This window comes from Passer domesticus, chromosome 11 (genome assembly GCF_036417665.1).
Source record: "Passer domesticus isolate bPasDom1 chromosome 11, bPasDom1.hap1, whole genome shotgun sequence".
Lineage (NCBI taxonomy): Eukaryota > Metazoa > Chordata > Aves > Passeriformes > Passeridae > Passer > Passer domesticus.
The window spans coordinates 33,365,163-33,434,541 of NC_087484.1; the positions used below are offsets into that span (position 1 = coordinate 33,365,163).

The 69,379-nt window shown below is 48.8% G+C and overlaps 3 protein-coding genes and 1 long non-coding RNA gene across 4 annotated transcripts in view; 1 reads left to right on the forward strand and 3 right to left on the reverse strand.

Moving 5' to 3' along the window:
- The first annotated feature begins 1,076 nt into the window (after positions 1–1,076).
- On the forward strand, positions 1,077–14,031 carry LOC135278285 (neurofilament heavy polypeptide-like). Its single transcript, XM_064384841.1, has 9 exons — positions 1,077–1,179; positions 4,884–5,116; positions 5,913–6,013; positions 7,224–7,359; positions 7,806–7,970; positions 8,849–8,940; positions 9,447–9,609; positions 10,903–11,129; positions 13,001–14,031. Exons 2-9 carry the CDS (start codon positions 4,952–4,954, stop codon positions 13,839–13,841), a joined length of 1,890 nt encoding a protein of 629 aa, XP_064240911.1. The 5' UTR covers positions 1,077–1,179; positions 4,884–4,951; the 3' UTR covers positions 13,842–14,031.
- Positions 14,032–32,779: 18,748 nt separating this feature from the next.
- LOC135278350 (uncharacterized) lies at positions 32,780–35,834 on the reverse strand. The gene is made up of 2 exons (XR_010345864.1): positions 33,456–35,834; positions 32,780–33,013 (listed from the first exon to the last, which is right to left on the reverse strand). It is a non-coding gene; the product is annotated as an uncharacterized LOC135278350 (long non-coding RNA).
- A 123-nt stretch (positions 35,835–35,957) lies between these two features.
- On the reverse strand, positions 35,958–41,584 carry LOC135278349 (TOG array regulator of axonemal microtubules protein 2-like). Its single transcript, XM_064384907.1, has 4 exons — positions 41,275–41,584; positions 40,193–40,296; positions 38,620–38,824; positions 35,958–37,447 (listed from the first exon to the last, which is right to left on the reverse strand). Exons 1-4 carry the CDS (start codon positions 41,374–41,376, stop codon positions 37,004–37,006), a joined length of 855 nt encoding a protein of 284 aa, XP_064240977.1. The 5' UTR covers positions 41,377–41,584; the 3' UTR covers positions 35,958–37,003.
- Positions 41,585–67,859: 26,275 nt separating this feature from the next.
- The window catches only part of LOC135278286 (serine/threonine-protein kinase pim-1-like), a 2,679-nt gene continuing 1,159 nt past the window's right edge, over positions 67,860–69,379 (reverse strand). Inside the window, exons 5-6 of the mRNA XM_064384842.1 lie at positions 68,819–68,995; positions 67,860–68,586 (exon numbers count right to left, since the gene is read on the reverse strand). Coding sequence (XP_064240912.1) covers positions 68,480–68,586; positions 68,819–68,995 — 284 coding nt within the window. The 3' untranslated portion in view covers positions 67,860–68,479. The remainder of the gene's footprint in view (positions 68,587–68,818; positions 68,996–69,379) is intronic.

Consider the following 69,379-nt stretch of genomic DNA (forward strand, 5'->3'; position numbering starts at 1 on the left):
CTGGGGGTCAGAAAGGTGTGTCTGTTGTTCATGAAGCCCCAGCCCCTGCTTTTGGGCAGCCTTCCTTAGGGATCAGCTGGGACGCTTCCTGCAAAACAAGGCCTTGGCAGGTGAAACCAGCACTGGGTGCAAAAGCTGCATGTTCAGAGGCTTTTGTGGCAGTGCCAGACACAAGGCACCTTTGGACTGGGCTCTGCAGAAGCAGCTGGAACCAACTGGCTGCCTTTGAGCTTCAGTCCACTGCCAACAGCTTCCAGTCAAGGGTCTCCTGCTCATTCCTGGAAGTCCCAGGAAAGCCTTGGGAGTTCTGTCCCTTGCTGACCAGTCCCACACTTCAGCCTTGGTGCATCTCTGGCTCTAGAAAGAGAAAAGTGTTCCTGGAAATAAAGTAAAGGATTTTTCTACCTGTTTTGTACCCCTAAATAGTGCCAAGCTTGCAAAAACATCATGCCAGACACTTTCAAAAGCTTGACTGTAGAAGAGAAAGACACCCTGAGTTTTCTTACCAAAAGATGGTGCTGTGTGTACATTTTGCTGCTGATGCCTCATTATCAATGTCTTGTTTTCATGGTGTGGGAAAAGGTGAATGAGTAGATGGTGCTGTTGGAGCTGTGCAGGCTGGGGCAGCAGCAGCTCTGTGCTGATTCACTAGGCAGCTGCAATCACCCCACGTTGCTCTCAGGGCCAGGTCTCCATGAGCTGGGTGATGCTGCCCAGAGGTGCAGTGCTCTGTGTCCATGGGATAACCCCAGGGTGACTGCAGGTCTGTGCAGCTGCCACTGCTTTGCATGAACACCCAAAGGCAGAACTTGTCCTCTTGTATCTTTTGACTTCTGCCATTCAGCAGCACAAAGCATCTTCTGCCTTTTCTGGCTGTTCATTGCATCCTTAGGCAATAGCTCCCAAGAAGGGAAGATTCCACATGGATTTCCACTTTGCTTTCTTGCTGCTGCAGGTGAACCTGATCAACCAAGGAGCTCTTGATGCTCCCTTCAGATACATCCCTTCGGCCACAAAGGTGGGCTTGGGCTTCAAGTTGGCACCCCAGGAGGGCATCATTGCAGCAGGTGGGAGCCAGACTCTCCAGATCTCCTTCAGTGCCACCGTGTTGGGGAGGTTTGAGGAAGAATTCCGGTTCAGTGTGGCTGGATCTCCTACGCCTGCCATCCTGACCATCAGGTAAGGACCCTGGGAGCTTGGTGGGCACATCTGCAGCTGTCTCTGGGACATGCCCCACCTACCCCCTGTTGGGGTGCAGCAGAGAGAAAAGGTGTTTGCTGAGGTCTTCATCTCTGCTCTGATGCTGGCACTGCTTTAGTGGGAGGATGCCTCCTGCCCTGTGTGGTACCTGGAGCTGGAATGACTCCTCCCTGCAGGGATCTCCCTCTGCCCTGGGCCATGGCAGGCAGTGGGATGGATCAGCTTTGGGCAGCAGCTGCTCTGGGATGTCCCAGCTGAACAGCCAGCAAGGCCCCCAGGGCTTTGGAGATGGGCCAGCCTGGGGCATTCTGCACCAGCAGCAGTGCTTTTAAAAACTTCTGTCAATAATCCATGCCAGATGGGCAGCAGCAGCCTCACCTCCCCTCTCATGGCCATGCTGTGGGGGACAAGCTGTGCTCCCTGCTGCTGTGCCCAGAGGGCTCTGGTGCCTCCTGTGCACAGCCAGGCAAGGGCTGATGTGGGAGTCAGGGAACTGTGCAGCAGGAACTGTGCCAAGGACTTGGGCACCATCCCCTGGGCTGGTGCCATGGCAAGAGATCATCCTGGCCCAGCACAAGGGACAAGGGGTGATGAGAGGGGAGGCAGAGCTCAGTGCTCAGCACCACAGCAGCACGAGGTCCTGTCCCTGCCAGCCTGAGCCATGGGCTGCTAGGATAATGCAGTGGGAGCAGGAGAGCTGATGCTGGCTGCTCTGCAGCTTTGGAGCTAGGCTGCTGCTCTTGGGAGGCACTGGGGCAAGGCAGTGAAGAAATGAAAGCAATCTGCACTGGATGATAGCAGTAAGATGAGGGAGATGGATGAAAAAGAACAAGGAAGTTATTACTTAGCAAGGGAAAAGTGGTGAGTAGGTCTGCCCCTAGTGGAGAAAGAATGATGCTGGCTTTGTTCTTGGAGGAAAAGCTGGTCCTTTCCTCTAGGATTCATCATCTGTGCCCTGTGTAGAAGTGTTGCTGCTCTTTTCAGAGGATGTTTGGGGCTGCCCTGTGTTCATGTGTCAGAACTGTGTCTGTAATGATGGTGTGGGTCAAACTCTGCTGAGAAAGCTCCTCCATGGGAACAGCAGTTCCAGCTAAGAAGTAGCAAAGCAGGAACCTGTGTCTGGAAGGGCTGGTTACAGAAGTTTGTGAGGACACCTTGATGCCCATCCCATTTCAGATGGGGAAAGTGAGGCCCAGAGCCATGTCTGGCTGTGTGTTCAGGGTCCTTCATGGGACCAGCAGCATCCCGGGGGCTTTTCCTGCCTGCCCTGTGCCCAGAGCCCATCAGTGGCTGTTGGCTGCTGGCCACTTGGCTTTAGCTGCCTCCTGTGCCCAGGGGCACTGTGCTGAGCACATGGTGTGTGCTGGTTTGAAAGGCACGGTGCCCTGACACCAGGTTTGTGCCCCCGAGCCACGACAGCTGGAGCTTTGCAATTCCTTGAACCAAGGCATTTCCTGCTCTGTCCTCGCCATGCAGGGGCAGCGTCACTGGACCCAGTTTGCACTTCAACCTCCCTGAGCTCGACTTCGGGGACATCTCCTTTGGTGAGTGCTGCCTGGGCTGGGACACAGCGGGAGGGATCTGTGCCTTCCAAGGGAAAAGCATCCCTCCCTCCTGCTCTGCCCCAGCAGCCTCTTCAGGGTGGGAACTGCAGGGCTGCTGGTGCCGCAGGGAGCATTTGGCCATTGTCAGATCAAACAGAAGCAAGGCTGAGAAAGTCAGGATTTTCTGCTGTCTCTGTCCTGCTTGAAAAGACAGGTGTCTGCCAAGGAAGGTGGGGATCTTCCTGGAATGGAAAGATGAGCCCCTGCCTCCAAATGATGATACCTTTGAAATTACAGGGCTCAAACGATGGGGAAAGGAATAACAGTTCTTTCCTAGACTATATCAGGAGAGCCCAGAGAACAAGAGCAGACATTTACCAGCCGCCAAGTCCCGTTTTTGCCCTTTGGTGCAGTGAGGATCCCAGCAGGAGGAGCTGTGGGCTCTGGCAGGGCAGTGATCCCCTGCCAGCCGGCAGCGGCAGGGAAGGAGGGAAGGAGGGAAATGCTCCTTTTGCAGAGGGACAGAGGGCAGGGGGATGTGGGCAGTGCCTGAGAGCAGCAGGCAGCAGCGGGGAAGGCAGGCAGGGTGGGTGCCAGGCTGAGTTGCAGCCAGGGCAGTGCCGGGGCCAAGCACACAACCTCCCGCAGCAGCACGCGGCCGAGCTCCCATCCCCGAGCGGGAGGAAGGGAAGCTCCGCTCCCTGCCCAGCCTCAGCTCCCACTGCACAGCGCCCACGGCATCACGCCACAGCTGCCAAAAACCCCCAAGGGAAAAGCCCACCCCCAGGGCCAAAACCCCCAAACCCCTATCCCCCTTCCCAGACCAAGGGGAGCATTCACTACCAAGCCTGAACCCAGAACAAGGAAGGTCATGGACTTTTTAAGGAAACTACTTGCCTTTCCTGAGCTGCTTCTTCCCCACCCTGCACCACCATGGAGGCACTTGTCAAGTTGCCTTTTTGAAGAAATGAAACAAGAAAGGCAACCAATGGAACTATGGTTCTGAACCAGGAGATTGATCCTGCTGGATCTGCTTTCATTCCTAAGGTCTCTTCAGCTGAAGGCAGCTGTTGTATCTTTGCTTCTTTGGAACTGTTGACTGTTGTCTGCATGCGGTGAGCTCAATCTCATTGCAGGTTTTGCCATCTGCGTTTGTCCTTGTTGTGCCTCTCTTGCCTCCCTGCTGGAGTCACTGCTGGAGCTGGCAGTGCTCACTGGGATGGGCACAGAGAAGCTCTGGGCTGCACCTGCAGTTGTTTTTTCTCTCCATCTGTGTTCCAGTGCCTCTTGGTGAGCAGGCCTGGGGAGAAGTCTCCTCCCCACAGAGCTGCCAGCCCAGCCAGATGTCCACTGCAGAGCAGCTTGTGGCTGCTCTCCGGGCTCTGCAGGACATCCCCACCATGAGTGGCTGCATCTCTGGCTTTCCAGCATGGAAAGCAAATCCCAGAGCTCCAGTGGGGTAAAGCCTTGCAGGCAGCAACCCCAGTGAGCAGCATGGGTGTGATGTCCCCGTTTGTTGGGTGAGGTGGGACCTGGTTCCTCACTGCCAATCTCCAAGCAAGGCTTGGTGTGCCCCCAGTTGAGTGGGCTCTGAGCTGTCTCATGCTCAGTCTGTTTGGCCCAAACCAAGAGATGCCTTAAAGATCCTGCAGAGAGAAGCTGCATTGAGGTGCTTTGCCTCACGTTCTAGTTCCTGATTCCATCCTCACTGTCTTTTGCTGTAGCTTCTTCTCAATGCTGACTCACTGTTTATCTGTCTTGAAAAGGGTGGGAGTGTTGTCAGGCTTAACAGGGAATTTGACAGCTTGAATTCTCAGAGGAAATGCTTGGTCTGGGTGCACACTTATCACTGGGAGATCACTGGTGCTGGTTTGGGGCAGGTGAGGCAGCTCCTCCCCATCCCCGAGAGAGAAGCTTGCAGTGTTCAGCAGGGCTAGGAGTGGGCATTTTCAAGGCTGCAGTCTGCAATCTGTGTCAAAGGGAACTGAGTGATGATTCATTCCTCATGCAGCTTCTGGGTGAGCTGTAGTTCAGATAATCCAGAGCTGAACTCCAATGCCACTTTCATCGTGCCAGGCCATTCCCAGCAGGAGTCATGCCACAATGGGAGCCTCAATGGATGTTGGTGTCCTTTCCTAGGCTTTCCCTACACCCAGCGCTGCCGGCTCACTAACAGCTCCCCGGTGCCCGTGACGTTCCAGCTCCGCATGTCGTTCGATGGCACGCAGCCGGCCGTGGACAGCGTCGATCAGATCCGCTGCCACAGTGACCCAGCCTGGAGGAAGGGCATTCACTTCTATGTGGAGCCCCGGGAGTTTACAATCACTCCCAGCCAAGGGACCATCCTGCCCCAGGGACACCAGGACATCCAGGTACGGGCAGAGTCCAGCCAGAGACGCTTCAGCACCAGGGCTGCAGCTGCACTGCAGTGTGGGAGGGCTTTAGCTCTGCTGCAGCTTTGAGCATGGTGTGAGTGAGAGATCTGCACTGCTCTGAGGCCTCTGCCAGCTGCCTTACTCGGGGTGTTCCTCAAGGAGCACTGTTTTCTTTCCAAAATCATATGCTGAGGTCACATACCATATGGTCAAGGCCAGAAGTCACTCTTGGCTTCTTGAGAGCCATTTATTTGATTGCAAGTGGGCAGAGCAAAGATGAGGGCAGAAGGTGGCTGTTAGAGGGATGTCATTGTAGAAAGCAATTAGCTTTTCTTCTTGGTCTCATTTCCCTCTCCTGGGGAGCAGAAGGATTTGTGTTCACTGCAGGAATCTCCAGTGGGGACAAAAAACTCTGCAGCCATGAACTGCCCAGCACCTGCTGGGCCACACTTTGCCCTCAGCTTCCTGCTGTAAAGCTGAACTCATTGTGTTCAAGTCAGATTTCTTCTGCATTTATGTCATTGTAGTCAGATGAGAAATTGGCCCCTTAATTTGAATACAGTGGTTCATAGAGCTTTAGTCTAATGTTTTAATGTAGCTGAGCTATGCCCTGATAGCAAGGTGTGTTTAACACATCTGCTATTGCCAGAAGGCTTTTGTTGCTTTGAGACTGTGCTCTACACATGGAGCAGCCGCAGAATCAAGAGAAAATCTTCCCTCAAGGGCTGGAAGATATTACACGTGGATAATGAGCTTTTGTAAGGAAGAATTTCCTGTTCTTCTCTTCCACCAGGTGACCCTGTGTTCCAACTCGGTGATGGAGTTCTACAGGAAAATGCTGGTGGATCTGGAGGGTTTTGGCAAGGGAGTGGCATCACTGGTCATCACAGCCAGGTACCAGGCCTTGCCTGGCCTCCCCCAGCCCCTGCCTTGCCCAGGCTTTGCTGGCTGCAGCTGCCAAGGAGAAGTGCTGGTTCATGAGCTCATGTTGTGCCAGCTGGGCATGAGAAGAGCAGAGCTTGGACAGCAGCCTGTGGTGAAAAGCAGCCCTGCTCCCAGCCCAGCAGGGTCCTGGGCCCTTTTCTGAAGGCACCAGGAATGAGATCATTTCTTGGCCTGGCTTTTGGTGCTTGAGGTGGAACAAATTTCCCCAGGGCCTCCTCTCCTTCTTGCTGCAAGAGGTAGAGTTGTGCTGGGTGCGAGCACCGTGCATTGGTTTGGGACACAGCAAGCAGCCTGCTGAGAGCCAGGCTCTGGTTCTGTTCATGAGGGCACGTGGCAGGGGGGAAGTGGCTGCCAGCAAGAGTGCTGAGGGCAAGGTCTCAGGAGGGGAAAGCAGCCATTGGTGTGGCAGCTCAGCTCTAGATTTTCTCCTTCCCTCTGCTTCCCACTCTGAGCTTGAATGTTCTCAGGGTTGAGAGCAAAAGTGGTTGTTGCTGCAGCAGAATTCCATCCTGCTGTGCTGCTGTGGGTGTCAGTGGGATGCCAGGAGGGATGCAGTTCCCTGGTGCTGTTCCCTCTCCCAGGCAGAGCCATCCAGGCAGTGCCTGGGCTAGCATTTTGTCAAGCAGGTGGGGCTGGGGACAGTCAGTGCCTGGAGCTGTGGAGGGAAGGAGCCAGGGAGCTGTAGGGCCTGGGAGGGGCTGATCAGCCACTCTGGAGGGCAGCTGGTGTCTCGTGCCCTCCAAGGCTGGGGCAAGCAGCTGAGTTCCCAGGCAGGGCAACAGCACCATGGCAGAGAAGGGAGTCATGGGACACTGGAGTTGTGTGTTCCTTGAGCATTAGTGAGCTCTGTTCCTTGTTGGGAAGGCTCCCCTAGAGCTCATGGGTCACTGGGAGTGTTACAGGAGTCCTTGCAAGGCTTCCTGGGGAAAGGAGGGGCTGAGGCAGCTGTGGGACAAAGTGCTCTGCCTGGGGCACTTGGCAGCCTCTGGGTGCTGCCTCTCAGGGTTTGCCCCTCCTTGACAAGACCTGTTGGAGCGGGAAGATGTAGAAGGCAATTTATCACTGCAGGGCTGTTATGCTCTGTTTTACTATCTTTGGGGGTAAATGTTCTCCATTCTCTCAGTATCTCTGATTCCCCTGGGCTCATCTCTTTGTCCAGATGTCTCGTTCCAAAGCTGCAAGTGTCCCCCCACGTGCTGCAATATGATGAGTGCCTCCTGAAGGTGCCATATGAGAAGAAGTTCCTGATTAGGAATCCCAGCCACCTGCCTGGCTGCTACGGGCTCATTGAACAGGTTTGGCCTCCCATCCACCTCCCCCTCTCAAATATTATTGAGGAGCTTATTAGGGGAAAAAAGGATTTGGACATGACCTTGCTGGTTTCTATTCAGTCTTAAAGATCTGCTGAGAACAGGATCCTACCCGAATGTAAACTTGAGGATGCAGTTTAACCTGCTGAGGGAACAGTTGATGTTCTAGTCTTCAGGGTGTTTTCTTGTGGGAGATCTTAGAGGGTTGTGAAAGCTGCTGCATCCACAGACACCAGTGCCTGTGCTAGCAGCCTCCTTGCAGGATGACCTGGGAATGCTAAGCCTACAATTCTTGCATCTTGTTTGTGCCTTTTACCTTTGTCCTGGGCATTTTTAAACACGTGTGTCAGTTGCTGTTGCGGTGGATGTTAGGGAGTGTAAAGTTCCTTCAGAGGTGCCTCTGAAGCTGCATTTCATCGTGTCTCTTGCAGAAATGCAAGGAGGACGCTGCTGTGCTCTACTCCAGCCCCAAGCCCTGTGGGATTGTCCAGCCTCACAGCACTGCAGAGATCCCAGTGCTGGTGGAAGTGCAGGCGCTGGGCACGCATCGCACCAATGTTCTCATCGGCGTGTTCGGGGATGAGAGAAACCCACTGGTGCGTGCAGGGGAGATGTGTGCCTCTGTGCAGCTGCTCCTGGCAGGCTGCAAAGGGCACGGGGATTCTGCTGGGGAAAACAGGCACAGGCTGCTGTGGAGAAGGCCAGGAGGGATGGGTGGCACCAACAGCTCGTGCCTCACGGGTGGTAATCTCAGTGTCTGGCACAGAACGTCGTTGGTCTGAGCTGGAATCCAGGGTCACTTTAGTGCATTACTCTTGAAAATGCTGTTAACTTTGGAAACATCTGTTTGGAAATGGCATCCCTCTGAGCACAAAAGGGGATGTCAGAAGACTTCTGGGAACCTTGAGCTTTCTGTCAACGAAAGGAAAGCTGGCATTTGAAGAGTGGTTGCAGGGATTGAAACTTACATTAAAACATAAGGAAATGACAATGCCAAATTCCCTGAATGGCACCAAACATCTGAACCTGGGCCATTGTGGCACTGCATGTAAATCAGTGAAGAGGAAGGACAGGCAAGGCAGGCTGTGCCAGGGAGCCTGAGGTTTGACAGAACAGTTGCTTTCAACTCTCAGACTGCTTACCTTAAAGAGGAGGGCTTCTCCCCACCAGAGGAACCAGTTGTTTAACTGTCAGCCTGGTCTGAACTAGAGATTTCTTGCAAAGCTTTTACCTTTGGGGCAATCCTTTGTAGTTTGAAAGATTCTCTTACCTTGATCCTTTTAAATTTGGAGGTGAACATGTAACTATCTTTTTATTTTTTCTCCAAAAGCCCAGCATTTCAGCTGGAGAGTGGTAGCTGTCCGTAAAGAAATAACTAGAGCAGGGTTGAGCTGTTTAAGGATTTTTAGGTTTCCCTGTTGTGGTTTGCTTTGGGCTTTTTTTAAAAATGTTTCTTGCCTGCTTCCTGGGACAGAGAAAACAGTTATGGAGCTCTGGATGGCTGGCAGAAACCTCCCCAAGCCCAAGGCTGATGGAGTCTGGCAGGATCCCAGCACTACAGCCCATGTATGTATGTCTGGATGCATGGGGAATGCCACCTGAGTCCCCTGGGAGTGTTGGAAAATGTCAGCCAAGCCCCCAGCAGTGTCAGGGAAACATTCCTGATAAATACCTGGTGGAGCTGCAGAGTTTCTGCTGTTGGGCCCTGGGGGGGCTGTGCTGGCTGTCACTGCCTGGGTCTGCCCCTGGATGTCTCAAATCTGCCCTTTTTGCTTGCCTTCTCTGTCTTTTCCTCTCCCACTGTGCTTTCTGCATGCCCACAGGGTGTTCATCCCTGTCCTCTGCAGTTCCTCAGTGCAAGCAGTTGCAGCTGCTGCAGCAGCTCAGTGTCATCCCTGGGCTGCCTTTAGAGCAGACCTGCTCCAGCCTGGATTGGGAAGGGCTGGATCAAAGCATTTCTCAGTTCAAGGTGCCAGCAGCCAGCCAGGGGCTGCATCCTGAGCAGGAGCTGCTGGTGCAGGTGTCCCTCCCTCCCACTGCAGGTCCCTGTTCACAGTTATCTTCTTTTCCAGAGATGAGCTTCACCCACCTCAATTCACTCCCCATCCACCAAAGGAGATGAGAACATGTTTGCATTGCCCAGCGTCTCGATGGAGGCACTTCAAGGCTGGAAAGCAGGAGGCAGCCACAGCCCTGACTGAAGAGCAGGATTTGACCCAGTGTTCAGGACCAGAGGTAGATTTTCTTGTACACCTACTGCTTGTGCTGCCTCCCCAGCCTGCCACCAGCAAGTCATGCTCCTGCTGAGCTCCCTTTTTGCTGCCCTGCTGTCCTGTGCCCTGACAGTGGCTGGGCAGCAGGGCCAGTGGCTGGACATGGGGGAGCGGGAGGGAGAAATAGGAGAGTTTTCCTTGGAGAAGCTCACTCAGATCCTACAGGCCTGTGTTGAGTGTGGCATTTTTTGCCTTGTTGCCTTCCCAATGCAAGATGAGGCTTTCATCTGCATCATGATGGGAAGAGCTGCAGCTTCCTTGGCAGAGCAAGCTGGGATGAGTCCTGATCTCCATGTGCCCTCTTCCCAGCCCAGCCAGACTCCCTGTTTGCAGCTCTCTGCTGTCACCCGAGAGCTGCTCTTGCACTGCTGGCCCTGAAGCTGTCTTACAAACTGGGACTTGGCAAAGTGGCTGTCTCTTCCTGCAGGCATAGAGAATGGCTTGTTTTTCAGGTGCCACCACAAGCTCCTGCAAGCCCTCACCTCCCAGCAGGCCTGGAGGGATTCAGGTGTTGCGTGGACGCACCGCACCCTGCCCTGGAAGCGGAGAAGGGAAGAGGGAATCTGTCTCCCTTGCACACTGTCAGTGTGGCAAGCAGGGCTGGAGCTGCCAGTGCCACTGGTGGCCCTGAGCATTGGCCACAGAGGGGCCTCCCATCCCTGCAGGCCCAGCACAAAGTGCTGCTGGAGCAGCTGGGTGTTGGAGAGGCCGTGCAGGACACGTTGTGGGGCTGCCCAAGGACGCTGTGCAGCACCTATGGAGGGCACTGCTCCCCCTGCAACTCCTCAGGTGGTCCAGAGGAAGGTTTTGCAGGAGCTTTTGCTGTAGCACCTTGAGGGAGCAGCATTTAAATCAGAGAGAGAGGGGCAGAGCCTCAGGAGTCAGATGAGCTGGGCTGGGAGTCCTTTGCTCAGCTCCAAGAGCTCTTACTCTGAGTCTCCTCCTTTTCTAAAAGCAGTAAGTTTTGAAACTTTTTCAAGGCAAGTTGTGCATCAGAGAGAATTTCTAGTGCCAGGAGACATCCCAGTTCACTTTCATGTCATGTACTCATGAATGCATTGACCCGTGAGGATGGGAGGAGATTTTCCCCATGGTCCCTGCACTGGTCAGTGGCATGGATGCAGGATGAGATCAGGGTGATTCTGGCAGTGTTTGGGGAATAGGCCCCTCTGGCTGCAGCTGCACTTTGCTCCAAGCTGCTCTTCTGCATCCATTTCCATGCTCAACACCTCCATCTCTCCTGTCTTCCATGCAGGCTTCCAGTATCCTGCCAGTGTCAGGTGTGTTGCAGCCAGGAGAGAGCCAGCAGGTCTCCTTGCCCTTCTCTGGCCACCTCAACAGCATCTCCAGTGCCACGGCGCTGTGCCACGTGGAGGGAGGCCCCAGCTGCGAGGTGCTGGTGCCCGGGGAGGCCTCACGTGCCAGCTGCTCCCCGAGCCCCCAGGAGATCAACTGTGGCTCTGGGGCACCTCTCAGGGAGAGGTGAGTAAGCCTGCCATGGGTTCCTGCTCTCCATGGCTTACTGTCCCTGCAGGGCTTCCCTGCTCCAAGGACTCTGAGCTCAGAGGTGCTGCATAGCAAAGGCCAGAAGCAGCACAGGGATGGCCACTCTTGGCTCCCTGGCTCCCAAGAGAGGAAGCACCTTCTTCTGTTGGGACAGAGCATCTTCTTCTCTAGTTTAGTGGTGAGCCCTCCTGGCTCAGATGCTGCCTGCAGGGAGCTGGGCTCTGGCCCTGCCTTGGCACTGCCTCTAGAGGTGTCTTTAGCTCCATGGTGTTGAGTTGCATCTTCTTCAGCATCTCCCTTCTTCACCAAAACAGTGGGATTGTGGTGTGGGCAGGCGTGGGGCACAGACCAAACCTTGGTTTGGGTGCTGGTGCTGCCACAGATGAAGTCCTTGCAGTGCTGATCTGCCAGGGTTCTCCTGATGGTGGGGCAGCAGCCATAAAAGCTCCTGTCCTTGGGGCTCCCCTTCAGCTGCAGCAGTGGGCAAGCACAGGAGAAGCTCTGCTCCAGCAGGGCAGCCCAGCTCAGGACACACAGGCAAAGTGTGAGCTGGGAGTGGAGGCTGCTTAAAGCAAGCCTGTGCATCAGGACTTCCTTCAGGCCAGGCTGAAGTTGGTTTCATGGGGAGGAGAGGGACGAGGCTGCTTCAGATGGTTTCCATGGCAGACAGCAGCAGCTGGCTTGGTCACAGCTGGCTTCCAGCAGGAAATCTGGCTGACAAGAGCCTGTCTTGCAGGAGAGCAGTTCCTGCAGCCTTTCCTTTCTGACTGATGGGATTATTCTCATTTAGGATCAGGCTATCAGTTGTTAAAACCGAGGCTCACGGACAGAGACTCTCTAACTCATTGAAGTTAGAAAGTGGTATGTTTATTAACCCCGGTGGGCGGCACCAGAGTCGTCCCTACAAGGCGTGACCGCGCTGTACAAGGTTCTTTGCCCTCTCTTTATTTCCCAGGATCTTACACACAATACATGTGCACAACCCCAGCACCTTCCCTCCCGGCTCTGTATTAAAATGAGGTCATTAGTCCTTCACACCTGCACAATTCTTCTCTGGAATTGGGTCGGTGGTCTCGAATTGGGCCAGTGGTCTTAAGGAATGAAGTCAGCAATGTCTTCATCAGGTCTCTGTGACCCTCTGGCACCATCCAAGGTCCCCTGCTTAGTGACTGATTGACATCAAGCCCAGGTGCTAACCATTGTTCTACTGGTTTCAAGGTGTTCTTCTAACAGTTCACTTACTCCGCTTCCTTCTATCAAGAAGCTCATCATGGTAAACAATATAACAATCAGCTCTGGCTGAAGCATCTCATCATCATTAACCTATGGTCTGCCTGTCTAACTGACATCCTGATCAATGTGAATTGCTTCTAAGCCTCAGCTGAAATCTGAACTCATTGAAATCCTGCTTCAGCTGTGCCCAGGGAGAAGGGGGCTGAATGAGCTGAGTAAGAATTGCAGGAGAGATCAGCAGACGTTGGCACTCTGTGCTCTGCTTGAAACTGGGAAGTCAAGAGACAAAGGGCGTTTTCAGGCACAGCGCAGAGAGCTGGTGGATCAGCCTTTGTCAGTGGGCTGGAGGTGTCTGGCTGTGCCTGGAGAGGGAGCTTGCACAGTCAAGCCCTTCTGATGGCAAGGCTCAGGCTTGGCTGGTCCTGGAGGTGCCCTTCCACCACTGCCCTCCCTTGGGATGTTCCCAACCTCTGTGGGTTGAGGAGAATTCATGGAAATGGTCTGGCGCTTCTGCCTGGCCTCAGGGTCAAGGAATGAAGTGCAGGGCCAGCCAGGACGAGTGAGCCCAAGGTTCTGGTGGTGACTCTCAGCCATGTTTTCTGTTTTGTCTGCAGAAGGGAGCTGAAGCGGCCGGCTCCAAAGCTTGAGGAGGAGACAAAAGCCTTGGTGGAGGAAGAGAGGCAGAAGGAGAAAGAGAAGCAGAAGAAAGAAAAGAAGGGTGTCTCTGTGGGGAAGGAACCTCCAAAAGCAGAGAAGGGGAAAACCAAACCCCCAGAGAAGAAGGAAAGCAAGGCCCCAGAGAAGAAGGACACCAAAATCTCAGAGCGGATGGAAACCAAAGCCCCAGACAAGATAGAAACCAAACTCCCAGAAAAGAAAAACAAACATCCAGAAAAGAAGGAAACCAAATTCCCAGAGAGGAAGGAAAGCAAGGCCCCAGAGAAGAAGGACACCAAAGCATTATTAGAGAAGAAGGAAATTAAATTCCCAGAGAAGAAGGAAACCAAAGCTCCAGAGAAGATTGAAAACAAACTCCCAGAAAAGAAATACAAACCTCCAGAAAAGAGCGAATCCAAATTCCCGGAGAAGAAGGAAACCAAAGCTCCAGAGAAGATTGAAAACAAACTCCCAGAAAAGAAATACAAACCTCTAGAAAAGAGGGAAATCAAAATTCCAGAGAGGAAGGAAAGCAAAGCACCAGAGAGGAAGGAATTGAAAATCCTAAAGAAGGAAACCAAATCTCCAGAGAAGAGAAGCAAACCTCCAGAAAAGAAGGAAACCAAATGCCCAGAGAGGAAGGAAGTCAAAATCCCAGAGAAGGAAACCAAGGCACCAAAAAAGAAGGAACCCAAAGCCCCAAAGAAGGGGGAAGCCAAAGTGCCAGAGAAGAGAGAGACCAAAGCCCCAAAGAAGAAGGAACCCAAAGCCCCAAAGAAGGGGGAAGCCAAAGCCTGAAAGAAGGGAGGAACCAAAATCCCAGAGAACCCAGCTGAGCTGGAGAAGAACTCTTGATTTTATTCACACAACTTATTTTATACAGTTTGACAAACCTAATGTGCCACTTTAGTTAGTTAATAGATTTCTTATTATTAGTTATGCCAGTTATTCTGTTGGATAATAAAATATATTTTACTTGTGCATCAAATCTCTCTGTTGTATTGTTTGTATTGTTACCTATTCTCTTCACTGATTCTCATGGGACAAATCCCTTGTTCTTGCAGGTGCATTTGTTTTTCACCCTCAGATCAGATTGTTCACCAAGTCTCATTCTCAAAATAACTTCACATGGGAACTTGTGACTGCTTAGCTGCACTTAGAAGAGATGACAGGCCAGCTGTTAATATAGCAGAACAAGGCCTGGTTTCATAAGGCCTTTCTTTTATCATTATTCTACCTGTCTCTGACATCTCCCCCTTTTTGTTCATTTAAAAAAGGCTCCTATGTTCTGATGTTGAAACAGCTCACTCTTGGGAGGGTATGATCTCATGAAGGGTATCACTGGTTATCTGTTAGATACGGGGTAAGATACATAAAAGACCAATTACAATCAACAAAACTTACCCAATTCTGTCAAGTCATTGACACAGGGTTTTGCAGCATGAGCAAACAAAAGAATAATGTCCAATGTCTCTTAGGGAAATGGAAAGAAATGACCATTGTTTCCAATTAGCTGAGAAGTAGGAGAAGGTCCATTAGCTGGAAATGTTGATCTTGGACATCACTGAATGTCCTCCTGGAGCTGGAACAGGGAAGGACTGAAGAAGGTTGGGAGGAGCACTGTCCCATGATGATGCCATGAGGCTTTTGTTGGCCAATTGCCTCTGTCAGTTTCCAGGCACAGCTGTGTCTTGGCAGTCCTACTCCTGTTCCTGTTCTGGCCACAAAGGCTGCAAGGGGATGAGGTTATTTCTCTTTCCACTGGGCCTCATTTCTTCAGAGCTGATCAGTATCTGATGGAATGAACAGGTGACTGCTTTGAGCTGTTGGTGATAAAACACAGGCATCTCTTCTCCTGAAGTTAATGAATCAGTTAGGCTTCCCTGTGGGACACTCCATTGGGATTTAGATAGGATGATCTTTTTTCCAAGTTTCTAATGTAAATATTGCATGATTCAAAATGATTAGTCGTCCAAATTTCTCATGTACATATTGCATTATTTGAATGTTCTTAAGGCATTAATTTTTCTTTCTTTTTTTTTTTTTTAATAAGAATGAGATGCATGTCTTTTGTTATGAGTATAAAGAAACATCGTAGCAAAATAATACATGTAGTGGACAAGAAAGAGCAATTAGGAATAATTTGGATACAACGATCAGGAATATTTCTAATAGCAGAGAAAACTAACAACATAGGTGGAATGAAATAAATAGAAATCTCTGAAATAATGTACCATCATCCCAGAGTCTGCAAACAGCTGACAAATCTCGATTCAGTGGGGACTTGGATAATTATTTCCAGATAATAATTCCCAAGCTCCCTTTAAAAATAGTTCAACTGTCATGTACAGACAGTCAAATTGCAAAGTCAAAGCAACTCAAATCTAGTTTTGATGCAGAAAACATCTGGGTCTGTTGGCAATTTCCTGTCCAGGCAGAGCTAAGGCCTGGCCACCACCCAAGCCCTAAGTGGGAGAGAATTCCATAAATGTAATTTTAAACAAGGCTCCTAAGAATAGCACTTAGGAGTAAAGGTCTAGGGGTGAAAGACTGATGGACCATCCAATAGCTGTCTCCTCCAGAATTTCCTCAGCATGGAGATGCTTTAAACACAGCCAACTGTTGGAGTGGTTCTGTAATAACAATTGGGACTGCATCTGATTGCTTAGAGTAGATGTCACAATACCATCAGTTTAGAGAAGACTTCTGACAAAGCTGAGATATCATTTCCTGGAACTATGAAAAATACTTGAAAATCATGAGGCAGCACTGGGTCAAACCATGGAGCCCCAGTGCAGAGCCCAGCCAGAGGGGTAGTCTGGTCTAAGAGATACATGAGCAGCTAGAGAACAAAAGAAGGATCCTGAAATGACACGTGTCTTGTAGATAATTACACCAAAAGATGGTAAAACATATGAAAAGCTGGCTATAAAAACAGGAATACAAACATGAATGTATTTATGACACAAAAAATGCAACAAAGGAAACACTGAACAGCTCACTCATAAAATTTATGATACCTCAGATTAAATAACACTCAAACCTGATATAAATTCCTTTCGACATCAATAGAGCTTAACAAGATGAACTCAATAAAACCCAGCCCTAAAAGGATTTCAAATTAATAAACATAATTTCATTATCACCTTAGTAGAACAAAAAGCACACTCAAGAGAACTCAAATTTAATTACTATTAATTCCAAACATAACTGGATCCATAAAAAGCTGGAAAAGAACATTGTTCAAACTAAGTAAAACTGAAACTTGACAGAAATAAAATCTACCAAAATTTACTTAATAAAACTTAGCCTTATTCAATTTAACAGAATGAAACTGAGCATTAAAATTTTGGGCCTTAATTTAACAGAATTCAAATGAACATCCTTAAAAGTTATAGATATGACATGATGTAACTCAGTCTAAGGTTATTAAGAGACAACTTAAAGGTGAATAAGGCATAAGTGAAATAACAGCATGATGGTCTGCTGGAAGCATTAAAGTTGTAACAAGCATATTAGAATTATAAGTAAATCAGTTATGAGAAAAACCCATGGTAACTGCAAATTCCATGGAAACAGAAATTCAATAAGACTTTTTAAAGTCCAGGGTTAATGGAAAATAAATATAATAATGTGCAATTTAGCATATTTCTGAACAACCCAACAGCTTTTAGTGACAGTATCTGGCATCATTTTATATGGCAAATGTGTTAGCGTTCTTGTTAAAGAGATCAGACCATGTTAAAATTTGATAGGTAATAAGGTGCTGCATTTACCGCTTTTCAATCTCTCCAGTAACTGTAAAACTACATAAAACAATCAGAATTTAGTCAGAAACTAAAATAAACTTTTAAAAACCCTAGAGCACCACGTTTTCAAGGCACACAAACACAGCTCTGGGCCGGAGCGGGGCCTGTGCCACCCACAGGGGAGAGGGAAGGCGCTGCCCACAGGGAAACTATGAGGAGAACAGAGGACATCTAAACTGCAATAACATAACTGTACACCAATAAAGCTTCTCTCAATATTCACACAATATTCATCCCTTAATTGCCAGAGCCAATCATCCCATTTTCCATCTCCCAGCAGGGCCCTGCGGCCATGTCCTGGTTTAGGGCAAGTTTGGGAGATAACCCCCAAAGGGGCTTCTCTACAAAAGCAGATTCAATTGCCCCTCCCCCCCTCCAACCGGTTCGGGAGAAAATATCTCCTTGGAGAAAAGTGGAAAGAAACCTGTTTATTAAACAATAGAAACCAAACAATATTAACAATAAAACTTCTCACTGCTCCAAAGAAAGCAAACTCAGAACAGTCCCCTCCCCTGGTTGCAGCTCGGCTCACTCAGTCTCTGATCAGTCTCTGGTGCTGGAAACGCCGCGGCCCAGGCCCAGCCAGGGGGGCCACAGGTGGAGCTGCCGGTGCTCTTCTGGGTGTTCAGTGCAGAGCAGGCTTGAACAGGTCCAAGAAAAAAGGTAAAAAAAATCACAATGCAGAGAACTTCTTTGCCTCAGCTAGCTAAAACTAACTAAAAGCAAGAAAAAGGGAAAAAAGGAGCTCTGTCCGGCTGTCTGTCCATCCGCAGACAACACAGTCCAGGAGCAGGAATGTGGAGGAGTGAGAGCAGTCTGAAAACAAACTGCGCGCTTCTTCCCTCCCCTCCTCACTGTCTGGAAGAGAGTCTTAAAGGTGTAAAACTTATTATTCAGTATAAACAGAACAAGACGATTGGGGATAAAAGCATCATATAGTCAACCCAGGACATTCCACCCCTTATCCCCATATCGTCACCTTACTACTAAAACTAATATATATATTCTAACTCTACAAACACATACATTATACATCTAATATACAGCTATACACAGACAATGGTGGCAACATTCAGCAAACAGTGATATTTATACATGGTTCTCACCCAACAATCAGATCTCCCTGAGGTACACATTGTGTTCTTCCATCTTTTTGCATTATCCACCATGTGCAGCCTGGTCCCTGAGCAAAAACAACCCCGCGAATGGGTTTGTCTGTACTCAAGGCAGGATTGATCCAGACTGTCTTCCCTGACAAACCCCTGACATGTACCACTGGGACTTTGTCTCCATCTACTCTGTGCAAAGGCTCGGATTGGGCAGGGCCCACTCGGCTAGTAGAGCCTCGGGTATTAACTAACCAGGTGGCCTTTGCCAGATGCTGCTCCCAATTTTTGAAAGATCCCCCACCTAAGGCTTTTAAGGTGCTTTTTAGCAGCCCATTGTACCTTTCTACTTTTCCCGCAGCTGGTGCATGGTAGGGGATATGGTACACCCACTCAATGCCATGTTCTCTGGCCCAGGTGCTGATAAGGCTGTTCTTGAAATGAGTCCCGTTGTCTGACTCAATCCTCTCAGGGGTACCATGTCTCCACAGGACTTGCTTTTCAAGGCCCAGGATGGTGTTACGGGCAGTAGCATGAGGCACAGGATAGGTCTCCAACCATCCCGCGGTGGCCTCTACCATTGTGAGCACGTAGCGCTTGCCTTGGCGTGTCTGGGGCAGTGTGATGTAGTCAATCTGCCAGGCCTCCCCATACTTGTACTTGGACCACCGCCCACCATACCATAGGGGTTTCACCCTCTTGGCCTGTTTGATGGCAGCACACGTCTCACAGTCGTGGATAACCTGAGAAATACTGTCCGTGGCTAAATCCACCCCTCGGTCTCGTGCCCACTTATAGGTGGCATCTCTACCCTGATGACCTGAGGCATCATGGGCCCATCGAGCTAGGAATAACTCTCCCTTGTGCTCCCAATCTAGCTCTATCTTGGACACCCCTATCTTTGCAGCCTGGTCTACCTGCTCATTGTTTTGGTGCTCCTCATTGGCTCTACTCTTGGGCACATGGGCATCTACATGGCGGACCTTCACAGGTAGCCTCCCTACCCTGGTAGCGATGTCTTTCCACTCTTCAGCAGCCCAAACTGGTTTTCCTCTACGCTGCCAATTAGCCTCTTTCCACCTCTCCAGCCATCCCCACAGAGCACTGGCTACTATCTATGAATTAGTGTAGAGGTAGAGCTTTGGCCACCTTTCTCTTTCAGCAATGTCTAAGGCCAGTTGAACAGCTTTGAGTTCAGCAAGTTGGTCTGATCTACTTTTTCTTTCAGTTGTCTCTGCAACTTGTTGTGTGGGGCTCCATACGGCTGCTTTCTACTTCTGATTCATTCTTACCATGAGACAGGAACTATCAGTAAAAAGAGCATATTGTGTTTCTTCCACTGGCAATTGGTTATATGGTGGAGCTTTTTCAGCACGTGTCACTTCTTGTTCTTCTTCATCAGTGAGACTGAAGTTTTTACCTTCTGGCTAGTTTGTAATTATTTCCAGAATCCCAGGGTTGTTCAGCTTTCCAATACGGGCACGCTGTGTTATGAGAGCAATCCACTTGCTCCATGTTGCACTGGTGGTATGGTGGGTAGAGGGAACCTTTGCTTTGAACATCCACCCCAGTACTGGTAGTCGGGGTGCCAGGAGGAGTTGTGCTTCAGTGCTTATTACTTTTGAGGCAGCTTGGACTCCTTCATAGGCTGCTAAAAATTCTTTTTTTGTTGGAGTATTGTTGGCTTCAGATCCTCTGTAGCTTCGACTCCAAAATCTTAGTGGTTGGCCTCGAGTCTCCCTAGGCACCTTCTGCCACAGGTTCCAGGACAAACCATGGTTCCTGGCTGCAGAGTAGAGCATATTTTTCACATCTGGTTTTGTCTTGACTGGGCTAAGGGCTACTGCATGAGCGATCTCCTGCTTAATCTGGACGAAGGCTTGCTGCTGTTCAGGGCCCCAGTGGAAAGTGTTCTTCTTACGGGTGACTAGATAGAGAGGGCTCACGATCTGACTGTACTCAGGAATGTGCATTCTCCAAAAACCTATGGCACCCAGGAAAGCTTGTGTTTCCTTCTTGTTGGATGGTGGAGACATTGCTGTTATCTTGTTGATGACATCAGTGGGAATCTGACGCCGTCCGTCTTGCCACTTCACTCCCAGAAACTGGATTTCTTGAGCAGGTCCCTTGACTTTGATGGCAAAGCCAGCTTTTAAGAGAATCTGGATGATTTTTTGTCCTTTCTCAAACACTTCTGCTGCTGTCTTCCCCCATACAATGATGTCATCAATATATTGCAGATGTTCTGGAGCTTCACCCTTTTCTAGTGTACTCTGGATCAGTCCATGGCAGATGGTAGGACGGTGCTTCCACCCCTGGGGCAGCCGGTTCCAAGTGTACTGCACACCTCTCTAGGTGAAGGCAAACTGAGGCCTGCATTCTGCTGCCAGCAGAATGGAGAAAAATGCATTGGCAATATCAATAGTGGCATACCACTTCGCTGCCTTGGACTCAAGCTCATACTGGAGCTCTAATATGTCTGGCACAGCAGCGCTCAGTGGTGGAGTCACTTCATTCAATGCACGGTAGTCAACCGTCAGTCTCCATTCTCCTTCAGATTTACGCACAGGCCAGATGGGGCTGTTGAAGGGTGAGTGGGTTTTGCTGACTACCCCTTGGCTCTCCAGCTTTCAGATCATCTTGTGGATGAGAATCACAGCATCTTGAGTGGTTTTATACTGTCGACGATGCACTGTGGAAGTGGCAATCGGTATCTGTTGCTCTTTTCTCTTCAGAGGCTCTATTGTAGATGGATTCTCAGATAGTCTAGGCAAGGTATTCAATTGCTGGACGCCCTCTGTCACTACAGCTACTATCTTAAATGCCTACTTTAGTCTTTTTGGGTCTTTGAAATACCTACTTTGGAGATAATTTATGCCCAAAATACATGGGGCTTCTGGGCCAGTCACAATAGGATGTTTCTTCTACTCATTTCTAGTCAAGCTCACATCAGCTTCTACTAAAGTGAAGTCTTGTGATCTCCCTGTTACACCAGCGATAGAAACGGATTCTGTCCTTACATGTCTTGATGGAATTAAGGTACACTGTGCACTAGTGTGGACTAAAGCTTTATACTCTTGTGGTTCTGATGTGCCAGGCTAACGAATCTACACTGTCCAGAAAACACGATTTTCCTTAGCCTCTACCTGGTTAGAGGCAGGGCTCTTCTAAGCTTGGTTATCTTTCTTTTCTTGGGCATATATCTTAGAGGTTCCTTCAAGGGGATCGGACATGTCATCATCATTATTATACCTGGCAGTTCGGCTACGGGCAACTGGAGTTGCTTTTCTTGTGGTGGAACTTCTTCTCTGAGCTCTGTCTTCTTTCAATTCATGCACCTTTTGGGCCAGAGCAGCGGTGGATTTTCCATCCCACAGACTCAAGTTTTTTTTATAATCGCGCAGGAAAAACCACAGCTCAGCTGGTGGGGTGTACTTTCTCTCTCTATCTGGGGAACGTCTGCGTTGGGTACCAGAACTTTTGATCTGTACTGCTGAGATTTGGAGAAGGTCTTCTTTAATCTCCTCTCTGAGCTTCTTATGATTCTCCTCTATCTTATCCTCTAATCTCTGCAGACGTGTTTCCACTGCTGCGATTCTGGCATGTGTTGGGCCATGTACAGCATCTGCATAAGCTCGGAGCTTCTTTGCCATGTCAAGCACGGTCTCATCCCTGTCATCCCGCTTCATGATAGCTAGAGCAGAAGCATATTCATGTGGCCCAAGTCCTACCAGTTTTCGCCACATCACAGATGTGCATGGTACCAAGTCTGGATTCCTAGTTGTTACGTCATCTGAGAAGATAATCTCAGCCACTGCCATTTCTCTCAGGCATTGAATCCCTTGTTCTGTGGTCTTCCACTGTGTTTGCTGCATGTAGAGATCATCGGCACACAGGTATCTTTGTGCTACACTGTCCAAGACCCGTGCCCAGAGGCTGTGAGGGTTAGCCCCCCTCATCATGCCTTGGTCGATGACAGGATCATGTGACAGGGATCCCAAATGCCTCGCTTCTGTGCCGTCCAGAATTGTAGCCTCGCTTGCAGCATCCCAAAAACGGACTAACCAGCTAATTATGGATTCATCAGATCATCGGGTGTAATCCTTCCTTAGGCCACGCAGGTCCTTCAGGGAGAAGGACTCAATATTGGCCTCTGATCTTGTGGCAGTTGCTTTGACTCCTGATTTTATGTCAGGAAATGTTGAGGGTCCTTCTCCTGCCTCATCATCATCATCATCCATTGGTCGATCGGTCTTGTCTGTGCACTTCCCTCTTCTAGTGCTAGTAGCAACAGCCATTGGTTGAGGCTTATTGTCTGGTTTAACTGCTGGCTTAGGCTCACTATGTGGTTTAGCTGCTGGCTTTGAGCCTGGGGTGTTGGCTGCAGCCTGAGTGACTGCGATAGCTCTTGATGTATCTCCCTGCCCTCTTTCTTCTGTCTGCTGCCCTACAGTATCTAGCAGTGTGTGATAAGCATATGCTAGGGCTTAGCTCACTGCAATGATCTTTTTCTCCTTAGGGTCATTATGATATTTCTCTTTCAGATATTTCTTCACCGTAGCTGGGTTCTGAATTTGTTCATGGGGAAAGTCCCAGACTATAGGGTCAGAGAATTCTTTCAGGATTTGGCCCATATTTTCCCATTCTCCACCCCACTCAGGATTCTCCACATGTGGGTCTACTTCTGGGTCAGGGGTCTCATCAGCCCTTCTAGACATCTCAGCCCTCATTCTAGAGAAGCTGCAGACCATATAGAGGAAGCTTACCAGATTAAATACCAGAAAGATGGTGTCTTTAACATTCAGGGGAAACGGAACATTCTCCAAAAGTGTTGTAACAGATTCAAAGGAGAAGAAGGAAAGGAAAGGCTGGAAAGCCTCATTCCCCGCTCCTCCTCTAACTAGCTGGGTGTAATTACTAATAAATTCTCAAAACATACTGTTAGAACTGGGATGCAGGGTAGGACAAAGAAACCATAAACCACACATATCGTAAACAGACGCCAGTATCTTTGTAAACGCCCTATAAATCATTATCACCAAGGCCAGCACAATAGCTAATCTAATCCGTGTCTTTTTACTGCAAAAACTACATGATAGGGACAATAATTTTAGTGACCAGAAAGGTATTGAAACCTCAAAAAGGTCTAGAGACCAGAGCCACATAAAGGCCTCCCCAAGAGACATTACAAGTTCAAACAACATGGCTACTGGGTACTTTAACTTACTACACAGCAAGCATAACCAACCTGCGATCAATAAAGGGGTTTTTCTACTTTCTCAAGCCCTACATTGGGCGCCACTACCTGTATTTGTCCTGGTTTAGGGCAAGTTTGGGAGATAACTCTTAAAGGGGCTTCTCTACAAAAGCAGATTCAATTGCCTTTCTTTTTTCTAACTGGTTCGGGAGAAAATATTTCTTTGGAGAAAAAGTGGAAAGAAACCTGTTTATTAAACAATGGAACCCAAACAATATTAAACAATAAAACTTCTCACTCCTCCAAAAAAAAAAAGCAAACTCAGAACAGTCCCTTCCCCGAGTTGCCGCTCGGCTCACTCAGTCTTTGATCAGTCTCTCTGGTGCTGGAAACGCCGCGGCCCAGGCACGGCCAGGGGTCCACAGGTGGAGCTGTTGGTGTTCTTTTGGGTGTTCAGTCTAGAGCAGGCTTGAACCGGTCTAAGAGAAAAGGAAAAAAAAAATACAGTCTAGGGAACTTCTTTGCCTCAGCTAGCTAAAACTAACTAAAAGTAAAAAAAAAAAAAAAAAGGGTAAAAAGGAGTTCTGTCCGGTTGTTTGTACATCTGCAGAAAACACAGTTCAGGAGCAGGAATGTGGAGGAGTGAGAGCAGTCTGAAAACAAACTGTGCGCTTCTTCCCTCCCCTCTTCACTGTCTGGGAGAGTCTTAAAGGTGTAAAACTTATTATTTGGTATAAACAGAACAAGATGATTGGGGATAAAAGCATTATATAGTCAACTCAGGACATGTAGTTAAAAACATTTTGTGGATTTTAATTGTAATTTTTTTTTGTTTTGCTTACATTTTCATGGTTTTTACGCTTTTGTAAAAAAGCCATGGGAGAAACCTTTTTAATGAATAAAGGTAGTGGAGTTGTGAAGGCCAGTGGGCCAACAGGGAAAAGTCTACAACTGTCCCCTGGATGGAAAACCCCTCAAGCAATAACCACTCTTGTCAAGGTGAGAAGAAAGGCTTCTTCCAGCATGCCTTGCTGTGATATGCAGATTCAATGTATCCCATTGGCCCTTCCCACTCTCACCACCCCTGTGCCCTCATCCCATTGGCCCTGGTGTACTGTCCCGCCCCTCAAGAACCCTATATAAAGCTGTGCTTTCCCTGCCTGAGTGGCTCCTAGTCCCCAGACTTTCGTGAAGAAGCAGCTCAATGAAGGCTCTCCTTGGAACCCCACACAAAGACCCCATCTCTCTTTCTGCGTCGCCTGGATCTCAGAAGAGCAGAAATCACCCTGCATGAGCGCAGTCGTGCCTTGTGCTCCTGAGGAGTCTTTTCCAAGACACTTCTTTGGGAAGGTACTCTAGACAGCCACCCGGCACGACAAGTGGTGCCCAACGTGAGGCAGCAATGCTAAGGGCCCTGAGGCCCTGATGATCATTGATTGCCAGTGTACCAGACACGCTCCCCTTGGTAAGAAAGGAGAAGAGCTGAGCATCAGAGGCAGCAGAGACCGGGTCAAGACCAACAGCCCCGTAAGTCTTTTTTTTTAAAGTGCTGTCAAGCTAGGACAATTTTATAAAGAAGACCCTGGTCTCATCCCCAAGAGCTTTCAGGCCAAGATTGCAGGAACCCCCAGTCCTAGTGTTGCGTGGGGGAAAGTTTACAGGGACAAAGATAAAGATGGGAACAATAATTACAAAGGAAGAACAGGACATTTATAAACATTTTAATTTATTTTTAGATTCTTAAGGGACAGAGTTTTCTAAATGGGATCTGAAAAGAATTGTTTGGTGGCTTTACAACACTTTTCCTGGTGCATCTGCAGGACTCCATATTTACCATCAACTTTTGGGACCTAGTTTGTGTGAAGAACACTCACTATGGCACCTGAATTGCTGCCCATATCCTCTGCCATCCAAGAGACCTTACACCATCATGCAGCACATCGAGGCCTCCTGCCTTTGGTCACGTCTCCCATAAAACCCCTTCTAGCTTCTGTGAAGCTCCCCTTATTCTGCCCCTCTCTTATTTTCCCATACCCTCCCCAGTCCCTGATCTTGAGTAGTGTTGGCCATGCCATCCCAGACCCTCCTTTTCAAGATGGTAATGGTCACACCACCTTGAAACTGTTTTCCAGGTCTTCACCTTCTCTTCCTGGCTCTGATCTCGCCTCTGGCTCTGCCTCTTCTCCCGAATGCACCACCTCTGGAGGCTCTGACCATTCCACCATAGGGCACGCCTCTTCTAGGGAAGATGGAACCAGAGACCCCGCTCCGGAAACCATTCTTTTTTTTACTCCGCCAAAATGGTGGCGCCCATAACCCCCCTACTGGACCCCCAGACAACTTGCTACAGTTACCCAACATACAACATCAGGGCTTCCACTCCCTCTCCTGAGAGGGTCTCCCCCTTAGTTGCCTCCACCAGCACCATACAGCCCCTGTAAAGCCAGGCTGATCCATCAGACAGTTTGGGACATGTGTTCCAGTGTCGAGAGCCTCCTTTAAATGCAGCCATTGCCATCTGGACTCCCCAAAGAAACTTCATATTCAATGAATTTGTGCCTGCACCAGTGACCACCGCCATGGATTGCAGTGGCAGGCATCTCCAGCATGCTGTGGCAAACTGCATTCAACAAAGTTTGACACCTAGAGCTCCCAAGTGCCGCCAGCAGAGGAGAAATCAGCACCAAGCCTGCTCCAGACAGCAAATTAATGTAACTGTACAAGTTTTCTATAGAAATCATAACACTTCCCCTTTTATTCCTCCTTCCTGGTAAATATATTTTCAGTTGTATTTAGATAATTTTAAGTTTAACCAAGTTCTAGATCACCTTGAATATATGTTTGTTTGATTAACCTTTTACAGATCCCCACTCTTCATTAAAAAGGAGTAACTTGATTTAATAGTATTAATTGAAGTGATGTAAGCTATTCAATACCAGTACTATTATTTTGTTGGTTAATGTTGATTTAGTTTTTACAGACTGTTATTATCTCTTTCAATTTTAATATATACAAAAATGTAAATAGTTCTCAACTAAAGTTACAAGAAGTTAATATGACAGAAACAATCCTAACTCCCATTATTCATGTTAAATCTTTAAATGCCTCTATTTTAATTAATTGGAAAAATCGAGTTTTTAGAATGCACTCTTTATACCCTGTCTATTGTCCTTTCTGCAAGGAACCCCGCAGAAAGAAAATATCATATTGTAAAAGTATGTGTCTGTCATAGGTTAAGAAGGAAGTGAGTTTTTTTGGGAAGCTGTGATTAAAGCAATCAGTGCTTAGATTTGAATATTGGCACTTAGCTTGGCCACTGAAGGTATGGAGTGCCTTTGAGAACACCAGGGGTGAAAAGAGCAGAGAACTCCTAAGAGAACTTTCTTGGTCCCAGTCCGTGAAGCAAGTCAGACCTTCCCTACCCAGCCAGGGCTGGGTGGGGGAGGCGAAGCCTTGCGGCTGGGTGAAGTAGGCCGGAGCTTCAGGCAAAGGAGGGGAGGTGAAGGCCTTGTAAGATGAAAAAGTGGAACAGCCCTGAAAAGCATTGAGCCACCCCCTACTCCCCAGGAGAGAGAGAGAGCCAGTGCCTGTGCTGCCTTAAAATTCAATATCACAGCCTGACAGCACAGCTGGCCAGAAGGAGAAGTAAGGGATGTGGCACAAAAAAAGTGCCCAGCAGCCGTGGGAGTTCTGGGCAGACAGAGGCAAAAATTTTAACCCCTTTGTAGAATAAGAACCTTACAAACACTGATCCTCCTGCATCTGAATGAGGAGAGAGAGATGAAGCAGTGGGCAAGTGTGATGAAAGTGAGTACAAGTGAGAAATGTTACAAGAGGTGAGAAGAATCCTAAGTGTGAAGAAATAATAGAGTTGCCTTGAGCTGGACTCTTTCTTATATGGCCATGGACAGACCTATGTTTTTCCTGTGACACAGAAACTGCACTTAGGGGGAGGCAATGCCTTGAAGCCAAAGAGAGTACAGTGAAGCAGTGGCAAGAACAGAGACAGCTGAGGAGGGTGTGAGATGCCCTCTGTCTTCAGAGAAGAAGATCTCTGTTTATGAGGCCCCTCGGCCCCAGGGGGTGAAATTTGGGAAGGACTGGTGTCCCGAAGTTAAGAGACTGCTGCTTTTGTTAGAACTAGGTGGGGCATCCTTAAAAGAAGAACCCTAAAGGCAGTTCTGGTCCATGTGCAGTAGTGAGAGCACTGGACATGGAGGGAAGAAGTCATGAGAGCAGATGTTCTCCGAGCAGTGCCACGAGTGACACGGAAACACAAGAAGTTCCAATTGTGTTTCTGGGGGAAGCCTATAATGCAAGGGGAGACTCCTCTCTCCCTGATAGACTTGAGAGTTGATTATTTGAAAGGTGATGATAGACTCAAAAGTTGATTATCTGAGAGATGATGATAATGTAAAAATCTGTGGTGTCATTTCATGCCATGAAGGAAAGGGGGGGGGGGGGGAGGAGGAGGGATGTATTGGGAAAGTTTTCATTCTTAGTTTTGTGTCTGTTCCTTTTTAAATGCTGCAAGTTAATAAAGTTTGTCTCCTTTATTCCTAAATTGAAACCTGTTTTGCTCTGTTCCTGATCACATTGCACAGAAGCCACTCAAGAAAATGTATTTTCATAGAAGCACTAGCACTGTGCCAGCCTCAAACTCAAACCATAACAGTGTCTAATTTGATGTTTGATTTTTCACTGGTTGAAAAAGTTTTTTACAAATGATGAGTTTTATTTTGTGTTTTTATAAATGGTGTGTTTTACTTTTGCACCTGATGTGTTAAATTACAATTCTCATTAGTAGAAAAGTAAGAGAAGTTTTAATGAGAGTGAAAAGCAAGTGAAAATAAGGTGTGTGTAAGCTGTCTGATTGTAAGACAAGGAGTGATAGTATAGAATACTTGAAAGACTGTTAAAGGGAAGAGAAAGAGGAAAAAAAGGAAAAAGAAAAGAGAGACAGTGAGAGTGAGGAAAAAGGACTGGTTTACTTAGATTAATGGCATTAAGTTGAGAACAAAGAAATGAAAGAAACGACTTTCCTTAAGTGTTACTTTGATTATTACATTAAACTTATTTTCTTACCTATACCTTTCGATCTTTACATATCTCAAAATTAATTTCCTGTGTGTACCCCTTTCATGTTTAATCTTTCCATTAAGATTCTTTATTGTCTGAAGTTTAGCTAAAATTATCAGTTCTATAATTGTCATTGTCTTGTTAATAGTGTTTTACTGTTCATTATTATGTCCCTGGGAATCCCTTTATGAGTTGTCCTAATGCCTCTAGAAGTTACCCCGTAAGTATGAAGGAATTTAAGTTGAAGAGTATTCTGGGGCCATAACTTAAAGATTGTTCTCCTGTTTCTAAAAGAAATAAAAAAGAGGGAGTTGTGTAGTGCCCCTGCCCCAGGTGGCAGGGATTCTACCCAGACAGACAGCATCGGTTGAGGGGTGTGATTTAAAGAAGATTCCACCCCTCCACCCTGTGGGGCATGTCCCTGGAAGTCCGGAAAAAGGCATTCCACTCCATCTTGTCAAAGAAGGAATGGCTCCAGAATGTTCTTCCTTTCCTGTACCCCCATTGGTTTCAATTCTACTGCAATGTGCTCACCTTAGTTTTTTCCATTGGTTGTCCTCCTCGATTCACCCATTTGCAGTCCCCTGCTCCTTCTGCTATTGGACCCTGACCCTAAATGCCACCCCTAGCCTGTCATATAAAACCCATGACTACCCCCTTGTTTCTTGTCTTGGTCGCTGGCACAATAAAGGATTGAGGCTTTTGCTAAAGCAAGAAGCATCCTGTTGCCTGCCTTTCCCTGTTGGTCATTGGTGCCTGCCTGAGGTCTGAGACTCCAGGGCCCAGGGGAGTTGTTGCAGCACAGGCCCCATGCCACTCAATTTGGAATTTTAGGAGGTGGCAGGCCATGGGGGGCCACAGGACCCTGGGCTGGATGCAGGTCCCTGGACACGAACGCCAGCCGTTTTTCATGGGCAACAAAACTGAGCAGGCCAGTTTGCTGATGTCCTTTCCAGGAGGTGCTTCCCACTGCCAGGGCAGCATGAGCTTTAGGTGGTACCAGGTTGCCTCTGGGAGACATCCTGCGCCGTCTGGGATTTCAGGAGGCAGCAGACTAGTTGGGGCCACAGGCCCCTTGGCTGAATGCAGGCCATTTTCCATTGGAAACAAAACTCACCACCCCAGTTTCATGGTGTCACTTTGCAAGAGGCACTTGGCACTGCCAGGGGAGCCCGAGTTGGAGGTGCTGGAAGCTTGGGTCTGGGAGACATCCTGTGGCATTTGGGATTTTAGGAGGCAGCAGCCCACTTGGGGTCACAGGCCCCTGGACATGAATGCCAGTGGAGGAAAGATCTAATTCTAAAAGCATGGCCCAGGCAATGCTCCTTTGACAAGTTCTGCCCTGAGCTTTCCTTAGGAAGATCTGAAATGTTCAATGTCACCAGCAAAAGCTCCTGCAATGGCTGCTCGCCATCAGAGCAGGGCTGTCAGCTGTGAAACAAGTGCTGCCACAAGCAGCAGCTTACCCAGGGCAGCAAATCAAGTGCTAGGAAGGAGCTGATCTGAAGGCCAAACTTCCTTAGCTCCTTCTAAAAGAGCTGGAACAGTTCCTCATTCCAGTGCGGTGGAATGCTGGGCACCACAGTTCTAAGTGAGAACTGGGCACAAGTTTTCTCTCACTGAGTGCTGTGATGGTTTCTGGAGGAGCTCTGGGCTCCTGTGCGTGCTGGCCACAATGAGGAGAGAAGGAATCAAGTGCACTGACACTCCTTTGCCTTGAGCATAACCCAGCCTGGACCAAACACACTGAAAGGTTTCCCCCGTCTCAAAATGGCAGGTCCACTGTTTGACAACTCAGGTTGGTTTGGTGTCAAGGGATTTCCCTCAGAAATACTCAGTTTGTCTTCCTCTGTGCCTTTCCCTCAGCAGCCTTGGGGATGCTCCTATGTGAAGCCATCTGTCTCACAGAGTTTGAGACAACTTAAAACAGGATACTGTGCAATAAGTTGTCTCCTCTAAACTGTTGCAACAATCCCTTTCCAGGAATAGGAAATTATGACTAATAGATGAAAGTGGAAAAAAACCCCAACAGTTTATTAACAAACAGATCCCCCTATGACACGTGTTACAAGGTGGAGCCGGGATCTCTCTCAGGAAGAACAGGAGCTGTCATGGAGTAGTTCTAGCAGCTGATGAAAGCTCGCTGGCTCGTCTGGCATCGACTTTCTCCCAGTGGCAGAGCTCCATGGAACAGTCACAGCAGGTGAAGCAGCTGGGCTGGAGCCCCTCAGTGCCTTTTCTCCCTGGCGTGGCTCAGCTCACAGACTCTTGGGCTGGGAGCCGGGCTGCTCCACTTCTGCCAGCACCATGTCCCTGGGCTTGGACAAACAGTTTTCTGCTAGGAGAGCCCTGCACTCTGTTCCACATATCTTTCATAAAGGCCCAAACCAACTCCAAACACTCAGTCTACAGCAGCTTTTCACAATGGGCTGCAAAAATCGAGGACTGCTGCAAGTGAGTGTTGGAAGGCTCTTGTCTTGCTCCTGCCAGCAGAATTCTCTGTGATTTTATGCAATTTTATTCAGATGCAACAGGAGAACTGAGGTTTTTTATTAAAATATTCCATAATGAGTAACAGGCCTCGGGAGCATGAGGTACAGAACTGACATGTGAAAGCATAAGCATATCCTCCAAAGTGGTCAGTTTAATTGTCCATTTTATTACTCTTCTATTTACTCTACACTAAGAAGGAAACGCAAGCTTTGCTTGGAGGCAAAGGAGGCATGGGATACACTAGGATCCCTCGCAGGCTCACCAGGGCTGGCAGTGACAAAGCAGGCAGTCTGCTTCACTGAGAACCACTACAGAGCTACATCCCAATGCGCTTTTAAGTAGCATGGTATTATTAAGAGCTCCTTTTCTGCATGAGATACAAAAAAGGAGGTCCCAAATGATCTTCATGCAAGCATGCAGTAAAGACCTGATCCTGCTATCCTAATGAGGCTTTTGCTTTGGCAATTACACCCTTCCCATTCATCTTTTGATGCAGACACTTGCGGTCTTCCCCTACACCCTTGCAAGGCAGGCAGTTGCTGCTTCCCATTTCCTGTTCTTCCCTAGAGCCAGTACAGTGGCTGCTTTGAAACAAAAAGCCCTGAGATCTGGATAGCTTGGAGGAGCATGAAATGCTAATTGAGTGTTCATGGTGGTCATACCCAGGTCTGCACTTCCCAGTGCTCTGAAGCAGCAGCAGGAGGACCGTGCATCATTCCTGTTGGTGGATGTTCATGTTTCTGGTGTGCAAGAGCAATGACTTTGAGGAGGGACAAAAATGCCCCAATTCAAACAGTGGCTGTGCAAGGAGATGTGAAGTTTCACAGCCTTTTCTAGAACATTATAGAAAGATCTAAGAGAATACTGTGGCATTGAGTAGGTCCCTAATTTTGTCTCCATAGAAATCCCCAAAGGCCACATTCACTCTGCTGGTGATGGCAACCCCAGCAGCTCACGGGCTAGTTTTCCCAGCAACATGCCACCCTGCCTGGGCTTTACTAGGCCAGGACTAGACCCATAGCTAAGCAAACACATGCAGCCAGGTGACATAGAATTTTTCTTTCAGAAAACCTAATTAACACATTCCCATGCCGTTTCTTCTGTAACATCAGTAGGTGGCAACCGTGAGAACTTTGCTGGCAAAAGGTTACATTTTGCACTGGGCCTAGAAGTGTTTTTCCCTAAGGCAAAGCAAATTGCAATGTGAAGTTCAAAAGCTTCAAATGCCTATGAAAGGAAACTGCAGAATAATTTCTGGAAAGGCAGCATTGTCAATGATCATGCAGCCCAGCAACAGCTGGAGCTGCATCCAGAATTGCTTCTTCCAGCTGTGCAGGAATTCATTTCAGTGGCAAGCACTGTTCCATGATGAACAAATTGTCCCCTAGCTCGGGCTGAATGGCACCCAGGCTGCGGTACAGATTTGAGGAACCCTTGTCACTTGTTATTGGCCTCCCAGTGCACTCATCCTTCTGCAAACAAGGTGCAAACAACACAGCTGGGCTGCTGTCCTGGGTAAATATACATACAGACGGTTTTTCCAAATCAGTGCATCTTTTCCCAGTGAAAGACACGAATTCTTCTTACCTATGAAATTGTGATTGAAGACACCTGTGAGCCAGATCTGTGTGAGATTGCAAAGGAGCAAAGCTTTGGGGTTTGGGCACATTTCTCTTTGTTTCTTTGCTCAGGCTTTTTCTGAGCACAGAACACGCCTAGGTAGAAAGCTTTTGACTATACAGGATCTTTTGGATCCATTGTCCCCCAAATAAGTCAACAGGTGGCCCTGTCATAATGCCAAGTAACAAAGAGCAGCACAAATGACACAAAGAAAACATGGCCAAAGAGGAAGAGGAGAGGCCCAGTGAGGAGGAAAGGATGTGGTGGGACCCTGGCTCATTGAGTGAGCTGCACTCCCATAATCTCTAGGCTAGCAGGACCTGGTCTCACATTCTTCTCCTGGTTTATTTAAATTTAATTTATTTATTTACTTTTTTTTCATCATCAGTATAAAATATATACAATTAAAAATATGTAATCAAGATTTAAAGGTACAATCAAAACACATTTATTCAAAACTACATCTAAGGATCAGAACATATGTACATCTACTACAAAACCTAACATATAAATCCTATTCTTCAAACAATATTCATACAGGCAGCAGCTTCTTCCTGAACTTGGAGAAAAGAGAGCTCTTCTGTACAGCAGGCAAGGACTTTGTGGGTAAGGCACCATGGGAATTGTCCAGAGGAACCTTCTCAGTAAGACTGTAACCAGTCCGATCTGCAAAATGGAGACACAAAGTTTAACAGGGGCCACAATGCAAACCTAAAGCAGCTAAATTCCATATCTCATGGGACAGACTTCCTGCAAACTTCTAAAGAGCTGCACAGGGAAACATGCTCTTGCTGGCAGGCACTTGAGGCAGGACAAGGTAAAACCCTGGCCCACTTCCACAGGAGCACCCTGGCCTCTGGGCTGCCCTGGGACAGCAGGGAGCCCAGAGCCCTGTGCTCTCCAGCAATGGCTCAGCTGCACATGCACCCTCCTGCTCCTCTCCCTGCCCCACAGCTGAGCAGCCCTCCAGCTCCACAGGCACTGGCAGCAGCACAGCTCATTGCAGGGGCACATGCAGGGCACAGCTGTTCCCTGGCAATGTGCACAGGCTCTCTGGGCTGCCACAAGACCCTTCCTCCCACCAGAGATTGGCCCAGCTCCCCCTCACCTCTGTGTGAGGCTGAGTCATGATCAGCCTTCACCTTTTCCTCAGTCTGGAGTTGCTTCAGGCCCCCCATGCCATGACTAGGAAGGGCGATGGAGAGAGAGGGGGCAGGTGCACACCGTTCCTTAGCATTTGGTCTCTTTTGGCACAGCTAACAAGGCAGATCTGGAGGTGTCCAACTCAGCACGTTGTCATCTCTCTGGAGAACATCATGCCTTCACCAGCCCAACATTTTGGAGAGGTTTTCCCGCACATGTGGAGGCTGGCTGGCAGCACATCTCTTCAGCTTGGTGCCCATCACCTTGTGGAGGGCAGAGGCAAGCTTGGTGGCCACAGTGCGGACATTGGCGCTTCGCACCGGCAGCGCCTTGTTCTCCAGGAAGGACCAGAGCACGGGCAGGGCGTCGTGCTGGACCACTTCAGGGCTCCTGGCATAAACCCACTCCACAAGCACTGCCGGGAGAGAGACACAGCTTCTCAACCATCAGCCTAATGCAAACAGGGATCTACCTCTGCTCTTGCTAACTGGAAGCCTTCTGGCTAAGATCAGCAAAATAGCACAGAGCCCCATGATCCAGAAACGGGCAAAGCAGCTGATCATCCTGGAAACAGAACCACCAACCCCTCAGGACTAATTTCTCCAACCACAGCCTTGTCCCTGTGGCAGACTTTGTACCTTTACTAAATTATTGCACAATCACTTTCTGCATGAGCAATGAATGAAATGTCCAGTTGCTTTTTATTTCCATTAAGAAGTTGTCTAAACCCACACTGAAGATTTGGAAATGCACCATAGAGAAGAAATGGAGGGATTTCTAATAAAAGGGATGATTCCATTTTCATAACTTTGATGTCAAGTGCCACATGTTTAATCTGGCTCTTCCCTTTGCTCAGTGGCACACTGCAAAGGGCAGGATTAGAACACACCTCAAAATTCCAGCCTACCAGAGACGGCTGCTGCTTGACAGTTGGATTGGAAACATCAGTGACTAGCTGGTGTCTTTGGCAGAATGCTTCTGGGGCTTCCAACAAGCAGCTGTTTCAAACCTCAGGGTGCCTTAGAGAATTATCCAGACCCCATTGCTGTGGCATTTGAGCATCTCCACATTTTAATGCCATTTCCCCTCCCAATCTTAATGGCATTTTTTCTTATAATGTCCACTGAAGTAGGGGCATAGAGAGAGCAAAATGCTACACAAGGGACTGAAATTCATCCAAAACACAAGTATTTTCTCATATTGTCTCTGAAAACTGCTCTCTGCTCATTTTCTGAACCAAACTATGTCAAACACAGACAAAAATTTACTACCAACAGGCTCCTTGCATGGCAGATTTGGCTGAAAGATCAAATCCTGAAAAGCTCTGGAGACCATTCTTATTTTCTGATCAGGCAAAATGTTATCTAGTAGCCATTTATTATTCTGTGGTGGAAGAGACTTCATTTTCTCTATGCTTTTAATCCACTGGCAGTCATCAATATTAAAACAGCTCCTGAAAGTACCCAAACCCCAATTGTGCTAAGCAGGAAAAGGGTTATGATACCCATTTTAACATGGGAATTCATTTGAGTTTAAATACAATTAAAGACATTGGTGACTATTGAAGGTAAGGAACAGCTGTCTCTTCCTACTGAATCTCAGAGAGAACATCTACTTTTTCTAAAGTAGTCCTAATTTATGTTTCATTCCTTTATTTGAAAAAGAGATCAAAAGATCTGTAAAACTAAATTCCCTGTTGCTGGAGATCTACTTTTTTCAAAGCTCTTTAAAGGGCCTTTGACATTCCCAATCGCTGAACATGCCCTTTTGAGATTCCCAATGAAGACACAAAGTGTATTAAACCTTGCATTCAAAGATGTTGGCCTAATTAGCAGTGGCTTTAGCCCCAGTTAAAGCAAGGCTATCAATAGTCTGTTCTACTATATATTGGGATTATAATTTTCCCATTCCTTGGCTATTGCTGACATAGCAAGCACCTCTGAGGAATCAATTATCAGCTGCATTTGTAACATTTGGGACAGTGCTGACACAGGCAGACAGTGTTTGCACACCCTGAAATGCTCAGTCCAGTGCCACTTTGGCAGCACAGGCAGGGAGCCTCAGCACTCTGCTTCTGCCCCTCTGCCCCCAAAGGCTGCCTTGCACTAAATCCCTGCCTCTAATACGTCTGTTGAGTTTTGACCTAAGCTGTGACCCCAGGCTCTGCACAGTTCAGCCTCAAAGCTTTCCAAGAGAAAAACAAGAGTTCTGTGAGGACAAAACAAACTGATCCCCTGAAACAGCATTTGCCACCATTTTCCCGAAAAGATGACAGATGTCCCTGAGCTTCCAAGAGAGGAGCCAGCTGGGGTATTTTGAGTCCCTCCCTTTCCTGGAGCTGGGTTCTGAGATGCCTCAGTGGGAGCTCAGCCCCGAGGCCGAGCTCTGCCCCCATTTCAGGTGCTGCACAGCTCTGCAGCAGCCAGGGAAACCTGCCAAATACACCTGCCTTGGGCACTGGGCAGGAGGGACAAGCTCAGCACCTCCTGGTTTGGAGGAGCTACTCTGCTGTCTGTTCACAGGCATTGCCTGTAAATACTCCCTGGGAAGACCTCTTGGCTTACAAGGGGAGGCCATACCTGTGATACACTCCGTGACATCCAGCAGAGCTTGGCCACTCAGTTGATTCCACTGGTAGCTGAACTCCTTCAGCAGTGACACTTTATCTACAAGTGAAACACATGTTTCTGCTCACTTTTCTGAGACCATAGGAGAAAGGACAGTGCAGAGGGAAAGGGTAGGGGCAACCCCATTCTATAAAATAAAGTACATTTCTGCTGGTTTTTGAATCCTTTTCTTCTTTCCTTCCAGCCTGCTTGGCAGGGATTTAAATTGCAAAAGAAAAGCTCTCCTTTCACATTTGTAAATGCAAAGTTGTCTGCTGTATCAGGAGCTATGTTAAAACATTTCCCATCAGGGACATCAAGAGTTCAGTCGCATGTACGCAGTGAAAAGATTTTGCATCCCAGAGCAAAAAGGAAGAACCCCATACTTGGGACACAGAAAGGCACCGAGTCAGGCAGTTCCTGAGTTCACAGAGCAGCTGAGGAGGAGAAAGTGGCAACTCCCCTTGAACACCTGCCTCTTCAACACTCCTATTTTCAGGCACATTTCCTCAGTGTGGCATTTTCAGAGCTGACATAAATCTGTGTGGCAAAGGAATTGAGAGCAGCCTTTGCCTATGTAGTTAACTGCTGTAGACATCTTGCCCCATGCAAAACAACATGTGGAACAGGGCATCATTGACAGCTGGGTTTATACCTGTTTGTTATAAAGAAATGAACTTGGGGAATCCTAAGTTCCCCTTTGAAAATACAAGACAAAGAAGAAAAGGGGAAAATAGGCAGCTAATGCCTATCATGTAGAGCATTCCCGGTGGCTGCTCTGCAGGAGCTCTGATGGGTCAGTCTCCCTTCATGCCAAGAGCATTTGGGAAGTCAAACGGGGCCCAAGCAAACTCCAAACCCCCTTTGCCTCTGAACTGTAGCAAAGCTGTAGTCTGGGACTTGCTCTTCAGACAGGCAGCACAGAGCCAAGGGCTCCTGGGACTTTTGGGAAATGCTGATCACGTTCAAGCCTGTTGGGGAACGGGTGCATAAGGACTGCACCTGCACAGCTTCTGGGGGATGCCAGCTGGAGCTTTCCACAGACAACAGCAGCTATCAAGGCACTCAGCACTCTCTTGTGTCGGAGAGACAGAGACACAGGTGAGGAGAGTCCATGCCAGGGCTCAGCCTTACCTAAATGAGCAATGGATTCTTCCAGCGCTTTCACAGCTGCGGCACGAACCCTGGGGTCCTTGGAGTTCAGGTTCTTCGTTATTCCTTCCACCAAACCAATGATCACCGGGTTCAAGGCATCTTTCAGGACGCCTGTGATTTCAGCCAGCACATCCAGCGCCTTCTGCTTCACTTTCTTGTGGCTGTCAGATATTCTCAGGACAAAATATTCAAAAATCTGTGAAGAGAACAAACAACATGAAAGCTGGATTCACATGTCCTTGTTTGAAGAGTGGATGTAGCAGTCAGCAATGTAAAAGATGAGAGTGATCCTTTCTGTCAGGTCAGCACTTGCTTGCACAATTTCACTCTTTTCCTGTGGGCCACTCACTGGAATGGTGGTGCAACCTCATGCTGCTAGAAAGATTTTCTTCTGTTTTTAAGATGTTTGATTGGGGAGAGCACAGTTCCTATGGTATTTCTCTTCATCTATAAATCATTAAATCCATTCAATTTATTCATGCTAAAGACTACCTTTGCTTTAGAAGTATGGAAGCAGATGTTTACAATGCCCGGTTTTCTATACAGTTGCCTCAAGTACTGAGGGCAATTAGGATTTAGCCAAAACTACGGCTGGAGGAGATATAAGTTTTCTTTTGTTTGTCTCAGCAGCAGTATCTGGAGAAGTGCAGGGCTCTGATCAACTCTTCCAGGATGCAGAGCATTTCTCTAAGTAACAGGTAGACTTCTGGAATTTAATGAGCTGTACAGTTCTCATTAGAGCAGCTTCAGTCCCTTGACAGACACATCATCAGGCACCTTTTCTTGGAGAAAGGGGAAAAGCAGCTACTGGGAGGAGACGGCAGAGATGAGTCCTTAGCTGTTTTCCTCCTTTTCCAAGGAGAAAAAAAGACCCCCCAAGAAGGGTGAGCTCTGTTTTTACCAAGAGGAATAGGAACAAGGATGGAAATGAGAGCCAGAGTTGTGCCTGGGCAAGACTAGATGGAGTATATGGAAGTATTCTTAAAAAAACCTGGGTTTAAACCGACCCAGTCTGATCTTCTCTTCCCTAGGTAAACCCATTTTTGGTCTAGAGAATAATTGCCATGCTTTCAGTGGCTGGATTGCCTTCACTTAACCCAGCTGGGAGTAGGAGAGAGCAGCAGTCACACCAGCAGAAAATTCTGTCATCATCTGATGAACAGCATCAATAGGCTCCTGCCAGACGTATACAGCTGGACTGAAATAACTTGTCCTGAAGCCTGGACCTGAATTAAATTTGCCTGGGTAAGAGGGACCAGCATGTCCCAAACAGCCAGGATGGAATGCCAAGACACACTGAATTAACTTTACTGCTACAGGCTTAGGAAAGGAGCTAAAGGAAAGGAGCAATGAAGATACCCTACATACTTGGACAATGTTAGTGGAGATGAGCTGGGGGCTAGTTTTGCACAAGTCTTGGAGGAGTGACACTCCTTCCATGCGCGTCTGAAACCCCTTGGCCTCCAGGAGATTGTAAAGCTTCTGGAGCAGCTCCGTTTCTTCCTCAACCGGAGGTAACGTGACCTGGGCTTGTGCACGGTGTAGGAGGCATCCATCAGAGGTAGATTTCACTCTGGAAAATAAATCCAAATTAGGACCTGTCGGTGATAATATCTTCAGTTAATTGTGAGCAAAACATCTTCAGGAGCTTTCCTCATTATGTGATTTCAAGCTGGAAAATCATGAGGCTCTGAAAAACAACGTGGACCTAATGACAATCATTTTGGGAGACAATCTGCAAGGAACATTCTTGCCAGTGCTCACTCAGGAAAACCAAGAGATGCATCTGATCTATCTTCAGATGGCTGCCAAGGCACACAGTTCACATTGCTTTGTGGAGAAAGAGAGACACTACTTCCAAGTTTAAATGCCTCCTCATATGGGACGTGTGTGTCTTATAACATGGAAACTCATCACTCCGGAGAAGTGTCTCTACAACCAGGCATGACAATCTGCAAAAATAGCTCAGGTGCATCTGAACAGATGAACAGGGCCATATGTGAAGGATTCAGAAAACCAGTAACAGAGATAAAAACAGAAGCCAGACATCCCAGAACTATGCTCACATTTCATTTGCTTCCCTAGAGACTAGATCCACAGCTTAACAACCCCACTGGGAACAATTCTCCTGGATCAACCTGTCTCTTCCATGAGCATGGAAAGATGCTAGCTATGCTACTGAGGCATGTGGTCACTTTCCTGCCACTGCTGAGCGTGACAGAGCTAAATAAATCCCCTCTGTGATCAGAGGAGAACAGGTACAAGTAGCTCTGCAACTGCCGTGAAGAGACAGCAAGGACCAAATTCCTGTCTTAAATGCTGATTGCAGCACAGGACAAAAGAAACCAAACATGCTGTCTCCATCAAGCAAATCATATGAAGGACAGGAATATCAAGACAAAAAGTCCACATTGAGACACCTGTTGCCTGAAGTTGATCAGGAATTGCATTGCTACTTACTACTCAAACTTGATCCTGTTTCAGGGTAAGAAAACCATGATTCAGCCAGGCCAAACCACATGCATGAGAACTGCATCTTTGTGGAATGGCATCCTGCTTCTAGACTGGGACTTCTCATCAAAACACCCATGTGGAAAAGACTCCACTCAGATGAAAAAAAAGCCCTGGTTGAATTTCCTTGTCCAAGTCAGGCAGCAGAAACTTGGCCCTGTCACAGCCTCCATAACACTGCCCTTGTCACTGCACTGGATCATCTGAGCTGTAACCAATGGGGTCTTTTTGTCTCCCGATTTTTGTGAAAACCCCTCCAGAGAAGTTGTGTTCAGCCTAATGCAGAAGTAGACTTTTTTTATCATAGAGCATTTGTAGGGAAAGAGAACAATCTGTGGCACTGGCCATCTCTGCCAGAAAGATTTTCCTGAGGAAGAGACATGTAAAGCTTGTCATGTGCTTTGTCACATCTGAATAAAGTGCTCAGTACTGTTTGCTAGAAGACAATGTGGCCTGGGGCTTCTTGGAGCCATCGTTCCTCTTCTTCACCAGCTCCTTGACAGATGGGCGTTCAGCCTTCTGGTTTTCCATCCCCTACAAAGACATAGAGAAACCCCATCAATCTTTAGAGTATAAAATAGGAAATTCCCTGTTTAAAACACAAGTTAGAACCAGGATCACTGCTACCAAGGCTTAGGGAAACATTTCCTAACTTACAGATGGAAACAGGGATTCAGTGATGCCAACTCTTTGTTTTCAATAGCCCAAGGCAGGTTATGGGTGCTGCCAGACTGAGCAGCAGTCTAAAATCCCAAATTCATTAGTCTTCAGCATAAATGGGAATAATGCAAACTGGCAGGCAACGAGTGTTCGTAAACAACAGAAGCAACAGAAAAAAATGGACTCTCTGGGGATTGGCCCATTGTGTTGGAAGGATTTGGTTCAACACTCACTCTCCCTCTGCCTGAACAAAGGCATGCTCCCTTCTGTAATGTCGATTAAAAAAAATAAAATCCCCGCCCCCCCCCACAAAAAAAAAAAAAAAAAAAAAAAACAACAAAGGAATTTCCACAGGATGCTGCTGAATTCACCAAGCTTTTTCCAGTTCCACAGAGCTTGACAGCAGGGCAGTATTCCCAAAAGACTGTAACTGTAGTAACTAGGATTGACTTGGCCATCTTTTGTAAATTTGGAAATTTTTAGTACTACTACTTCCAGTATCTTTTGCAAAGACTCTGTTCTTTTCAGAAGCACTATTCTCACTTAATTGCTTTACTGGGCAGAGGAGGGAGAGCATGGTGGGGCCTTACACTTAAATGTAAACCCATTTGTTCTCTTTCCCTTTCTTCTTTGTGAATGATATTGAAAATATTCCAAACCCCACTTTTTCCCTAATAACATCAATTTCTTTGTGGTCTGCAGATGAACAGGCTGAGGATTAACACCTCATTCCCAGGAGAAAAATTATTCAGTAGAAGAAGAATGAGATCAAGACAGATTGGGGATGTTTGATCTCACATTAGCAGTGGCAATACTTGCACAAAGGAGACATTTCTACTGCCAAGCACTTACTTTCTTCTTCATTCTTGTCAGAATATCCTCCAGGTCACAGGTGGAAAGAGATCGTTCCAAAAGCATTTTAAATTTTTGATGATTGAGCAACATCTTCACCATCTCCTGTCCATAATGCCTAAGGAAGGAAGGGAGGAAAGGAAAGAAAAGTGAACAAACAAAGGAAGAGTGTGAACAGAAGAGGCTTATACCTTAAATTCATCATGTGCAATCCTTGCACAAGAAGGCATTACCTACTCAGCAAAGAGGGAGATTTACCTCCACTTGACACTGCACAGTGCTGTCAGATGAACACAGGAGGCAAGAGGAGAATGTGGGGCAACAGAAAAATACCATTTCACTCTGAAAATGTGGGTGTGCTCCTCTGGGATCAAAGGATCCCAGGGAACAAGCAAAACACATCTGCTTTGTTGTCAGAGCCTATTAGCAGTGTCTTGCTGCCATTGCACAATAATTTGCCTTTCTTTAACTAGCAGGGAATCCAGGACAAAACACCTCCTGCATCCTATTGATTATTCTATACTATATGTATGCACAGGGGCAGCTAGTTGCTCTGGTGTTCTTGGCAGCTATTAATGGGAATTTCATCATCAAAGTAAGAGGATTTTGGTGGTTTGGGTTGATTTTGCCACTAGGAAATCACAGTTTTCTTCAAGAAGAAATTTGGAGGTCATTGAGCCACAGATAAAAACATTCTAGAAATCTGCAGAAGGGGTTTTATAAAGAGTGAATACATTGTCTAAAGACCCCTGAAATATTTCTAGGAATGTATTAAGTTAATGAGAAACAGATGTTTGGGATCCTTCAGTGATGAATATTAGCCAACACTTTGGCTTTGTGTTGTGCACCTAAAGACAATGAAAACTGTTGGACTGGCTCATCTGAGCTCTTTTGATCTCAGTAAAGAATCCTTCAAGCCACAGGAAGTTGGCAATGCATCTTTTTGCTGGCCAACCTCAGGTTACCCAGTACAGTCATTTGCCCAAGCAAGCCAGAGCAGTGGTCACAGCACCAAGGCTGACAGAGCTCAAGAAGCATTTAGACAATGCTCTCAGCACATGGAGTAACTCTTGGGGTGCCCTGCACATGGCCAGGAGCTGGACTGGATGACCCTGATAGTACCCTTCTAACTCAGCATATTCTGTGATTCTATGACCCTTATCCACACATTGAGGTCACTTATTATTGCCTTGAGTTTCCAATCTTTTGTGCTTTTTCCTTTATGGCCAGACAGGGAACGGTTTTCCTGTTTCAGGAAGTGAAATGAGGATCATTACCTTGTGTCCTGGTGACAGTCCTGAGCAAGCTTCCCTGCCACGTGTGCCAGCCTCTCAGCCCTGGCTGTGCCTGCCAGCTTTGTGACTCCAGTTCTCTCCATCAGGGACAGGAGGAGCTCGGCCCCACACTTCCGCACCTGGGCGTGGCGGCTCCTGGGAAGGAGAGAGCAAACCCTGGGGCACAGGGAGAAGGAGCAGCAGCAGCACAGGCCTTGGCCAGAGCCTGCTCCCTGTCCTTGCTGGGGGAAGGAGGCCTGCCTTCTCCCTGCAACTTTAGACACCGCTAGAAGGTTCTGAACTCAGGTAAACACAAAGCTAGCATTCTACAGAAGGACTGCCTGCAAGGCAGAGGGAGGAATTCAGTCTCCCTGCACTCTCTGATACCCAGCTCCTTTCACAGTATTTACTCTGAGAAAGATTAAGGAAATAGATTACATATGAATGATTTAGAAATTAAAGACAACTCATGCTGACCCATCAGAGGGCACCCAGTACACAGAGCTGCAGCAGGACTGAGGCTCTTTCCACCCACGATCCCCAAATCTGCAGACCTCTGGGAAGAAACAAATGCAGGGAAAACATGTTGTGGGCCATGAAGTTGCAGAATATCCAGCAATGCAGCCTGTTTCTTCTGTGAGGCTTGGCAATGGATACATCTGAATGTTTTACCCTATTCCAAAGCTGAGGAAAGGAGGGACAGGCAGTTTAGCCAGGCTGTCCTGTTCTAGAGAGTGTCTCTTGGGAACTACCAGGCCCAGCACCAACATTTAAGGCAGCATGTGCTTCAACTGTTCCATGGCAGTCAGGCTGTGGAGGTGCCTTTAAAGTGATTCATCATCCCAAGGCTAACATGAAACATGAGTTTGAATAGAAAGTAGAGTTCTATGGCCAGGACAGTCATACAAGACTCCTTTTGGCAGGAGCTGCACCTGCTGTGCAGGCTGTGCCACACCCAGCAGATTGTCCCCCATGTGCTCCACGCCCCAGCAAGTACCCTCCTCCTTTCTCAAGCTAATGGCATCATGAGGAGACATGGTTTTCCCAGGGCCCCTGTGGTTAGTGCTGTGAAATACCAAACACCACTCACAGCTGCAATTGCAATTGTCCCTCTTGCCACAAAAGCACAAGGCTCTATCCTCAGCCTTTGCAGGCACTTTCACTTCCCCACCAGTCACCACAGCTAGGAAAATCTGACAGCCTGGGAGAACTCCAGGAAGCAGCAGGAAGCTGAGTCAGAGGAGCTTTCATCTGGGTATCAGAAAAAAGGTTTTTCACGCAGAGGGTGGTTGGGCACTGGAACAGGCTCCCAGGGCAGTGGTCACAGCACCAAGCCTGACAGAGTTGAAGAAACATTTGGACAACAATCTCAGGCACTTGGTGTGACCCTTGGGCTGTTCTGTGCAAGGCCAGGAGCTGGACTCAATGGTCCTGATGAGCCCCTTCCAACTCCCCATATTCTAAAGTTCTAGGATTCTGAGAACTAATAGGCTGCAGGAGGGCAGAAACAGGTGACAAGAAGAGAGAAATGACGTTGACTGGTGAATGAAGTCACTGAGTTCACAGAAGATGCAGCATACAGGACCCTTCCCTCCCACCATTCCCATTCTCTGTCTCATCCCTTCTCCCTCCCACACACTAGAAGGTGAAGAATGTCACTAAAAGAAGAACAACCTACTTGACTCCCATGTCCATGAGAGCAGTCATTGCTCGTGCAGGAGTCACATTCTCCACCATGATCCCCAGGGTCTGACTGGCTGCTTTCTGAACAAATTCTGGGGAGTTGGACACCATCTGCAGAAGGACCCGAGCAACCTCATCCACCTCAGAGTCCATGTTCTTCTTCAAGGTCACAAAGAGCTCTCCCAGAGTGACAATTGCAGAGTAGGACACCTTGGAACGGAGGTTGGCCACCTGGACAAGTCATGAGGGGAAACATAAGAATCACCTTGAAAAGAAAACCAGTTGCCTTCAACAGAAGTCCCAGAAAATGACAACACATCCCACTGTGTCCAGAGGAACATCAAAGTACAGTAAGAGCAGGAGAGCACAAGCACAGAAAGGCTTTTACTCTGGCACCAATTTCTGGTCTCACACCTGCTTACTGCAGGCCTAAAAAAATATATTTCATTCAAGTGTTCTACTTAACTCTTCTAAAATGTTCACAGCTTTGATTTTAAGCCCTTTGACTAGAAAACTGAAGCAAGGGCTGCTTTCAAATCATAAAAGCACAAATCATAAAGATAGAAGAGTCAGGTGCTCCTGTTCAAAAAACAACACCAGCAGCTGAAGCACTCAGCCAGGAAACAGAAAACACAGGCTCAGACCCAGAGACCAATTTGCAGTGTTGAATTACAGCTTGGGCAGAGACTGGGACTCTGGCAAATAACCTCATTAGTGTCTCAGTTTCTGCATTTGCACATTGCATTATAAAGGCACCACACTCAAAGACACGTGTCAGATACCCGACCTACCAGTAAATACAGCTACATGTACCCACAGATCCCACAGATAGCTGACAGAAATTAGAAATAGAAGGTCTAAAAGCAGAAATGAAGGCAGACCCTGAGCACACATGGAGATGAACAAGCACATACCTACTCTACACACCATGTATGAAGTATGTGGGACAATTCAGAACAATGTTCTCACCTCGTTGGTAACTGCCAAGCAAATGTCATGAAGTCTACACAGCAGGACCTCTGAATGGGACCCAGCCAGGTGTTTGATGTTGTAGAGTCCCTTCTCCTTCATCTCCCTGAAAGGCAGAAGATTGATTTTTTCTCTCCACCAAGGCAGCACCCTTTGAGATTATCAGGCTGGCAGCTCAGTCAAACAATGGGAGGTGCTTTTCAAGGAGTACTTAATTTAGTTGTGGAAAAGGTTGTCACAGGATGATGTGGCTGTCAAAAGCCTACACAAATCCAAGAGGTGAGTAGAGGGGTTTCAGAGTGGCCATTTAAGCAGACAGCCTTTCTGAAATCTCTGGCACATGATGCCCCCCTGGCACTGCTTCCTAGAAGCTGTAGACCAGACCAAACTGCTGTTTCTTGTCACCTCCCTGTGCCTGTCCCTGAGACACAGTCCCACCGAGATGTTATTGGGGCATTTTCCTTTTTTGTCAGCCCCAGCAGGCAGTTCAGCACTGAGAGTCTGCACTGGCACTCTGGAGCTGAGTTTCCCCTCTGCCATCTAGGCCTCTCTCTGTCACCCCCTCCACTCCACCTCACATATTCCACAAAAAAAGCACCAGGATGTCCCAGGAGATTCCACCCCTGAGCAAGAACTGTTGAAACTCTGGCTTTTCCCAAAACCCCCTACCTAAAACAACCCCCACAACAGCAACGTGTTATTTAAAAGGTGCAAACAACTCTGTCTCTCAGCACTTTGTGCAGGGCCTCAGCTACAGGAAGGAATGTGAGGCATCAGGGCTGCAGCACAGGGCTGGTGACTGATCCCACTGGCACCCCTGAGCGTCATCCGGATCCCCCACACCTGCAGAAGCTCTCTGCACCTCACAGGACACCCAAGAGAAACAGGGAAGAGAAAGCAGAAGAGAAAGGACAAAACAAAGGTGACTGCACAAGGAGATGCATCGTGGCAGATTTTTCATGCTCATCCCAGTGTGTATGGAGTCCTTACCCCTGTGTGAATGAAGCATCTACCAGGGAGTGATCAAAAAGACATTAAAAAGAAAACCAATATCACCTAACATTTGTAGGGTTATCACCTCTGGGCCTCCTTCTGCCTGTGTATAATTTTGGGACACATGGTGAGTATTGACAAAACATCTCAGGCCCATATGAAGCAGTGAGAAGGAAAAAGTTGAATTCCAAAAGTGCAAGATTCCTAGAGGATTTCATTTCTTTTTCCTTCTCTTCTGCCATGAGCCCTTCAGGAGTAATGACAGGCTGAGGGACTGGACAGCACAAGTCCCTGGAGGAACTCCCTGGAGCTGCTTCTGGGACTCCCATGCAGGAGGTCACAGGGAGACGCTGTCACCTGCCATTGCTGTCAGCAGTGGGGGCAGAGAGGAATCTTACTCAGTCCCACTGGGCCAGTGGCCCAAGGCACCCAACTCTCTACACTCAAAACTTCTGCCATCCCCTCAAGGTTTCCTTTGCAGCTCCATGGAACAACAGGCAAAGCGAGGAAGCAGCACGGAGCTGCTGCAGCTGGAGCAGTGCTGCAGAGCAAGGCCAAGAAAAGGCTGCTCTCAAATCTTTATCCTCTCACTGCTCTGGAGTGCCCTTTGTCCACTCTGGGCTCTTGGGGGCTCAGAGGTACTAGCAAGACACGATTCTAACCTACGTTAATGCCAAGAGGGACACAGAGTGAACAAGGCCTTTCTTACCAGTCATCGCTGCCGAGCAAGGAGAGTGCCTCCAGCAAGGAGTGCTGTGGGTCTGGAGAGGCTCTGTCCTTCTGCCCATGCCCACGGAGCGGCTCCTCTCGGCGCTGGGCACCAGTGGCCGTCTGCGAGGTCACTGCAAGGAGAGGGTCGGCCATGGGCGCTGCGGCCCGGGCAAGGCACCCCGCCATGGAGCGGCCTGCAGCCCCATCTCCCAGCCAGGGTTCCCTGTGGTGCCAGCTGGCACTGGCTCAGAGACTTCCCTGCTCTCTGGCTCCTGGGGCTCCTTGCTTTCTCCCAGCCCCCCAGCTGGGCACAGCTCCAGGCTAAACCTGACAATTGCCCCGCAGCCCCAGCTCCCCAGGGCCACAGGTGCCACGGCCAGCGGCAGGTTCCTGCGCCCGCAGAGCTCCCGCTCCCTGCCAGACAGCGCTGACCAGCAGCACTCGCTGCCCAGGAGGGAACTCCTCAGTGCCCCTCTTGTCTCAGCACCCTGATTTCCCCAGCCCTGAGGACAGGGGCCCTCTGCAGCTCCCTGAGGAGAGACCTGCAGCTGCCTGGAGACAGCACCAAGCCAAGCCTGAACAGGCCAGCCCTGCTGGGCCCGGCTCAATCCTCACGGAGCAGCTACCAGGGAACAGCCATACCTGACCCTTCCCACCTGACAGCGCCTCTGTTCCCACGGACTGCAAATATTCTAGACAGCAGGCAGCTGAGTGCACATACATTTTAGTATCCGTACTATTGGGAAGGGAGTACTTTATGGATGTTGTTCTTTCCAAACATCATCAATCTGTACTCTTTCAGAGGTGCACACTGCCTGTATTTCAAAGATGCTGAGGTGAAATTGGTCATCTAATGGATATGTTTGCAAACTCAGTATGTTCTAAGCTTTCTCTTGTGGAAAAATGTAATTTCCAGACTAGACAGTTGATTAAAAAGGTTTCCAAATGCACTCTGAGGATAAAAATATGCAAATACAGATCCACATTGTTGGCAGACACACTCTCTTGTTGATCAGTTGACCTGGGTTTGCCTTAATTAAATTTTATGGTAAGGAAAAAAACTTAGAGGGTATGAAGAAAATCAGATGATAAATGCATTTCTTAGGAAACCCATTTGTCATCAAAAGCACTGCCAATCAAAAATTTCATGTTGTGCACTAAAAAGCTCATTTTCTAATGTGTAGATGAAAACATTTGAGCTGTCTACAATGATGGAGTATAAATATTGCACAGAATCTTGATGAACTGCCCTAGACTTTATAGGGTTTTTGTGCTACCTTGCATATTCTCACCAAGTATGGAGGAACCATAACAAGAAAAATATTCAGACAGGAGCTAATCTGGGTGTCCCTGAGGTACCCCAGCCACTGACACCAGTGATGTCACTGCAGAAGTCTGTAGACATACACATCTGGATTCAGTATGAATGGAGAGACACCTCAGGCTAGTTCTGGTCAATTCTGGGCATGGAAGTAGCATCACTAGAAAAGAGCATTGAAGTATCACTCCTAGCTGCCATCTTCTTATCTCACCCTGCTTGGGATCACAGCACAGGCAGGCTGCCCACAAAGGAGAGAAAAGAGCCACTAGGGACTATCTGCTGTGTATTTCCTGCAGGCAGCAAACAGCCTGGGAGCAGCAGGCAGCCCCTCCTGGTGTCATCGGCTGCACATGGCTGCTGTATTTGCTGGGTGACACAGGAGGCACTGCTTGTTCCCTCTTGGCACTGCAGGCTGTGGGATGGCAGCAACGAGGAGCCTTCGGGCACTTCTGGGAGCAGCAGCAGCACGACTGCACCAAGCTGCTGACTGCCCTGCAGAGACAGCCCTTGCTGGGATAGCAGAAAAGCTGGCTGCAGAACTGGACAGCAGCACAGGCAGAGGGCCAGATGGTGAGTGAGCAACTGATGGTGGTGGTTCTCGCAGGTGCACGGTGAGCACACCCTGGCAGACTGCCCTGCAGCTCACCCTGCAGTCACAGCTGCCTCCTGGCACCAGTGCTGTAGTTTGGACTATCAGGATGGGCAAAAGCCAGAGCTCAGGCCTTTACACTACTTGATTCAGCTCAACTTTCCAACAGAACTCTAAGAACCACTGCTCCAGCACTCCCAAGCTGGAGTAACTCAAAAGTAGATTTGCTGCTCATTCTCAGGACAGACTACGGACCCAAGATCCCAGCTGTGCTGGCTGAGGCAGGAGGCAGTTTGTACTCCTTGTGCAAGGAAAAACCTGTGTGGAAAAAGCTGCCATGGAGCAGGCTTACCTGAGGAGCTGCGTGGGAAGCTGCCATCCCCATGGATGATGGGCCTATTGGGCAGTAGGGACACATTGTCCTGCTTCTTCAAGACCTTCTTCTTCAAGGCACTACCAGGGTGTTTTCTCTGCACTCTAGAAGCTGTGCCATCAACAGGTGGTAGGCTAAAGTCTGCAGGGACCAAAGAGGAGCTTCTAAGTGCAAGGCACTAGATAAGGTAATGATGGAAAGGGTGAGAAAACTTGCCAGAGCTGGGTAACATCTCTTTGTTATCCCAAAGAACTTCACATATAACAATGGCACACTAATATGGGAAAAAGAATCACAGATTCCTAGAAGAGTTTGGGTTGGAAGGCACCTTTAGGCACTATCTAGTCCAACACCTGTGAGCAGGGACATCTTCATCCTGATCCGGTTCCCCAGGGCCCCATGGAAGCTGGCCTTGAACACCTTCAAGGATGGACCAACAACAGCTTCTCTGTGCAAACCCTTCCAGCTTTTAATCCCCTTCCTTTAAAAAAAATATCTCTAATATCTACTTTAAATCTACTCTCTTCTAGCTTCAAACCAAATTGCAGCAATGCTTCCCCTAAGAAACAAGGAAACCCAGTACTGCTTTGTTTTTGTTTTCCTGTTCCAGAGGCTGGCAGGGGAAGTTACCAGAGAAAGTGCAGATAACCTTGCGTGCTGCCCTGGGGCTGAGTGCTGCCTCCTGAGGGCCCTGCTGCCGCCCTCGGGCAGCGCTCACAGCCCTGCAGGCAGAGCCCCTCGGCCGGGATTCAGTCGGGAACGCTGCTTGCTCCCAGGGCTACAGCAGAAGCACTGCCTGGGGGCTTCAGCACAGCTCTACAGCACCAGCTCCTCAGCAGGGAGTGGCAGGAGAAGGATCTCTGGTGTTTTCATGAGAAGGAGTTGCATTTTGTTTCTTCCAGGTTGCACCCTGGTTGAAAAGCATTCTTTTGGACTCACCTTGCCTGAAGACTGCTCTCCAGGAGAGAGTCTGAAGCTCTAGTGTGCTTTGCAAGACAGAATTTTCTACTCTGAAAGACTTTCGAGGTGAAGGGGGGAAACTGATATTCTGTTACTGACTCACTGAGGCCATGGGCAAGACACTTCATGCCCCTGTATTTTTCTTTCAGAAACAGAATTAAATCCCAAGCAAGCTTCCACTCAAATGCAAGTGGAACAGTCCCCCAGTCTGACTGCAACACTGCAAAGGGCAAGCAAGTGGTCAAAAAGGACCACCACAAGTGTAGCCACCACTTACTTGCTTCAGCTTCATCCCCGGGCTCAACTGTCTCCAGAATGGGCTGCAAGGATGCTTTCCTTTGCCTCCTTTTCTTCATCTCTCTCTCCAAAAGCTCTGCATCCTTCCGCTCTAAGTTCTTTTGAGCCAACATGCACAATGCAGCACGGATCTAGGTGCAATGGAAATGCATCATAGACTGTGAGGAGAGACACACAAACCAGACACATCTCCTCAGGAGCACAGAGTCCAGAGTCCACAGAGTGCCATAGGTTTCAATGCAGCTCCATATCCATTCCAAAAGTTTCAGAGGAATGTCTCCCGTCTTCACCTTGGCAATTACAAACAGCCAGGTGGAACATTTCTGTGCCACAACCTTACACTGCTACAACTGCAGCCTATGTCAGGAAGCCCTGCTTGAAGCATGAAGGTCATAGGAGTGCTCCAAGACAGAGGAAGAGCTGACACGGCCAGTGAGCAGGCAGTTCGGTTCCTACAGGCCATGGCAGGAGAATAAAAACCATGTGCAATATCCAGCAAGGAGGGGTAATTAGCTGTTGCTTAACACTCATGGCCAGGAATTGCAGCTGTTTCTCACTTCCTGGCTTCTGAAGGACTCAGCTCTGAAGGACTCTGAAGGACTTGGTCTCTGACATCAGGAGACCAAAATGGGGAGTCATATGAAAACAAGCTGCAGAAACACTGCTGTTAATGAGCAGAAAACTTGAGAATGAGAGGGCTGTGACATACAGCCAGAAAGGTAACCAGGAAAAATCAAACTCTCCCATTTTCTTTTGCAGCCTTGCTTACACACAACATTAGAATCTTTGCTTCTCTGCTTCCGAGGATGCACTTTGCTTACATTCACTGATGTGTAGCTTATTCTGTCATTCAGAACTTCTCTAAAACAGCCTTTGCACATAAAGAATGCTTCTGACATGACCTTAGCACCATCTCCAAACCAGGCACCTTGACACCACTGGAAAGAGCCAAGCAATTGCTCTCTAGTTGTCAAATATATTCCCAAGAGAATCCACATTGCCCAGGAGAGGATGATTATGATTTTCAGTGACATTTTGGGCCAAGCACTAAACCGCCACTGGAAAGGAATTCTGCTCATCCCTGTCCTTCTCTCTTACCTTTCCAAAACCTTCCCTCAGGTCTGTGTCACGCGTAAGACCAGGATCAGTGTGATGATCCATCTCCTTGGCCCGGCTCAGTGGGAGGCCTGGAAATGAAAGCAAAGGTTTGTGTAAATCTCTGGCAGATGTCAAGCCCCCAAAACCACAATGCTGGGCAACAGGCAAGACAGGTTCCAGATTGCAGAGCCCTCAGAAGACACAGAGACTGTGACTGAGAGCAGCAAGGTACAATGCCTAGAGCCTCTCCCAAGGGATGGGCTACTGGCAGCAGACATGACATTACTCTGCTGGCCAGCAGACTGAAACCTGCTGCATGATGAAGGCCCCAGCCCCTGGATGCTGGAGAGCCTCTGTGTCTGACAGAGATGGGTAGAGATGGAGATTGCTCTTGACAGCAATTCTTATCTGCTCTTATTCATGCTGATATTAGTAAGCATCTTCTTTTGGTTCCTAAAAGTCCCAGGTTCTAATACCTGGATGCATTTAGAGCAACATTTTCTTCTCTTTGTTGGAATATTTTAGAGGACATGCAAAGAAAAACTTAGCATTGCAGGAGTGTTACCCAAACATGAACTGTGTTCTTGGCACCAGATAATTCATTTTCCCCGAGGGTTTCCTTCTGAACTGTATGAGACTGGGCCAATTTTGGGCCAGCCTGATTAAAGGCTGATTTTCTAATTGCAAGAAGAACAATGGAGCTCATTCTGAAATACTCTCCAACAGAGCTGTTAGAGCTAAGAGAACTAATTCTTTACATGGCTTCACAGAGGGTAAATTCATACAGCAGCCAAGCAGTTTGAGAGGAATCCCTGTCCTAAAATGGGATTCCTTCACCCTGTAGAATGCTTCAGTCAGTAATAAAAGTGAGACAGCTAAGGATTAATGATATAGGTCATTTCTAGTCCAGAATGAGTCCAGAAAAAATGTCACCTTCCTTACTGAGCAATACTTCCCCCTAGCTGCATTAAGCATTCCAGCTGCACATCAGCAATTAAGGAGTCATTCCAAAGGGGCTGTACCCAGGATTTGCCAGAACTAACCCGGATCAAAGGGACCAGGTCATCTGATCTCTTCTTCTGCATCAGCAGAATTATTTCTTCAAGTCTCATCTGTCCCATCATGACACAGCCAGAGATGGCAGAGGAACAACAACAGTGTCATTGGGGCTTTCAACTTGAAAGCATTGGCTGAGCCAGATGCACCAGAGAGTGCATTTTGTCTGGCACAATTCCACTTGTCAGGGATCAGGCAAGGCAGGGAGGGAGGACAAGGCAGAAGGCATCTCCTCCCCCAGCCTCAGCCTGCAACACTGACACAGGCAGAGAGCCAGGGAAGGGATTTGTCATGATGAACCTGCCATAGGTGGCTTTGGGCTCGTGCTGTCACAGGATGACAAACTCAGACCCTGCATAGGATGCATCCATTTGGAAGGCTCCTTCTCCCTGACAGGAAAATTTATAAGGACATTCTGTCAGAGGAGGTTTCTCTATTTCTGCCAATACAAAACCAGGCAATGTCCATTAATGTCCATCCCGTCTCAAAGGGTTCAGCTCAGAAAGTGCCCCAAGGAAAGGTTCTCTGCTACAAAAGCAGGAGGAAGAAGTGGGAACATTTCTCATTTTGTGCTAAATGCCTTGTTTTCCTTACTAATTGTGACATTAGGAAGGCTGCAGGGAGATAAAAGGCATGTGCAGAATGGAGAGGAATATTTCCTTTTCCTGCACTGCATTTCCAGGGCCACGAGGTACCACTCCAGCTCCTGCCACTCAACACGTCAGACTGCAGGAATTTTCACTGCACTGCCAGAGAATACTCCCAGTGACTGGACTCTGGGAGAGTCCACTGAGCGCGTCAAGCAATTGAAATGCATTTAAAGAAATTTTTAAAAGAATGCGTTTTAATCAAGCTTTCCAAATGTCACCTCTGAGTCAAGACCAAAATGGTCATTTTAGGACAGACATGCCCTGTACCTACCTGCATGTTCAGAGTTCTCCTCCTTGCTTCTGCTGCTGGATCTTGGCCTGCAGAAAATGGAGGACAATGAACATGTGAGGAGGTAGAAAGAGAAAGGAGGGAATGGCTGTACCATGAAAGGAGGAAAACCGCCGGAGCATGGGCACTCTGATGAAGGAGGAAATGCAGCACAGAAACACACCAGGATGCAAAGCTGATTCATTGTCCTTAAGCTTTCCATTGCAGGAGTCACAGAGAGCTGGCCAAGCTCTGTGTGAAACAATAGCCAAGTCCAGCAGAGGACTCATCTTGAGGTGCTTTGAAGCCCTGCCTCCTCTTCCCCACCACCACCTCTGCTCTTGGCACATTGGTGTTGGCTTTGACATTGTGCTGGGTCATCATAGATGGGCAAAATGCCTAAATACATGGGACACCTGGCTGTGCAAAATAACCACACTTTGGGATGGGAACACACAGGTGAACAGCACACTGCAGCAGCAGCAGACACCTTGGCTTACCTCATCTCCTGGGACTCCTGGAATTCCAGCTGCGGAGAGCTTTTCAGAGAGCCCACAGCACTGCCAAGAGAGGGACTTACTGCCTTGCCTATGGGGGGGATCAGAGGTGGTCCCAATAACCCCTTCTTCATATCCCCTCCACTGGAATACAGCAAGGAAGCCTGTAAAGAGTAGAACACAGTGCTCAGATCAAGCATGCAGCCTTGTCCCCATTCATGCCTCAAGACATTTAGATGTGCATTTAACTGTGACCTGGCAGGAAAAGACAAGGCAAACTGATGGAGCAGCTTGGCCTAGGATGGGGAATGTTGACCTAGGAAAGGGAAGTGGTGAGGGAGATCCCAGGGCACATATTTGGCACCTCTCCCCTTGAGCTCAATTTTCTACATTCCCAGCTGGAATTCACGTATTTGACATCAAAATTTTCTGAGGTGTCACTGCCTCCACCTGGAGTATAGGGTGTCATGGGAATGGGTTTAGATCACTATTCTCTCCCTGCCCCTTAGGTACCTCACAGCCAGTGCTGATCTCCAGTCATGTCCCCACAAAGCCATTCTGCAGGAGGCCAAAACCTGCTCTTCTCAAGCCCCTCATTTCTTCTGCTGCTGCCCTTCCCTCCTACACTTCCCCAGCAGCCTTTGAGCCCAGACACTGCTGCTGAGCTCTCGGGATGCTCGCTGCTCTCCAGCCCCCACACATCCACCATCTCAGCCTCACTGGCTTTTAGGATGTTGAGCAGAGCTCCCTGCCCTGCTGCTCTCTGCAAGGTCTCTGCCTGCCCAAGTTCCTCCAGGGCCCCCATGCCATGGCCAGGAATGGGAATGGAGGCAGCAGGGGCAGATGCACACCCTTTGTTTGTATCCCATCATTTTTGGACCACCTAAAGAACCAAATCAGGACCTGTTCAACTTCAGTGAGAGGGACAGTTCCAGCCAGGGAAAAGGTCTGAGAGCTCTGCTGACAGCACAGAAACTGAAAATTGACCACACTGCACTTAGCTTGGTCTCCTTACCTTATGTCCTTGTCCCTCTGAACTCAGCTCCTCTTCTTTTCTCCTGCCCTCAGCATACCCAATGCCATCTTTCCCATTCTCCTGCTCTCTGCTGCATATCAGGCTTGGCTTGGTAGAAGGAGAGCTCTTCTGGATGGGAGGCAATGGCTTGGAGGGAAGGAGCATAGAGGGACTGGCCAGGGAAAACCTCTTGGCAAGAGGGTAGCCAGACAGGCCTGCAAAGTGGAGACACAAAATATAAGAGAAACCAAAATGCAAACCCAAAGCATCTGAAGCTCCATATCTCGTGGGACACATTCCCTGCAAACTTCTAAACAGCTGCACAGGGCTACATTCTCTTGCTGGCAGACACTTGAGGCAGGCCAAGGGAAAACCCTGACCTACTTCCACAGGGATGCTACAGGAGCACCCTGGCCTCTGGGCTGCCCTGGGACAGCAGGGAGCCCAGAGCCCTGTGCTCTCCAGCAATGGCTCAGCTGCACAAGCACGCTCCTGCTCCTCTCCCTGCCCCACAGCTGAGCAGCCCTCCAGCTCCACAGGCACTGGCAGCAGCACAGCTCATTGCAGGGCCACATGCAGGGCACAGCTGTTCCCTGGCAATGTGCACAGGCTCTCTGGGCTGCCACAAGACCCTTCCTCCCAACAGAGATTGGCCCAGCTCCCCCTCACCTCTGTGTGAGGCTGAGCCATGCTCACAGGGGAAGAAGTGAGTTAGGTGAAGTCCCACCTTTATCATTAACATATCTAATGGGTGTGGCACTCAAGGGGAAGAATTTTTAATTGTAGAGAAAATTTATTTGGGTTCATTTTTCATGGAACTAGCCTGCATTTAATTCCTATGAACAGTATGGAGCTGGCAAGTCTGAAGGGAAAAGGCGAAGGCTCCAATGATAAGAGGAGAAAATATTCCTTCTTCAGTCTGGCCTGTGAATCCACAGGAAAAACCCACACCGCTGTGACTGCTATTTCTGTAAACCACCAAGTCCTGTCAGCAACAGGCAGGCCTTATTGGTGTTTCTGTAGCACTGTAATACCATCCTCAGGGTTGGACCTGACCAGCAAGCAGAGGAAGAATGGGAAATTTATCTGTAGTGAGACCTGACATTGATGGCAAGGAAAGCAAGAGGACTTGCATCTCATGACCATGTCCAGTCTGTGCTCAGCTGTGGCCACAGTCCCTGTCCTGGCTGACAGTATGAGTGATTTGGCTGCTGTCAAAAAGGAGAAAGCAGAGTAAACTAATGACAGAATGTTGTGATGCCATGGGCATCCTTGTAGGATCATCTGTATCTGTCAGCCACCTACTCTGACCCAGAGCCAGCACTGAGCACCATGGAGCAGTTTTCCCTGAAATATGGTGGGATTGTTTTTCCATTTGGCTTCATTCTTTCAGCTCCTTCCTATGCTCACCTTTTCCTTCAGAGGTTTTTCCTTTTCCAGTAAACTCCATCTTTGAACCCGTGCTTCTGCCTGGCAGGAGGATCTGGGTTTGAATTTGGGAGCACTCTCAGTGTAGCCAGCGACAGGAGCTTGGTGCCCAGCCTCAGAACAAGGCCGGGTGACTCTGATCGCCAGCGCTCGGCACAGAGAGGCAGAGCCAGACGCGTCTGCTGCCGCTGCGGCCGTGCCAGCCACAACCTTCACAGCCTTCACAGCCCCAGCGTGGGGCTGCCCCTTTGTGACACAACAGCCCATGGGGCTGCCCCTTTGTGATGCACTAGCCCGTGGTTCTCTCATTTCCATGGCTGCAAAACCCCACCCCAACTCCATCCCTTTCCCTTCCCTTCCCAAGGGCAGCCAGCCTTAAGCCCAGCCTGGCCACGCCTGAGGGTTTCACACTGTCTAGGAAGTAAACCCTCTCCAAAGCTACTTTTCAAGTCCTTTATTTCTGGAATTCCCACTCAGTTCTGGGTTGCAGCTGGTTGGTGTGGGAATTGGTTAATTTCTCTTCACATCAAACAAAGTGCTGGGACACAAACAATGGCACCAGGCGGTGGAAGTTAAAGCAGCTCTGCACTCCCCAGTAGATGACCCCACAATTCAGCTGGCCGATAGCTTTAGGGAACTAATTGACCATCCAAACATTCCACTTTTGCTCTGCTTCATTGTTCCAGGGGTTTATTTCCTGCTTTCTTGATTGCAGAGACACCCAAACCCAACATAAACATCATCTTCCTCAAAACATTTCTGACCCTGGCAGTTCCTGACAATTCAAAATTTTCTTCATAGAAATAGCACTTGGCAGGTCATTCTAAAATACTCTCCAACAGAGCAGATAAAACTAATCATCCTTGATTTGGCAGAACTAAGCCTAACCCACGGGACACGTGGGTCTGATCCCTTCTTCAGCATCTGCAAAATTATTCTTCAAGTCTCATCTCTCTTATCTATTCAAAGATCTCTGCATTAGATGCCCCCAGTGTTCAGTGGGCTGACATGATCAGTGTATCTGTAGGGTGTAAATTGGCCATGCAAAGTTCTCCATTGTTGTGCAAGGGGTTTATTCCTGCTTTCTTTCCTGCAGACACACCCAAACCCAACATTACAACACCTGCCTCAAAGCAATTCTCATTTGGACTGTCCCTGAAAATTCAAACCTATACTCAGAGTGTTTCCCTGTCACCAGGGACAGGCTCCAAGGCTGGGCTCTCTCCTGCATGGAATGAAGAAGAGCTGCTGCCCTTGCCAGTGGCTCCGGGGTCTGGTGATTAGGGCTTTGAATGCAGCTTTTGTACACACACTGCCTCTCTGGGCCAAGCAGCATTCCGGGACATTGGCAGCACCTCTGCAGGCCAACATCCTCCAGGCACAGCTGCAGGAACGAGATTGCAGCAAGTGCTGGCTGAAGGAGTCTCCAGGCTGCAGCAGCCCTTCACCTGCAGCAGAATCATCTTGTGCTGCCGTGGGAGAAAGCAAAGGGGGTGACGGGCTCTTTGCAGATGAGGGTCTCCTCCAAGTGCTGCTGCTCGCTGGGCTGATACAGCTGCTGGTGCCCTCCCCTGCAGATGTACCAGGAGCCTGTCTGGAAAAATAACACTGCCAGTGCCAGTGCCAGCCACCAATCCCTGCCATGGCCCTGCCCGCAGGGCGTCCTGCCTACCAAACTGCTCCAGTCAGGTGATGTCAGACACCATCAAAATACATTCAAACTATGCATTTTACACATTCTTTCCAAATCATGGCCATGCAGTCCACATGCTGGAGGCAGACTGCTCTTGGCAGAATGGGGGAAGCCCCAGCAGCTGCTCTCCCCATGGCTGGATGGCCATGGCAGCAAAGCCAAGTCTCTCACCGTGTCCACTGCTGTTGGGACCCAGTGCTTTGGACATGTTCTCACTGAACTCAGGCTTCTGCTACAGCAGCATTGTGCCTTCACACATTTGATAACTAAGAGTTGGAATGGTAAGGACTCGTTACAAGAGCTACCAAATAAAAGGGGAGGGAGGGGGTGAGTGAGTTAGAATAGTTTGCTCCTTTTTAATACAAGCATACCTGGATTGAAGCAGGGACACTGGGCTAATCGTACTGGGGACTGGTTTGTAAGCCTTGTCTCTAGCAATTCCCACCAGTCTGCAAGCATTTTTTAGTAGAAAGGGGTAGATATATTTTACTGCACATCCATGAGTAAGTTGAAGCCAGAACTCCAAGTACAAAACAAATATTCCCAAATTGGCCACCCATGGGGAAAGGAAGAAGAAAAGCAGGTGAAACAAGTGCCACTGCAACTGAATTGCCTGCATTCATCCCATGGTCCAGCCTTTGTGGACAAAAGCACTTCAATTCAAACACACAGCTTAAGAGCAAGGAATTCAAGTGTTTTGAGAGCATTTAAAACCTGATTCCTATTACTTTCAAGGAAAGGTAGATGCTAAATTCCTTAAAAACACAAATATGTGTCTATTTGGGACTGCATCCTTCAAAGCAGGAATGGAAGTTCAGAATTGCAGAACTGTTTCCATTGGAAAAGGCCTTTAAGATCATAGAGTCCTCCCAATAACCTGTGACCACTAACACTGCCAAGGCAACCACAAAAGCATATCCCAGGAAATGTTGTGAGATGAGACATCTTTCTTGTCTCCTTTGTCTCCCCAGGATACCCTTGGCAGGAGAAATGCCCACATGGGCTTTATCTGACTCCTTTCTAACCAGCCTTTCCCTCACTCCCAGGTCTCATTTGCTCTGCAGGCTTCACTAGCTCGTTCAACCCAGAGGAGCTCTCAGAGGAGAAAATGCTGCCTGGCGTGGGGCTGTCTGATCCCTGTCCCATCTTGATTCCATCTGCCCCATTCCCTCTCCCATCAAAGAGACCGAAGGATCCCTCACAACCCCACGGTACTGCAGCAGATCCCGGGCACGTTCCCTCCTCCGCTCCTTGGTGGCCCTGGGGAGGCTCCAGAGCCCTCCCTGTGTGCGGGACAGCTGCTGCAGCACCGCTGCGCCTGCGGGCCAGCAGCGCCCAAGGAGCAGCTGCGCAAGTTCAGAGTCTGAAACAGAATCCTCAGCGCACACAAATGACAACTGGCATTTCAGGGGCTGGCAGGAAAAACTAAATCCATCTGCTCGTTGCCCCTGCTAGCCATGGCCACGGTGATGCAACTGGAAGAATTGCCCCTGCCCAGGAAGCTCTCAGGTAGAAGAGAGGAGCAAAAGCCACGTGTTTCTGAGCTGCTAGCTCCCAGTGCCTCAGGTTTTCCTTCCAATTTCTAAAGGGTTTGGGCTATTTTTACTGTTTCAACCCTTGTTGTGCACCCCTGTGAGCAAGTAAGAACCACAAACCCTCTCCCTCAAAGTCTTGAGGTAGTGACAAAGCAGAACTTGTTCTGGTGATTTTCTCACTTCTAAAAGAACTTCTAAAAGAACTAAAAGAACTCACTTCTAAAAGAACTAAAAGAACTAAAAGAACTTTTCTCCTGGTGATTTTACAATCCCGTGCAGACTCTGACAGCAAACCCATGCTGTAGAGGAAAGATTGACCTTGGAATTGTAGGGCACTTTCTGGGTGGGTGTTTGTCTTGGTTTGACTCGGAAGTGATTTTTTGGAAGGGTTATGGTCAAACCAGTCAGTGGCCAGATTTGAAATTGGCACCTGGTGTGGCCACTGGGATTTGGATACGCCTCTGAGAACACACAGTGGTTAAAAGCAGAGCATTCGGAGAGAAACTCCGTCTTTGGAGTCCGGCAGGCAGGTGAGCTGGTCTGACGTCTTCCCCCTGCCCAGCTGCGTCTGGGTGGTGGAGGGGAAGGCCATGCGGCCTGTGGGGAGAGAGGCTGGAGCCCCTGCAAGAGGCAGGGGTGGAGGAGAACTGGGACGGTTTGGGCAGCCCCCCCGGGAGAGAGTGATAGAGTCTGTGCTGGCTTGGAATTTGATATCTCCTGCCGGCACCACGGCCAGGAGGAGAAGCGCGGGGGCGCAAGGTGCCCAGCCGCTGGGAGACCGGGCTGAGCTTTTAACTCTTTTAGTATTGAAACAATGGAAGCTGTAAAAACACTGATCCTCCCCAGCTGCGAGTTTAGAGAGGACGGAGGATAAGAAAGAAGAAAGGGTTTGAGTAGTTGAAGGAAATGCCAGCAGATGCGAGTACCTTAGATGGAAGAGATGATTGGAGTGGCTTTATCTGAACTTTTCTCTCACATAGCCACGAGCGAAACAAATTTCTTCCAATAATGCAGAGACTGCACCTTGAGAGAGGCAGTTGGCCGGAAGCCAAGAATGATAAGGCCGCGAAGAGAAATAGAGAGAACAAAGACAAAGGGGGAAAGTGTGGTGGAGCCCTCTGCCTTCAGCGAAAGATCTCTGTTCCTGAGACCCAGACCCCAAGAGAATAAAAATATAGGGGGGACAGGTGTCCCAAATGGTAAGAGGCGGCCACTTCTTAAAACTGGGTGATGCATTCTTAAAAGGACCTAAGGAGCAGTTTGGATCCATGGCCGGTAGTGAGAGCGCTGGACATAGGAAGAAAATGGTCACCACAGCAGATTCTCTCGGGGCGGCTGCCACGTGTGACACAGAAGCACAAGAAGTTCCAACTGTGTTTCCGAGAAAGGACCATGGTGCTAGAGGGAGACTCCTCTCCCCTGATGAACTGGGGGAGCATGTGTGAAGGAGGGTATTGGACTGAGATTTGAATGTTAGAGGACTAGGGGGAGGAGGAGTGTTTTGGGAGTGTTCCATTGTGGATTGTTGTGTCTGTTTTTTTCTTTTTCCCTTATGTTTCTGTGTTGTAGATTATTCAAGTGTTGTGTTTTTCCCTCCATCCCCAGGTGGGAGCCTGCTTTGTTCTGTTTCCGGGTCACATCTCACAGTAACCATTTTGGAAATACACCTTTCATGGGGGCCCTGGCATTGTGCCAGGGTCAAACCATGACAGGCATAAAGGTGTCACCTCTTGTTCTTCAATGAAGTACTGCTCAAGTTCATTACTCAGAGCTCTAATTTGCATTCCCTTTAAAACCTGCTTAATTAGCTGCTATTCTCTGTTATTTTACCAAATGTCCCTTTTTTCTTGAGACTGTGTCTTTTTTTTTTAGACAAGTCTCAGTACTCCATTTCCAGCAAAAGGTGTCACAACAACTCTAACATGGAATCATGACACACCAAGTGCTGCAATGATGACAGTGACTGCCACAAATTCATTTCACAGCAGCCTCCAATTTGGGAGCCAATCCCACCAGGAAGAATTTTCTCCTTTCTGCCTCTCTCCTCCTGATCTTTCTATCAAGGAGATTCCTGATGGTTAGATATCAAACCCAGCACTGCCAGACATTCCTGTAACATTCCTGCCCTAGAATAGCCCAGGTTCCTCCCTAGCCAGCAAGCAGATAATCCAAGGCTGTGTGGTTCTGCAGAGCCTCATTTGTGTTGGTTGGAGCTCACAGTATGTGCTATTGGACATTTTCACTGCATCACTTATTATTTCTTGTAATAATTGATTTAGCTCTAATATAAATTGGGGGCAGCCATGCACAGCCAGGGGTTTCCGTTTCCCCAGTGGGCCATTGTTAAGGGCTTGGAGCACACCTGGGAGATGGGTTCTCCATGGGGACAGGTTCCCATCTCCTCATTTTGTCAACTGCTCTTTTAACAACCCCTTCACCTGTTCAATCAATCCTGCAGCTTGTGGATTGTCTAGCACATGAAAAACCCAGAAGTCTTAATGTCTTTATTTCTCACAGTAATAGAAAAAGCACTCTGCATCACAGTATCAGCAAACCCTATAAAAATACCCAATTTCATCCCGTCCTCCTTTATTCATTACACACAATATACAAAGTTTACCACTGACATTTGGGTCGTGGCCAGTCCTTTTCTGTAGGGTATTTAGTGTTACAGTGAGCAGCCAAAGCTAACAAATTACAGTTTTCAACATTATTTCACATTATCCATTTTTTATGGGAAGAGGAATACAACTTGTGTTTTTGGGAAGACGAGGGTGAATTTTGTTAATGACACATTGGAAACAACACCAACAGAAGGAAAAACTGTTGTTGGAACACTCCCACATGAAGTGACAGAAAAAGGTTGGTGTCTTGAGCTCAGGTTTGTTTGTGTGATATAATAATATTAATATTAATAGTAAATAGTTTCACTTGCACAAATGAACCTGACCTCAAGATTTAAACTTTCCTCTGTCCCTCTATGTGGGAGCATTCCAAAACCAATTCTTCCTTCAGTTGGTGCTGTTTCCAATGTGCTGTTAACAAAATTAATCTTCGTCTTCCCAAACCCACAAGTTCTTTTCCTTTTTGCATATGCAATTTTTGGATGCATTTTAATACATCTGGCATTAAAAGACTTTTAAGTGCTTGCTCACTGCTCCAATCTCTTTTTAGGGCATGGTTTCTGTTTTACCAAGAAAAAAAAGGAAAAAGAAAAGAAAACCAGGAATTTCTGGCAGGACTGATTCCTCATATTTACATTTCACAAGTGACATTTTGCTCTGATCTGGCCAGACTCTGCCAGTTTTGTTTTACCAGTGGGCAGGGTCAGCACCAAAGACACAGACTCCAACTGAAGGAATCGGTGTCATTTACTGCAGCTCAAAGCAGCAAAGGATCACAAAAGGAGCAGCTCAGCAATGCACTCAATCATCAGAACCAAAGATTGCCTGCAGTGATTAAGAAAGATCCAGCACCTGTTACCCTCAGCCTTTACCATCCCCCAGATCCACACAGCAGCTGGGGGAAGCTGTCCCAGCCAAGGGCTGCAGAGCCACTCCTGGACACTGGGAATTCCTGCAGGTGCCTCCAGCCACAGGTGAGGCTCCAACCTCGCTGTGAGAGGGCCCAGCTCTGACAGTGCTGAATGAACAAACTGACAGCACTTCCAGTGTGGGAACATCTGGTTTCATCCTCCTCTTGGGTTCCTCCCAAAGCCTGGTCAGGGCTCAAGGAGGAACCAAGGGAGCTGACTTTGATCCTACAGCCCCAAACAAGGCCAGATGTCAGATTTCATGGCCTTGTCCAGCTTCTAAATACAGAAAGGTCAATACATATTTCACTAATAAGTGGCTACATCTATCACAGTGCTAATGACCATGCATATTTCATCAGTGAGCATATACAAAGATAACCTTTGGTTGGAAGGTTCATCCAGAGGTCACCTTTGGCTCAGGGCCTGCTGCTCAGGCCTCACTCAGGGCTGTTATCCAGGCCTTGGCACTTCAGGGACATGGTTTAGTGCTGGGCTTGACATTGCTGGGTGAATAGCTGGACTGGATGAGCTCAGAGGTCTTTTCCAACAGAAATGATGCTGTGATTCCATTATTCTATCCACTGCATTTAGCTAGGTCTATTTGAGCAGCATTACTTTGCTCTAAAAGTTCCCTCTTGCTCAGCTCCTGTGGCCTATGGTGGCAGCTCCTTCAGCTCCTGGTGCTAAGCTGCTCATGCTGAACTAGACGACTCGGAGAGTTGAATATAGTCCATGCAATTCCTTCTGGGACACAGAGAGGGGAGGGTGTGGAAACAGGAGCATTGTTTGGTATGGCCTCCTCTCTGCCCTTCATGCCTTTCAGCGCTGTGAACCAGCCAAGAGCTTTCTCCAAGAGTGCAGTGAAGCAGCTGTTCCTGTCCCAGGTCTGGCTCTCTCCAGTCTCTGACTTCACCTGGTTTTGTCCCTCTTGCTGTGCCCTCTCTTCCCCCAAGGCTCAGTGGCTGCTGCCCAGGACTCTGGGACTGGCTCAGATCCAGTGGTCGAGACTCTCCTTTCTTTGCCCTTGGAGCTGCCTGGGCACAGCAGCCTTTTCCATCTGGAAGCTCCCCATGGACTGGGAGTCCCCAGCTCCTTTCCTTGCACAACCTCCAGGAGCCCAGGGCTGCCATCTCAAGTCCCTGCTGGCACTGGGGGCTCCCAGGTGCCTCAGGCTGCTGTGACACCGCTGCACACGGGAGGGAAGAGTGGCAGGGGCTGTCCTGAAAGTCAGCTCCATGTGCTGCTGCTGCTGCTGCTGTGGGGTCATTTGCCCAGCCCTGCCCCAGAGTCAGGGATCAGATCCAGGCCCTGCTGCTGCTCCCTCGGGATCAGCCCCAGTTTGGGTGTTGCTGTCAGGGTCAGCAGGAGCGGTGGCTGGAGCAGCAGGTGCTGACAGTGCCCCAAGCCCTGGGGCTGGAGGGGTCCCTGGGCTGGGCTGGGAGGGAGCTGCCCCTTGTTCTCCCTCTGCCCCAGGCAGAGCTGGGCTGGGCACAAGTGGGGCAGCACAGCCAACAGGGAGTCTGTGAGTCTCTTCCAGCTCTGGCTGCTCAGAGTTTGGGCCTTGGAGCCTCAGGTGGCCAAAGGCAGCTGCTCCTGGTCCCTCTGTGTGCCCCTGTGTTCAGCAGTGCTGCTCCATCAGTCTGTGCCCAGCAGTGGGGAAAAGCCTCAGCCCTGCAGGGCCAGGAGCTGCCGGGTTCTGCCTGAGCAGCTCAGCCAGCAGGAAGGGAGCTGCTCCACACGGGAACCAGGAGCAAAGGGCTGCAGCACCTCGTGCTGGGGCAGAGCCCAAATTCTGAGAGGGAATAACAGAGTTATTCATGTGCATTGGTGTGTCAGCACTGCAGGTGCTGTGCCTGCAAACACAAGGTTCGAGATCTGCAAAAGAATTCTGCAGCTCTTGACTGGATCAGGATGTCAGCAGTGCTGAACTCCAGCTTAGTCCAAATGAAACACATCACACCTCTGCTCATATCTGCTAGATATTTTTCTTCAGGGTATCCATAGAAAAGGAAACAGAGGAGGAGCCTACATTTTCATTGTTTATCAGAAATATTTCTCATTTTGCTGTACATTCCTTTTGTAGGACGAGTTCTCTGTTAAAAACACTGGACAAAAAAGGAAAGAAAAAAATATGAAAGATAAAACCAAAAATACAAATGTGTACTGAAAATCATCAGTAACTTTGGATTAAGAGGCAACTGATCTTTTCAAGAAGAGAAATCAGTTACTCTGTAAATGTTCTGATGGCATGGATTCATCTTACTGACCTCAGCATCCCTTTTTAAAACATTCAGGGTTTTGTTTGCAATATTATGTTATTTTAAATTGTGATGGAATCAATAGGAAATTGAAAGATCTATTATGCATTTATGCATTACTGTGTCTTGAGTGTAAAAATATTGCAGTTTGAAATTTGGATTTAAAGTGTTGCAAATGAAAGTTATAAATCCCAATAGATTGTGTGACAGCAGCTTTTCCTAGAGGATGTGCAGCACTCTAAGGACTTCATCAGTGGGGTTGGGGGTACTTGGACCTTTGTCCTGTGCCACTCTGAGAATGTCATAGAATGGAACTTCACCTGCCACCAGCCCAGGTCACCCTCTGCCACCAAAGCTCCTTGGACCTTGTGTCCCCCAGGCAAGCACAAAGTGTTTGAGCTGCTCCCCCTTTTGCACAAACCCACAGAGAGCTGGGATTTCTCCAAGTCTCATGTCTGCATTGGGCCAAATTCCTAGAGAAGCAGCAGCCCATCCCAATGAATATGGCGAGTTATGTGGATGGTTGTGAGCTCCACTTCCTACCTAGAAATCCTGAATCTGCTTCTGAATGCTGCTCCTTCAGCTCTTGGACGCCTTCTCCCACAGAGTAGGGAAAAAATCCCCTGGCCACCAGTTAAATGGTGAGTTATGCTAAAGTTACTGCACTGTGGGAAACCCCTATCCATCCATATCCTATTAATATATCCATACCTGGGGGTGTGCATGGTTTTGTCTTGTGTACAAAGGAAGGAGTGTGCAAGCAACATGACTGACACTTTCACTGTCCATGTTCATGCCATACCCATGGGTACAGAGACATTATGGAAACCCTGGCACACACAGAGCCTTCTGTCCATGGATACAGAGACATCCAAGAGCCCCTGGCACACACAGAGCCTTCTGTCCATGGATACAGAGACATCCAAGAGCCCCTGGCACACACAGAGCCTTCTGCCCATGGATACAGAGACATCCAAGAGCCCCTGGCACACACAGACCCTTCTGTCCATGGATGCACAGACATCCAAGAGCCCCTGGCACACACAGACCCTTCTGTCTCTGGAGGATGGAGCGTGGTGGGTGGGGGTGGTTGGTGGGCAGCGAGTCCCGGACAGCAGGCCAGACCCGGCTCCAGCCCTGCCAGGCCCTGCCAAGGCTCAGTGCCAGCTCCTCTGGAATGGGAAAGCCCTTCAGCATTGTCCCTGCCCAGAGGGGCAGTGCTGGCCTGGCAGCACAGGTTGTTTTCCCCTCAGGCTGCAGGAGATGAGAACACAACACTTGCCAGCACAGAGTGCGAGGCACAGCTGCGGGTGCTCCCCATGAACCTCAGCTCTGGGAGCACTGTCTGCCCCAAGCTCCAGGGGCTGCAGTGGGAGCCCGGCTGGGCTCTGCCCTGGGGCCATCCTGCAGGGACAGCTGGAAACAGGGAGCATTCAGCTGCCACAAACAGCCAAGCCAGGGCTGCAGGGCAGCTGCTCCAGCCCGGACTGCACTGCTGTGTGCTGTGCTCTGGGACTGGGGCTCCCCACACAGGGGACTGGACTGGTGTGCCAGAGGAGACAGAGAAACTTCAGCTTCAGCCTAACTGAGGTGGCTGCGTGGGCTGGGAAGAGTGGGGAGGCTCAAGGGGATTCACAGAGCTCATCCTGCTGCAAGGATGAAGAAAAGGGAGTGGGAACTCAGCAGTGAGGAGAGCTGAGGGCTGGAGAGTGGCTCTGAATGACACTAAAATCCCACTGGACCTCTGAGACATTGCTGCTCCTCAGCCAGTGACAGCACGAGTCCCTAAACCTGGGGCTCGGCCTTCCTTGTGGTCAGGGGCAACACGGAAGGCCAGCAAGTGATGGAGACTGCGATGGACTGGGAATTCACTGGGGGAAAAAAGGGAGCAGTTGAGAAGTAAAAGGCAGGTGGGGGAGAGAACTGTTCAGAGAAGGGCTGAGCTACATCTTGAGCAAGCTGAAAAATGTCATTTGGAGTCATCCCAGATTGATTTGATTTCAGAAGGTATTGAACGATTTTAATTTTTGGGAGGTGTCATGTTTTCCATTGGAGGTGTCCACGCTGCAAACTTGAGCTGCGTTGTCAAAATGCTCAAGCAAGTCTGTGCTGCAGGTGACACCATTTCTTCTTTGGCTGATGCCAGCCCGGTGCTGAGCTCCAGCAGAGCCCTGCCAGAGCCCAGAGCAGCCTCAGCATCTGCAGAGCCCGGCTGCAAGGAGAGAAAGCAGAAACTGCCCGTCAGCTGAGGGCTCCTGTCCCCTTGTCCCAGCTGCCCGCAGTGCCCAGGCCGTGCTGGCTGGGCTCAGAGCTGTGCCCAGAGCTGCCCATCAGTGCTGCCTTGGGAAGCAGGGCAGGAGGGCAGGACATGTGCCCAGCCTGCAGCCAGCCATGGCACATCCAGCCCTCAGCAGCTGCCCAGAGCCAAAAAGCAGCTGGGCAGTCGACCGAAGAATTTGTTGCATCCCTCCCAGCAAAGGGGGGAACCTTTGGTGCCCAGCCAGGCCATGCCATGCCCAGATCTGGGAGCATCCCCCTGGCTGTGGAACTCACCTGCAAATTGGGTGTGGAGTGTGTCTTTAGAGAAGCTGCCAGAATCCAAGTCCATCATCTTCAGCTGGCCAGGCCAAGGAAGAGATTGTTGTCCTTGAGGTTGTCCTTGCTGTCTCCAGCAGCAGCCCCACCTGGTACAGCTTCTCCAGGAGCTCCTTCTCCTTCCCTGGGACCAGACCAGGCTGTCAGGGCTCTGCCCAGGGCCCCAGCCATCCATGAACCAGACAAGCAAAACCAGGGGGGATGGTGGCCACCAGTGCTTGCCACACCAGATCTCCAGCTCAGCTCCAGCCCAAGAGCTGCATGTTCCCTTCTGCTGACCCCTGCTCAGAGCTACAGGCAGGACAAAACCAGTCTGGTTTGCTTTGCCACTGAGTGCCAAGAAATGTGTGGAGCTCCTACCTGCCAGGCCCCTGGATCCAACTGTGCACATGGATCTCTCTCATCTTCTAGGGCCGAGGAGCGCCCTGCACCCAAGGATGGCAGAAAAGCTCTTCTAATGATGGCCTGTCCAAGGGTTGCATGGACAAACACCTCTTAATGACATCTTGGCATTCTGGGGAGACAAACCAGAAATCACCAGTCACTTGGAGAAGTTTCCCCCTGTTCCTGTGCCCAGGCCATAATGGTGTGCCCAGAGCTGGGCCTAAACTTCCCCACAGATTCTCTGTTTAGAGGAGAGCAGGACATGTGCCACCTCCTCAGCAGCTGCCAGAGCAGGATGCCCATCAGCCCGCTGCTGTCTCCCAGCATTGGTATTCCCCCTGTGCCCAGAGATGAGGATCCACCTTGAGAGAGCCGTGGTGGGAACAAGATGCGCCCCCAGATGAACTCCTGGCCCCTCCTGAACGGGTGCTTCCCCACGACCAGCTGGTACAGCAGGAGGCCCAGGGACCAGATTGTCGCTGCCTCGCCATGGTAGCTTTGGTGCTGGGTCCACTCTGGAGGGCTGTAGGCCAGGGTTCCTGTGGAACACAGACAGAGCTCAGCAGGGGGATGCTGCTGCTCCCAGAGCCTGGCCCCAGCATCCCTGGGCATGTGGGGGCTGCTCTAGCAACACACGGGGTGACCGCTGCCCTCTCACCATCACCTGGGACTTGTGTACAAACTCAGGGCTGGAAAAGAAGCCACTGGTGCTGGAAGAGGGCAGCAGAAACTCTGGGAAGGCCCAACCACGACACAGAAAGGAAAAACCCACCCACTGGTGGAGAAAACCCACTCTCCTCTCTGCCTGCATGGGCCCCCAAAAAATGTTAATAAGCCAAGGCAAACAAGGGGAGTGGAGCAGTCCAAGCCCCTCCTCCCCTGCACACCAAACCATCCAGGGCATGGGTTCAGAGCCCCCTCTC

What these genes read in the sequence shown, in the direction of transcription:
- LOC135278285 (XM_064384841.1), top strand. Translation starts at nt 4,952, where the DNA reads ATGTCGTTCGATGGCACGCAGCCGGCCGTGGACAGCGTCGATCAGATC. An exon ending in GGGATGAGAGAAACCCACTG is followed by an intron (nt 7,971 to 8,848) that starts GTGCGTGCAGGG and finishes TTCCTGGGACAG; the next exon opens with AGAAAACAGTTATGGAGCTC. An exon ending in ATCCCAGCACTACAGCCCAT is followed by an intron (nt 8,941 to 9,446) that starts GTATGTATGTCT and finishes CTTCTTTTCCAG; the next exon opens with AGATGAGCTTCACCCACCTC.
- LOC135278349 (XM_064384907.1), bottom strand. Translation starts at nt 41,376, where the DNA reads ATGGTGAAGATGTTGCTCAATCATCAAAAATTTAAAATGCTTTTGGAA. An exon ending in ACATTGTCTTCTAGCAAACA is followed by an intron (nt 38,825 to 40,192) that starts GTACTGAGCACT and finishes TTTATTTTCCAG; the next exon opens with AGTGAAATCTACCTCTGATG. An exon ending in TCTCCACTAACATTGTCCAA is followed by an intron (nt 37,448 to 38,619) that starts GTATGTAGGGTA and finishes TTCTCTTCACAG; the next exon opens with ATTTTTGAATATTTTGTCCT.